General features: G+C 31.7%; 1 protein-coding gene across 1 annotated transcript; it reads left to right on the top strand.

The window, feature by feature from the left end:
- Positions 1-7,557: 7,557 nt before the first annotated feature.
- On the top strand, positions 7,558-48,994 carry LOC127718743 (transforming acidic coiled-coil-containing protein 3-like). The gene is made up of 17 exons (XM_052224798.1): positions 7,558-7,673; positions 14,103-14,273; positions 15,154-15,338; positions 21,582-24,320; positions 26,091-26,161; positions 26,759-26,814; positions 30,789-30,858; positions 31,556-31,619; positions 33,314-33,515; positions 36,556-36,633; positions 37,669-37,880; positions 38,434-38,477; positions 39,184-39,251; positions 40,232-40,324; positions 42,734-42,840; positions 43,418-43,559; positions 47,438-48,994. Exons 2-17 carry the CDS (start codon positions 14,109-14,111, stop codon positions 47,495-47,497), a joined length of 4,356 nt encoding a protein of 1,451 aa, XP_052080758.1. The 5' UTR covers positions 7,558-7,673; positions 14,103-14,108; the 3' UTR covers positions 47,498-48,994.
- Positions 48,995-72,089: the final 23,095 nt, after the last annotated feature.

Raw genomic sequence — 72,089 nt, forward strand, 5'->3', positions numbered from 1 at the left:
TTATATTAATATTACGGTTGCATGTATATATAATTTTCATCTTTTTGTATATCATTCTATTCTACTATTATTATAGTGCAGTGCAAGTGCCGCATGGTGGACACTCTTCTGTGAAAAAAAATCAAAGCCTTAAAGGCTGTAAAAGCAATTGCTGCCATGTTAATGCTTTGTGGACTTTTATTTTTCATCCATATATATAAGAATTAAACCTGACAGGACAGGAGTGTTGACTAGTGAGAAGCAAGACGGTTTTAACTTTATATCAATAAAAGACTTTAGCAGGAAATCATTTTAAATATGTTTTATATTTCACAAGGAGACAACAAGTTTACCAGGCTAAAGTTGGGGTTAATTATACATGTGCTGAAACATATAACTAAAAAAAAAGTCAATATGGATTGTCCCCTGGTAGTGTTTGTAACTTAATTTAAATTAACCATTCAGTTAAAACATTTCAACTTTCCAGACGCAAATGTTGAAAAACGGGCAAGAAATAAAATATCTTACAAGACATAAACATGTAAAAAATAAATATATATTTCAGCTTACTAAAAATATTTTCATAATGTTACTTTGACATCATTTCTTAAAACTAAGTCCCAAACATAATTTCTCAGTTGATATGTGTCATCCTCATGCGATACAAGATAACTATAATTCTTATGCAATCCCGAAAAGGGGGGTCATCACAAACAAACATGACATTAAATTGTCATTATACGAACTAGAACAAACAGCTCTATGTTGCTTTGATATTTATCAATTTTCAGGAAACATGTGAAATAAATTTCAGGTCCATTTCATTATAGTGCCTAACAAGATTGTGTGAGGTAGACGAAATTGACCTTAAAACGATCGTATTGTCTTTTGATGTCCAAAAATAGGCAGATCGGACATATAAGGACTTTATCTAATGACTACATAAATTTGGGATTTATTATTATTATAATATTCTAATGAAACTGAAAATTGTATTTTTTTGTTAGGATAAACAACAATTTTACCTGGCGTAGCCGTGCATAAAATGTTTTTCTGCGAAAAATGGCGTATTTAATGGAATAGAACGTTAATACAGTAAACTTTCTCTTTTTTCTCCGCAATAGGCTATCAAAAATAATTTATCTAATGTGTATGTGGAAAATTATGTGAAAAGATAAAAAGTGGCAATTGTTACCTTTCATACCTTAAGTTTCATTCATATGCCGCTATTATTGTTGTTGTTACCAATTATGTAAATCAATTGTATCTGATTTTATGCCCTTTATGGGCCCTGTAATTTGGAAAATACAAAAAAAAAAAATCTATTCATTGATAAAACGTAATATGGACTGGTCCAGTGTCCAGTATGCAGGTCATTTAATTTACTGTACACATTCATGCACGCTCTGATTTAATCAATATACTCGTACGAAAAAGCATGAACAGTTTGAAGGTAATCTAATAATAACTTAATCCAATCAAATTGCAAAAGATTCAATAACAATGTCCAGTCCACATCATAATGAGTAATAGGGGTAAACTTGGTACCGTAGGGAGAAAATGACAGATATTTCAAGTTAATATTTATGCAATAACGAATTAAAATTTGTCAACCAAAAGTTTTGCTACAATTTCAAAAACATGTCGTTCTGTATGGGTATAGTTTTCGGATCTTTCATTAGCGTATTTAAGGTTATAAAAAGTTTGGGCTTCAAAAGTTCACACAATTATTGACTTTATACAGAAAATTCGTCCTTGTAAAACATTTAATAGTTCACAAATGATACGCGATTTTAAAGTAAAATTATTTCTTAAAACACTGCAAAAAATTTCATTCATATTGATAAAGTGGTATCGTCATAAAGTGCGTTGAAATGAACAGTGGTATAGCAAACATCGAATTCCCTCACAAAATGTTATCACACACTATAGTAAGGGGAGTCAGTTAAGTTTGATTATTTTTAGATTACAGGTAATCATTTGACATTACGTATACAACCTGTGTGACCTGTGTAGTGATTTTGATTTTACGATAAATTCATGAATGAATGAACGATAATTTTATGAATGAACATGAGCACCTGACCTCTTTCTTAAACACCAATTAAACATATAAAACCGTATTTAAAAGGAGATAATTCAGTCAAATTTTCAGTACTAAATCAAAAACTGAAATGATTCCATTTTTTGATGAAACATCGTACGAACGGAAAACGGAATCGCAGGTATAAAAATGCACTTTTTTCCCTTGCAATGACCGCGGATCTATAATTTTTATAGATCGGTTGAAATCCCAAAACTAATTTGCATAATGGAAATTTAGGCGATAGCAATACATCGGAATGACCTGAAGGTCATCCGCTGTAAAAACTTATGGTACTGCAGTCTGTCGATACTTATATTTTTGCATGGCCCAAGGTCAAGCTTTCCTCAGTTTTCAAACTGCTTATGACGTCTTAATTAATTCACATTGAATCCGTAGGAGGTAATCTGATTTGCATTTTTCCTGAGAAAACAAGGTTTATTCACAATTCCAAATTGATTTCAAAATTGGTCTTTGAACTAGCTTTCAGTAATTCTGAGTACTCTTTTATCCCCCATTTAAAGACTGTCGAAGCCGTATTTAGCACAACTTTTAAGAATTTTCGGTTTTTAATGCACTAATTTGTTTTTATGTTTTTTTTTTGTTTTGTGGTTAATACCAATCTGATCAGTCAAGTCTTTCCAAATTGATTTTTAAAAGTGTTTTTCTTATGTTGTGCTGTTACCCCACTGTACCATGTTAGGAGGCGTTGATCGCTCACAGACGTGTAACTCCCCCACATCATGTATGTGCCTTTCCAAAGTAAGGAGTCTGTAATCCAGTAGTTGTTGAAGGCCGCAATTTGACCTGTAGTTTTTTACATTTTTATCCTTTGGTTTGATGTTCAGTGGTTGTCGTTTGTTGATGTGGTTCATAAGACTTAGTGTTTCTCGTTTCTCGTTTTTTAAATAGATTAGACCGTTGGTTTTCCTGTTTGAATGGTTTCACACTAGTCATTTTTGGGGCCCTTTATAGCTTGCTGTTCGGTGTGAGCCAAGGCTCCGTGTTGAAGGCTGTACTTTGACCTATAATGGTTTACTTTTACAAATTGTGACTTGGATGGAGAGTTGTCTCATTGGCATTCGTACCACATCTTCTTATATCTATCTGGTGGATAGTTGCTTATCATACCACATTTGCTTATTTTCATATTCATAATTTAGTATTCGGATACGGATTTCGTCCGAATAAGCCTCGTCAGTGGCGATCGATTCAGATCACTTGGAAAGCTCGGAAAACAAAAACAATTACGAAGTTGCAGAGCATAAACCCAAAATTCTTAAAAGTTGGACCAAATATGCCTCAGTTGGATTTGCCTGTGGTACGAAAACCTAATCATTTCGACTAAAGTTAACCTTTTAAAAATAGAATATTCACAGAAAATGACCGTATCAATGATACTGGGCTGGCGATACCCTGTTGAAGTTATGATGCGGTCACAACTACTAGTACTTAATGACAACTTCTGTATGTTGAAAAATAAATATTTCTACCTATTCAACAATATTAAGGGTTTCGTCCTCGAATTTCTTCTAACGCAAAATTTACCGACAAAAAGTTGTGCACTGGACGCTTTCGTGATTTTACTCTATTACTATTCAAGAATTTAACACATACTCAGAACTTTTGATCTGTCTTTTTGGAATGCCTATCATATGATTTCTTCAGATTGGCGAAATTTTCATTTATGTAATGATTCTACAAGGCGATGGTTTTATTATGAGACTACAAAGCAAACTAGTTAATATAATTTTAAGATAAAAATATAAGGTAGTCTTAAAAAATAGTATGAATTTCTTCATTAAAATGAAAATGTCCGCACATAAATTGCAATTTCTGTACTTCAATTTGATAATTTCAGTAAGTTTTTTACTGATGATTTCCAATCCAAAATGGTTGAATACTCTAATGCTTGATGCAGACCGACTTTAACAAGAAATTAAAACAAATTTAGCAAAGCACAATTTTATACGTCACAAAAAAACATGAATAATTATATTATCAATACACAGACATATTTTGTCGAGAATCGTGGTATAATTGCCAATTACCGGTAGACAACTATCCACGAGACTCATGCAGTGACTATATGAAGGATGATGAAGTATACATGAGCAAAAGTAATATATAAAAGGCCCCGGCACGACCAAGTGTGAACCCACAAAACACAAAAACATTGAGAGAATGTTCCAAGAATGTTATGTATTTGTTGTGAGAACGTTGCATATTAACACCCTGTGAATGCAAAAGTGTAGACTCCCTATGCGGTTCCAGCAATGTTGTGAGGGACATTCCTGGAACATTGAAATGATGTTCCCAGTATGAACGTTTAAAGGTGGATGTGGCTGGTATGTAATTCAAACGTTGTTGGGATGTTGTAAATAAAAAAAGAACAAAAACGCACTTTCGCAAATATAAACATGTGCTTGATTCTGGCCTTTGGGCACCTTCTTCCAAGTGGCGAAAAAGCACATGATTGTATATTCTCTAATCTATGAAGGAGACACATTAATTTAACAAAAATGTGTTTTTCTCAAACTGAACAACTGCAGATATAAATTTAAGAATGAAATGAAAGAGTTTTTTGAATAACTGTATTGTATCATTGGCATTTATACCCCTATTATTTCTGTACGTAATAAGTTAGTAGCACGTGCACGTGATTGCTACTAGTACTATATAAGAAACAACTTCCTTCAATGTAAATGAAGTATTTATTAACACACAAATGAAAGCATTTAAGCATTTGTATTAAAATAAAACAATTTTCTCAAGTATAAAGATTCTTTGAAACATTAAGTAAAATAAACAGTTCTTATGCAAATGCCTTAACTATGTTCACTTTGCATGTGGTGCTTCACTTATTTTCGTGAATGTGCATGCCTTTACACATGTAAAATGCATGTAGCAGCTTCACTCACTTGTGAACGTGCATGCCTTCACACATGTACAATGCATGTGGCAGCTTCACTCACTTGTGAACGTGCACGCCTTCACACATGTACAATGCATGTGGCAGCTTCACTCACTTGTGAACGTGCACGCCTTCACACATGAACAATGCATGTGGCAGCTTCACTCACTTGTGAACGTGCATGCCTTCACACGTAAAATGCATGTGGCAGCTTCACTCACTTGTGAACGTGCACGCCTTCACACATGTAAAATGCATGTGGCAGCTTCACTCACGTGTTTAAATGGGCACACCACCATGAAATCAATTATATTAGGCCCTACTTCTATACAAATTTAGAGTATTAAAAGATTGGATAACTTAATTATATTCTAATGTTTTTATTTATATTACAATCGGTTATTAAAAAAAACAGTGTAGCTGCATTATATGGACTCACATTCAAATACATAATGCATATTGTTCAAAGTTTTATTCGTCACCGACTTCATGAATATTAACAAAACAATAATGAACAATAGTAAATCTACTGGCAAATAATTAGGCCTTCAGTGCAAGCAATATACAAGAGACAAAAAAAAAAAAAAAAAAAACAAGTAAAAAAATAAATCTTTACAACCAACAGTGTATTAACTTAATTAATCAATTCTCAAAAAAGTATAATAAAACATATTTAATAAAGTGGGTAACCCTTGTAAAAATGTATGTCTGACACGGTAGATCAGTCGGATTCTGCTTGTGCTTGATGTTCAACAGTTCGAGCTGCAGCAGGATCAGGAGCAGTACTTCAAAAGAGAAAAACCAACAGTGTAATGTAAGAACCTACCTTTTTGGAGATACAATACCAATTCAATACTACAAAAACTTAAATGTATTCCGTATAAGAGATACGTTTATATGTCAAAATTTATAACGCTTAGCCGATAATGTATTCTGACCTTAATTGTTACCAATGACCCTGTATGCTGCGGATAAGTGTTTTTTTTTTTTTTTTTTTGAAGATAAAGCAATTGGTTTATACATTGTTATAGTTGAAAAGATATTACGTGGATTACATGCACTTTCGTTACAATGACATTCCTAAATAACCCTAAAGACAATATATATAGGGCAACATATGCTGCGATCTAAAAAAAAAAAAAAAAAAAAAAAGAACTGAGTACAAATTAAGAATTTTATACATGTTATTATTAATGACTTTACTTCTCTTTTTTTTAAATAACATGTGCCCTTTGACACCCTTTGAATATTTGGATTTTATAGCCTCTGGTGCAGTTTTACTTGAGTTAATAGAAATAAGAAGATGTGGTATGAGTGCCAATGAGACAACTCTCCATCTAAGTCACAATGTGTAAAAAGTAATCAATTATAGGTCAAAGTACGGCTTAAATTTCAACACGGAGCCTTGAGTTAAGCCTTTTTCAACTGATTTTTATAGTCTGTTCTTCTGTAGTCTTGTCAGTTACCATGGTTACGCCACTGTCTTAGGTTAGGGGAGAGTTGATCGCTCACAAACATGTTTTACCCCGCCACATTCTTTTTGTGACTGTCCCAAGTCAGGAGCCTGTAGTTCTGTGGTTGTTATTAGTTCATGTCTGTCATAATTATTTGTTTTTCGTAAATTGTTTTGTTATAAATTAGGCATTTATAGTTTTCTCAATTGTATTGTTTCATATTTTTCATGTCGGAGCCTTTTATAGCCGACCATACGGGATGGGTTTTTCTCATTGTTGAAGGCCGTAAGGCTTACATCCACTTCATTTGAACTTTGGTGGATAGTTCTCTCATTGGCAATCATACCACATCTCCTTATTTTTATATTGGTCAGTATCGTTTATTGTTATTATATCAACACATGAGATGTGGTATGATTTTCAATAGGACCATAACTATCCACCAGCCATATTTATTCATTTGTTCAAAAGATATAATCCGCATGACATAATTCAAGGTTGATTTAAGAGGGTCTTTAACGGTGGTCTAGAGCGGCGGGTAGGCAAATCATGGGATTATTTTGTTGGAACAATTACGGAAAAGTTGACGTATTAACTACCAAGTTCTATAAAAAGTGCAACACCCTATAAGTCGATCTTAGATTCCTTGATTCATGTCGCAAAATCAAAGTTTTTCAAACTTATCATAATTGTTAGATTGGGTTTGATGCACAGGCGATAGGGGAAGCCCCCTTTTCTCTATATATTTGTTTGTGTTTTATTTTTATTTAATGCATGTTCCTTTTATATTTTTATCATAATTGTATTGTAAAATCGTATGGATAATTAGGACAAGAACATATTAATTAAGAGAAGATAAGTATACATGGTATAGTAAAGTGGCCGTAAGGATTATTCAGGCTAAAAAAAATAAAACACAAACAAATATATATTTATATAGAAAAGGGAGTTTCATTTCCCCAAGCACCTGTGGATTGATGGGCAAGTAAGAATGTTGCATACCCAAACAACAAGTAATCATTTGGGTCCTAAAGGGCAATACGTCGACTTGATTGGTCCCTTGTTGTTCATAAATTGGGCGATTGCTGGTACTCAGACATTTCTATCAACGCATGCGCAGTCACCAAAAAGCGCGCAATTTGAATTTCCGTCACTTTGAAAAATGAGTGATTGTAAATAATGAAATGAATGAGTATTTCTAGACCGATAGAATATTTTCTAAACTATTGACACATCCATTCAGGTAAAACCCACAAATACTCAATGTTGAAATGTAATATAGGTTTCTTAGAAAGGAAAGATTGTACATGCAAATTTTGAAAAAGGGGGAGTTCTTAGCTGATAGATCGCAGGCACTTGTTTCATCATCATGCGATACTCCGCCGATAGTAAAGGTTCCCTCCCTCTTACCTTCCACATGCACTTGTTCATTCAATAGCCATTATAGGAAAGTCCTTCTCGTCTTCCTTACTTTTATTTTCGCATGAAACAAGTTCTGGTTTGGCAGATCCAGATTTTACACAATAATATTGCCATTCATATGTTTTCATGTCGTTCACATTTCATCCGTTTTGATTTCCCTCTCATACTTTGTGACATGTCTTGTTTCTAAATTAGGAACGGCATCAACACTACATCGCGATAAATATTAAACATTACCACCATGTTCACAGTCGCTTAGACATGTTAGATATGGCACAAAATGTGCACAATAATTAAGTAATCTTGTTTCGTAACCTCCATGGACACAATGGTTACATTGTTGAAGTTGCTTTTAAAGACCTAAAAACCATTTTTTCATGTCAAAAATATGCATCACTAGAAAAGCTGTTGAGAGAAATTCTGGAGGGTTGCAAGAGTTATACATTTTGTAGCTGTGTCAACTGCCTCTTGGACAACAGATCTTCAAGTTACATGACTATTATGTGGTTATTGATCATTTCTGTCAAAAATCTTCGAGTTGGAGTTATCATGGTTAATAATTATAAGGTCTTAAAAGGCTATTTTAATTTTTTTGCTGTGACGCCTTCCTGCGACTTCAAAGCCATTTTTTTTCTGATGGACTTTGAGAGAAAATTTCATTCTCAACTTTGAGACCCTATATTGCCATGAAATCTTCACTGACTGCTAGCAATTTTTGTCGAGCCTGCGACTTTTGTCGCAGAAAGCTCGACATAGGGATAGTGATCCGGCTACGGCGGCGGCGGCGTTAGCTAACTTCTTAAATGCTTTATAATTTAGAAGGTGGAAGACCTGGATGCTTCATACTTTGTATATGGATGCCTCATGTTACGAAGTTTCCGTCAGTCACATGTCTAATGGCAGATTCCATATAAGAAAGTGAAACAACTCCCATAAGCACGTGTGGCAAAAATCATAATCAATGAACTTCTGTTTTTGAATACATGCTATACTAATAAAGATAAAGACAATTTGACAAAAAAAAAAATTATGAGCATCATCCTTTTTAAATAAACGAAGCCTTAAATATTATGTTTCTGACATAAGATTTGACAGACTTTATTGTTTCTGACATAAGATTTGACAGACTTTATTGTTTCTGACATAAGATTTGACAGACTTTATTTTTTCTGACATAAGATTTGACAGACTTTATTATTTCTGACATAAGATTTGACAGACTTTATTTTTTCTGACATAAGATTTGACAGACTTTATTATTTCTGACATAAGATTTGACAGACAAATTGAGTTTCTGACATAAGATTTTGACAGACTTGATTCTGACATAAGATTTTTCATACATAAGATATTTTGACAGACAATATATATTTGGTTTTTTTTGACTGACATTGGAAATCAAATCCTAGTTGAAAGTCATTTTTAAAACTCCTGGAAAATACTGCAGCCTAACATCTAACAAGATTTCACTACAGGTCAAAGAACTTTAACTGTTAGCACATTCAAATGTTTCAGACATAAGAAAACAAGTTTGACAGATCTTATGTAGGAAACATATAAGTTAAAACTATTGCTTGAATAAAGTTAAATGAAAGAATCAACATGTGTTTTTTCTTATGCACAGCATGACTTACAGTTTTAACTGGCATATATTGGAACCTACAATGATTTTGAAAGTTTTTACAGCGATGTTCCTGACATAAGATTTATTGACAGACACTGAGCTATAAAGCAAGATATTTGAAAATGAAAAAAAATGTATATCACAGATGTTTTTGACTAAAAAAAGTAACAAATTTGGGAACAGTTATGTTTGAATAACCAGACTACACTAGTAAATACCAGTATACAAGTGTCAACATAAAGCATTGCAATACATAAACATTGTGTAAAAAAATGGGAGTTAATTCTGTCAAAATTTTTGCATTTTTTCAACTTGTTTTAATCATTTCTACTTTAAACGGAAACAATCATATCCAAAAATTATTTTTATAATTTCTTCTAACATCATTATTCCTCAAAACATTCACAGATTATCTTTAAAATAACAGTAATTATTATTTTTATTTATTTATTCATTTTGACAGACATTTCAATTTCTTATATGGAATCTGCCATATGTCCTTGACCTCATTTTTATGGTTCAGTGACTACTTGAAAAAAAAGTTAACATTTTTTGTAATGTTAAATTCTCTCTTATTATAAGTAGTAGGATAACTATATTTGGTATGTGCGTACCTTGCAAGGTCCTCATGCCCGTCAGACAGTTTTCACTTGACCTCGACCTCATTTCATGGATCAGTGAACAAGGTTAAGTTTTGGTGGTCAAGTCCATATCTCAGATACTATAAGCAATTGGGCAAGTATATTCTGTGTATGGAAGGACTGTAAGGTGTACATGTCCAACTGGCAGTTGTCATCTGACCTTGACCTCATTTTCATGGTTCAGTGGTTATAGTTGAGTGTTTGTGTTTTGGTCTGTTTTTCTTATACTGTATGCAATAGGTCTACTATATTTGGTGTATGGAATGATTGTAAGGTGTACATATCTAGCTTGCAGGTGTCATTTGACCTTGACCTCATTTTCATGGTTCAGTGGTTATAGTTAAGTTTTTGTGTTTTGGTCTGTTTTTCTTATACTGTATGCAATAGGTCTACTATATTTGGTGTATGGAATGATTGTAAGGTGTACATGTCTAGCTGGCAGGTGTCATTTGACCTTGACCTCATTTTCATGGTTCAGTAGTCAATGTTAAGATTTAGAGTTTTAGTCTTTTTTTCTAATACTATATGCAATAGGTCAACTATATTTGGTGTATGGAAATATTTTATGATCTATATGTCTGTCGCGCAGGTTTTATTTGACCTTGACCTCATTTTCACAATTCATTGCTCAGTGTTAAGTTTTTGTGTTTTGGGCTGTTTTTCTTAAACTATAAGCAATAGGTCAACTATATTTGTTGTATGGAAGAATTGTTAGCTGTATATGCCTGCCTGGCATGGTTCATCTGACCTTGACCTCATTTTCATGGTTCATTGGTCAATGTTTAGTTTTCTTGGTTAATGTTAAGTTTATGTGACAGTTGTAAAAAAGCTTTATATTTAGGACTATCAACATAATATCAGTGATTAGTAAAGAAGGCGAGACATTTCAGCGTGTGCACTCTTGTTTCATATATATACATGTATAAATTCGCACCTTTTGTATGCTTGTTGATGCTAAACTTTTCCAGAAATTTCTAAAAGTAATGATATATTAAGTTACAATTCCATATGCAGTGTTCTCCCCAGGATTTTTTTAAGGCGCAAAATTCATGGGCGCGTAACTCTTTTTTTAGAGTGAACGTTTGTGATCTGAAGCAATAAGTCATAAATCATGACATGCAATATGAATTATAATGCTATGTGTTATGTGTTTAATAATGCAGAGTATTAATGAATTACAAGAATATATATATGAAATAAATTGATTTTAAACACAAAAGTTATTTATATTCAGTCAATTAAAGAAGTCAAAATATAAATATTCATCTCTACTCTCTGCTCCTTCTAGGGATATTGTTTCAAAATAGTGTTATTTTGTTGGACTGTGACAATGAGTCTGTTCCTCAAATTTGTCTTTATCCTCTTCAGGGTTTAAAATTAAACCCCCACTCACAATAACTTTTGCTTATACCCCCTTTAACATTACTAAGCCATGAAAACTCAGTCAGCCACTTGTCATTGAAACCAGAAACATGGTGCTTGCTTTTATCAATTGCTAAAACTTGAGCTTGGTTGGGATTAGGAGAAGCAATGAAATCTGCTTATACTGACAGTGTAGACGGAGGTGTATTCCCCTTTTCAATAGAAGTCATTGGTCTGAAAAAAACTTCTACTTCCATCATCTACCTTTTACTTATAATTCACCCCTTTGTTATTTGCAGAGAACATGTTCATTCAGAATTAATAAAATCGAATATGGTTAAGATATTTGGTATACAACTTTTTAAAACAATTTTTTTTTATAAATGAACAGCTGACCAGTTTCCGTAGTTTCACATTACGGTTCCGTGCGTTGTTTAATCCTATCTTTGGCAGATAGATATAAACGAAACTTTACAAATTCGTTAAAGTTAAAACCATTGAAATTATTTACCAGTGACATTATACAGAAGATGCGGCGATTCTGTACCCGTGTTGATTGTCACATATTTCCCGACGCACGGATTCACGATCGATGTTCAATGATCATTTTATTTCTAAAAATATGACAGTTTCAGACGAATTTACCTTGCAAGAAACATTTTTTCACTTTCTATTAAAGTAAATCACTCCTCGTTGTCTTTAATCAAACTTTATTTTAATTTTTTCAACTACTAATACTTTCATTCATAGTTTTCATCGTAAATATCTTTAGCAATGTGTATTCAAATTTATCATGTGTATTCAACACGTTCATTGGTCGTGTTTAAATAGATTCTTCTTCTCGACCAATGAAAAAATTCGTTATATAAATGGCCAAGTGATCACACACACGATGCGTTAATACAATGCATTTGCGATCTATTTCTTCAATTTCTGCACTGAAGTTTTTAAAATTTTTAATTTTCTTCAAAAATATCTATCTTCTTGATGATCATTTACGCTATTACCTGATAACATAATCCGATAAGGCTGAGATAAGCGTGTCTCAGGTAAAACTAATTATCAGTTATTGCGTAACACTGACCGACCCATCAGCGGTGATCAGTAACTTGACAATTTTAACCAACATTTATAATGAAAATGTGAAAATTAACAAGCTGCCGGATCAAGTATTAAGGGACAGCGGCCAATTAAGACGCTGCGGGATCTACAAAAATATTATGAAGGCGGTGCGGCACCGCAGCGTCATATCGGCCTGGGGAGAACACTGATATGAGGTATCTATGACCTACTGGTTTTTTCAAAAAGGTTTCCCTAATTTCCAAAGTTCGTTTACTTTCAGAGAGTATTATATAAATTGTTGCACCGAACTCAGTAACTTTTGCAGACCCGAATTTCTGGAACGTTCAATTTATATTATTCAGAAATTCGGGTCCGTCAAATTTTACCGAGTTCTGTGCAAATATTTATTAGTACTGGAAAATATAAAATAAAAGTTTATCACCTGGATTTACGCAATCACAAGAACTACAATTTTTTAAAACATTCATTTCCAGATTTTTTAGCCATTTCCTGTCCACATATTGATCCCATTTTTATTTGATATGAAAACATATGACACATATGCATTTTTATGACTATGAAAATCGCAAAGTAAACGGAAATTGTAAAAATACGAAGTAAGCTCTGACAAATAAATCTAAGCCCAACAAATGTAAATATAAACTCAACAGTTAGCAGTGAAAATTGTTATTAGTACGAAAAAAACATATCACATGAGGATAAAGTTGGCTGATAATGTTTTTTACAGAGACTTCCAGATCATAATGTAAAACAGGGACTTGGAATATTTTTCAAGCTGCATGATATAATAAGCTGTGGAACTGTAACTCTTATGGTCCTTATGATATATTTTGACCATGTTGACAATTTGGGATTGTCTGCAAATTGTCAAAAATATAATAAGTTATAGCTACGGTTCCACATCTACATGTATGATATAATATGATATGATCAAGCAATTAAAATGAAAAGTATGACTTAAGGAAAATGCTACAGATATTTGTCAAATCTAGTTACAAATGTATGTCTCCATGAAAAAGGAAAAAGCATGCTAGCTAAAGCACTATTTATTGTGAAAAATTATGATGGGATATGGGCAAGAATTCGCTAATGAAATTTTTAGGGTCAATAGTGTTTATCCAATAAAAAAATCATGCAAATATGGAGAATAAACATTGTTTAAATATCAAAGTGGGTTAATCTTTATTGCCACATGCAAAAAAAATGGATCTGATCAAAAAAATTAACAAGAAATCAGCACTTGTTATCTGCCGCCAATGGAAAATTATAGATAAAAAGTGTGACATTTCTGCAGTGGCAAAACCCCAAGTCATATTTAAAATATGCCTGAAAAATTGTTCTACTGTAATAGTTTATTCAAAATATATGAAAAGGGGGGTAGTCAATCTCTCAGCTGCTCTCCTATACCACAAAATGTGTAGCAACCAAGTATAAAAAATAAGCGAGTGCAGAGTGTTAATTTTAATGATTGGTGTAAATTCATGTATACAAGATAAGTACAAGTTTATACTTATACTAATATGAAATTGACTTTTTTCAGTGAAGAATGAATATCAGTAATTTAATGGAATTTTCACTGATGGATGATGAAGAGAATCAATTCAGTATTCCTTCATTGGCACAGACTCCCGTAGTCAAGAACTCTATACTGAAACCTTCCACGAAAGATAATCTCATACAACTATCAACACCTGTTCATAAAAACCTCAAGGTAAGGGCATGGAGAGTTGTCTCATTGGCACTCGTACCACATCTTCTTATTTATTTGAATAACAAAAGTCAACTTGACCCTGTAGCTGGCCAGGCTTAATCAATGTGTTTTGGGAATGATTCTTATACATGTTATATTCCCATTTTCATTTTTGGGAAGTTTCTATGGAAAAGTTTCTTTTATTGTGACCACAAGGCGTAATTACCTTCACAGCTGAGCTAATGTTTAAACGTTACAAATGGGGATTTTCAAGGGATTAGTAAACAGGTAAATACATGTAAGGTGCTTTCAGTTTAAAACAGACAAACAAGAAATATCATTGGCCCATAAGAACCCTGCATTTAAATTTGAAATCAAAATTAGTTCCAGGGTAAGTTGATGATTATAAGAATCTTACATGATTTTGAATTAACCATGTTAACTCTAAAATGGAAATGGATCCTTTCACAGAATCATGCTGGATTAATAAAAAAAAGTACGAAAACTCTGGATAACTTTGAAGACTGGGATGCAACTTTATATGGTACATTTGTAGATAATTGTAGCACATTTTTTCTCCAGCAACACTATGCTCGATATTATATTTTATTTTGACACAATCACTTAAGTAAGTCTGTTGTTTAAAAGGTCGTGTAAAAATAGGGAAAAATTTAAATATATTTATGAAAAAAATGAAAACAACACGTTATAATCTTCATGCGTCCGAAGCGCTTTCCTGGATTTACCTTCATCATGAATGCTCAAAGCCAAATATTTGAATGCCAAGGATGTATAAGGACCAAAAACATTGAAGAGCTATAAATTAAAAAGGAATGACTTTCTTGTACATTTCATGGGTTTTTCAATTGAAGTTTTAATTTTCATACTTATTTTTTTTCAGGTAAAATTTCAGACCCCACAGACTGCACACAAAGTGACACCAACAAGGTACGAACAAATTAAAGAATTAGATGATCAAGAAAATTGGGCAGAAAGAACGACAGTTGTATTAAAGTGTGATCATGAAGAAAATACTAAGAATGCTCAAGCTATTTTACATGACCTTATTTACCAGTGTTTAGATAGGTAATTGAATAAGTGTGTAATTAGATATAAGAAGATGTGGTATGAGTGCCAATGAGACAACTCTCCATCCAAGTCAAAATTTATAAAAGTAAACCATTATAGGTCAAAGTACGGTCTTCAACACGGAGCCTTGGCTCACACCGAACAGCAAGCTATAAAGGGCCCCAAAAATTACTAGTGTAAAACCATTCAAACGGGAAAACCAACGGTCTATTCTATATAAAAAACGAGAAACACTTATGAACCACATCAACAAACGACAACTACTGAACATCAGATTCCTCACTTAGGACATGTGCAAACAATTGTAGCGGGTTTTAATGATACCAAACCTTCACCCTTATCTGAAACAAAAGGGCAAAGTCAAAATAAATGGTTCCCTGCATATAAAGCAATATTTATCAATCATACTGATCATTTGATTGAATAAAGTAATTTCAAATAATGTGGCTTGATGTGTAGAATATTACTGCAAAATATCTTTGGAAAATCTCAAGTATTAAAAAAATGACGTTAAAAAAAGATGCCAAAATTGTCAGGAGTGCAACACTTTTTTGTGACATTTTGAAAAAATGCTTTTTTTTAAAGACACATCAAATTGTTGTATGGAGGTATGTGCCTTAAATTCTAATTTGTTTTACAACTATTATGTCTTAGTGATGAATTAAGCTCAGAATGAAGCTTTTCCGTTAAACCATTTTGATACAGATGTGTTTTGAAAAAAAGTAGTGCCCTGTCAGGAGTGCAACACATAAATTAGTACTACTGAGGAATAGAATGTTTTTTTAATAAATGAATCACACCTAAACATAAACAAAAGTCAATCCTGTAAAACAAATTTGTCCTTTCCAGAATGAATACTTCATTTACCTGATTATTGGTATAAATAATGTGTGAGAGTCAAGTAAATAAGGCCTCCCTATGAGTGTCAGGAGTGCAACTTTGAAGTTTAAAGACTCACACCTAATAAATACAAAAGCCAACATATTATTCTGTTTTATTTTTCAAAAGATACTATACTAGATACAAGATTGCACCCAAAGAGTAGCCTGATAAACAAGGAATTTATCTTTTTGAGCCATTTCTTTGATGTCAGGAGTGCAACAGTTTTAAAATTTTATTTTCTTGGACTTATATTTTAAGATAATATCAGCTCCTTATGACTTATTTGCATCTAAACATGTTTTCTAACTATTTAGGCTACATGTATGAGTTATAATAAATTTCTAAAGGTGAATTTCAAACCAGGACTTTGATCCAAGAATTATTTTTTGTCACAAGCAAAAATATCTGAATGATGAATTTTCATATTATTTTCAAATTATGGAAGCTTATTGTCTTAAACTTTGTCTTTTGATTAGGAAATAACCATATTTCAATTTAAAAGTTTTATAATGGTTTCATGTAATACTAATTAAATTATTATAATTGTTATAACAAACAATTAATTTTGTTGCACTCCTGACATGAATTTACCATAACAAGCAGTTTTGCACATTTTGAGTTCAATTTTTATGATCCAACCTTTGAATGAATGAAAGATGGGAAAGATGGTTGTGAAACTGAACTTTAGAAGAAAATCAGACAGGCTAAGTGCATACAAACACACCATCAAAGTCAACAACAACTTCAACTTTGAGGAGTAGAAAATTGAGAAAAACACTGAAAGAAGATCCAAATCTGAAGGACAAACTAGACAAATATAATCAAAGAAAGTACAAAGAAAACAAAACAATGTAAAACTAAATTCAAAAAACATAGACCAGAATTAAAAACACATATGAGAAAATGAAAACAAAACAGAGAAAGTGGCAACAGAAGAGAAGAAGAAAATTGACACAAGCTAAAAAAAGTGCAAACCAGCAGAAAATTGTCCAGTCAAGTAGCAGAAGTACAGATGCAGTTACAATACCTAGAAAAATCAGAAAGAGAAGTCAAAGAATAAGACATTATCTTCCTGACCATCCCAAACCTTGGGCTAAAATAATTGAGCACATCATATCCATGCACAGCTACACCAAGGTGGTTGTCCGAGTTAATGAGAACTGATGGCAGCTGTGTGCAAGAAATTGATGAGTCTTGAACATGTTGAGTATAAACAAAGTTGAGGAACCCCTCAAAGATCTGAAAACTGTTGAAAAGAAAATGGCATTTTCAAAGAGTCCCTTAGTTCTAAACTTTTCAGTTAGCCTTCTTATCTTTTTGAAAATGCCAGTTTCTTTTCAACAGTTTCCAGATGTTAAGGGGTCTCTCAACTTTGTTTCCACTTCGACACCCATCAATTTCTTGCACACTTCCATCAGTACTGATTAGTTCTTACAACTGCCTTGGTGTAGCTGTGAATATAAGGTATTCAATTGTTTTAGGCCAAGGTTTGGGTTGAAGAAGGAAGAATTTCCTTATACTTTGTCTTCTCTTTCTGATTTTTCTAGAAAGTGTATCTGCACCGGTACTTTTGCTTCTCGACTGGACATTTTTCTGTTGGTTTGCAACTTTTTTGGTTTGTGTCAATTTTCTTCTTCTCTTCTGTTGCCAATCTCTGTTTTGTTTTTTTCATTTTCTCCATCTGTGTTTTTGTCTTCAGGTCTAAGTCTTTGTAATTTAATTTTACATTGTTTTGTTTTGTTTTCTTTGCTTATACTTGTCTAGTGTTTTCTTTAGGTGAATCTTCTTTCAGAGTTTTTCTCAATTTTCTGCTCATCAAAATTGAAGTTGTTGTTGACTTTGATGGTGTGTTTGTATGCACTTAGCCTGTCTGAATTTCTTCTAAAGTTCAGTTTCACAACCATCTTTCACATCTTTCATTCATTCAAAGGTTGGATCATAAAAATTGAACTCAAAATGTGCAAAACTGCTTGTTATGGAAAATTCATGTCAGGAGTTCAACACAAATAATTGTTTGTTATTACAGATATAATAATTTGATTAGTATTACATGAAACCATTATAAAACTTTTAAATTGAAATATGGTTATTTTCTTATCAAAAGACACAGTTTATGACAATAAGCTTCCATAATTTGAAAATAATATAAAAATTCATCATTCAGATATAATTGCTTGTGACAAACAATAATTTTTGGAAAAGTCCTGGTTTGAAATTCACCTTTAGGAATTTATTATAACTCATACATGTAGCCTAAATAGCAAGAAAACATATTTGAAGGCAAATAAGTCATAAGGAGCTGATATTATCTTAAAATATAAGTCCAAGAAAATAACATTTTAAAACTGTTGCACTCCAAACATCAAAGAAATGGTGCAAAAAGATAAATTCCTTGTCTATCAGGCTACTCTTTGGGTGCAATCTTGTATCTAGTATAGTATCTTTTGAAAAATAAAACAGAACAATATGTTGGCTTTTGTATTTATTAAGTGTGAGTCTTTAGACTTCAAAGTTGCACTCCTGACCATTTATAGGGAAGCCTTTTTTACTTGACTATCACACATTATTTATATCAATAATCAGGTTAATAAAGTATTTATTCTGGAAAGGACATATCTTTTTTACAGGATTGACTTTTGTTTATGTTTAAGTGTGATTCATATATTCCAAAATCATTTATTCCTCAGTTGTACTAATTTTTGTGTTGCACTCCTGACAGGGCACTACTTTTTTCCAAACACATCTGTATCAAAATGGTTTAATGGAAAAGCTTCATTCTGAGCTTAAATCATCACTAAGACATAATAGTTGTAAAGCAAATTAGAATTTAAGGCGCACATCTTCAGACAACAATTTGCTGTGTCTTTAAAAAAAAGTATTTTTTCAAAATGTCACAAAAAAGTGTTGCACTCCTGACAATTTTGGCATCTTTTTTTAACGTCATTTTTTTAATACTTGAGATTTTCCAAAGATATTTTGCAGTAATATTCTACACAACAAGCCACAAAATTCAGCCCATTCTAAAACAGCAAAGACTGCCATTTAAAAAAAATAGTAGCGTAATGTGATGAGACTTGAACTTCTGTATACAATAAGTAATAGATATGAAAAAGTTCAAAAATATTGTTTAAATGAAATTAAAACGTTAAATCTGAAAGGTATATACACTTCATCTAGAAATCATGGGCTATTTTGATGATATATAACTGTTTTGATATGATATATACTGAGTGTCAGGAGTGCAACAGAATGGGAGAAATGAAGTACCTTATACAGGTAATAATTTAAAAAGAAATTATAGTTCAGAAAAACTTTGAAGATTGCAGATCTCTTTATAAGTTGTCAAACAACAATTCTGCTGAATATTTAATAGAATTTAGTTCATAGTTTGGTAACTTAACCTGATTTTAATAATAATGTGTCAGAGAAATCAATTTAAATATGAACTGAAGTGCATAAGATGCATAAGTTAAAATAGAAATAACATTCAAATGACAGATTTAGGTCTTTATAAATCAGCAATGATTACAAATTTTTAAAAATCATGAGTATTTTGTTCTAGTTTCTGTATTTTTTGTTTGGTGTATAATATGTCAGGAGTGCAACAAAAACAGGGGAAATTGGATGTATTTTCTTTTTGATATATCTTCTTTATTAAAAGATTTATCAATCAGTTTTTTTTTCCTCGGTGAATTTGAAGAGGGTTCATTTTAATATGGAGAAGTTTTTTTATCAACTAATTGATGATTTATGTTTTAATCAAAACTTTTTCAATCAATTTTAAGTGAATTGATACAAAAAAAAGCCAAAAACGTAAAAAAAAAAGTGATAATCAAAGAGGAGATTATTAATCATTGCATCAAAAGTAATGTTTGGATCTCTGCAATTAATTGGGGTGAAAAAAATATAAATATTTGATATTGTTTGTCTGAAATCATATTCCAAAAATGTATACTTGATTTAAATTTTGTTTATTGGTTTATGTCAATAAAGTTTCAGAACTTTTTTATTTCTTTATACTTTTTTATATCCTTTTGGATTTATTAACTTAAATGTATATGTATCAAGATACAACAAAAGAAAATGCACTGAAACAATGTTGAAATTTGGTCAAAAATTTAAAATTTGGACCATTTATTTTGACTTTGCCCAATAGTGTAACATCACAACATGTAGGTATTTATGCATGTAATGAAAGGGATCAAGATTTTGGTATTTTTTTTATGAAGCACTTTATGAATCTTTAATTTGAAAACATTGATGTCTTAATTGCAAGGATTTTTAAACTATTTGAAATTTGATTCAGACATACATTGTTTATTTGCTTTATCTAGATAAATTCACTGAATGTGAATCAGTCTCTCTTCCCTTTCAATACTTTAAAGTTTACATCAGTTTTCCTTGAAATTATGGGAATCATATACTATTAGTTACACAGTGTGCAATTGTCCTAATACGTGAATTTATCGGGTCAATAAAATTCATATCGGCATCGGGTGAGGTGAAGCCAAAATCCGATATGAATTTTATTGACCTGATAAATTCTGTATTAGGACAATTGCACACTGTGTAACCAATTTATCCTGATTTTGTTATCAAACCACTTATTCAGATATTTTTTTTAAAATAGTATTTAAAATATTAATTATTTGGACAATATCAACCAAATATATATAGATATTTAATCTAAAACTGTGAAAAATGAAAAATATTAAGATTTTTTTTTTTATTAAGTCAATGGTATAAGGGAGATAATTCGAATTGAATTAATAAAAAATTGCATTGAAATTTATTAGGACAATATCAGCCAATCAAATTGTGAGAAATTACTCTAAATCAGGATAAATAAATTTATATCATTGATGATAATCAAATGTTAATATCAGCAATGTCTTTGACAAGTTCGAATATCAGTGTAGATCCATCAACAGGAGTTGTGCGCATTGGGAATGTATATTATTTGGAAAATCTCATTGTAATCTCTTTCATCCCTTTATTTAAGGAATAATAACCATGTGATCAAGATAACCTTAAACAGACGAAAGAAATGTAAAGATTATAAATACATATTGAGCAGTGCATTGCTATAAAACAACACAAAATGAATAACATACTGTAAATTCAGAAATTTTGCATTCATTTATTATTGCGATTTGAGGAAAAATGCACACACTTGCAAGATTAATTATTGTGATTTCAGGAATTGATACATACAACTTACAGTACTAAATATACTGTAGGTTATTCATATTTGTTTAAACTAACAAGCACTGTGAATGTGTAAGCCAATATCAGTGTTTATTTTTGATATACTGTATTTTATTTTAAATACAATGGAAAAGTGTTATTTCTTTGCAGCAACAAGGCAAGCAATGATGAGGACCCTGTGAAAGACGACAATGGTCAAGTAACAGTGACAGGAACTTCATTACCAATGGTTTCAGAAGAGACACAAAACATCAGTGATGACTGTATCACAAAAGCTGACAATTTATCTTCTCAAGGTCCTGAAAATGTGCAGAAAGTTGAAAAGGAAACCCCTGGTTCGCCAATCATCCCAGCTAAGTCTGGGGGATATTCAGTAGATTTTGACAATTTGGATACTATTGATCCATTTAAAGCCAAAGGGGGTTTGTCGATTTCCCCCTCTTCACAAAAAATAGAAATATTAGCTCCTGGTGACAATCAGGCTGAGAGTGATAGTGAAAAGCTGTTAGAAGACATTGAACTCCTTGATATAAAATTAGAAGACATTGCTGATATCACTCTCTCAGAAAACGTGCCATGTGAAGAAGGGGACACAACTGTTATTGAAAACAAACATTTGGGAGAAGGGGGTGTAATTGTTGATGAAAGCAAACAGACAGAGGACAAAGATTTAACGGTGATTGAAAATAAGTGCAAAAATGAAATTGATGATATTTCACCAGAAATTAAAGAAAATAAACAATCGCATGATATAGATCTTGAAAGTATAAAAAATCCGTTTGCGACAACAAAACAATTAGCCAATTCACCACAGGTTAACACAACAAGCATCACTTCTGAATCAACACTTGAGAAAGAAAACCCATTTGCGGCTTTAAAAGCAGATATTGGATCGGTTGAATCAGCCACCAATTCCAATTTTCTTAACTCACCTTTAAAATTGCCAGCTGACTCGTTTGTATCAGAACCAACCATCATAAACTCTCCATTGTTGAAAAGTACAGAAAACCAACCTTCCATTGATGAAGAGATAAATCCATTTGCCACCAATACTAAGGTAGCAAATTCACCGGCTGTATATGCTGATCCTTTTGCCACAAAGTCAACAATGGCAAATTCACCGGCTGTGGATGCTGATCCTTTTGCCACAAGGTCAACAGTAGCAAATTCACCAGCTGTGGATGCTGATCCTTTTGCCACAAAGTCAACAGTAGCAAATTCACCGGCTGTGGCTGCTGATCCTTTTGCCACAAAGTCAACAGTAGCAAATTCACCGGCTGTGGCTGCTGATCCTTTTGCCACAAAGTCAACAGTAGCAAATTCACCGGCTGTGGCTGCTGATCCTTTTGCCACAAAGTCAACAGTGGCAAATTCACCAACATTGGATAGAACACAAGATCCCATGTCCATAAAGTCAAAGGTCCCAAACTCACCAAAATCTGATGTTGATTCAATAAATACATCTGAATTGAAATCTGAGATACCCAAATCACCAGCACAAAGTTCCCAGGATCCATTTGCTACAAAAACAAAGGTTGCAAATTCACCAGGAATTAATTCAGATGAAAATCCTTTTGAAACAAAATCTAAGGTTCCATGTTCACCAGCAATAGGTTCTGAAGAGAATCAATTTGCAACTAAATCAATGGTTCCAAATTCACCAACTATAATTTCTGAGGTGGATCCTTTTGCTACAAAATCAAAGGTTCCCAACTCACCAGGAATAAGCACAGACGAAGATCCATTTACAACAAAATCAAAAGTTCCAAATTCACCAGCAGTAAGCTCCGAAGATGACCCATTTTCAACTAAATCAAAAGTTCCAAATACACCAGCAGTAAGCTCCGAGGCAGATCCATTTGCTACAAAAACAAAAGTTCCAAATTCACCTGCAGTAAGCACAGAGGAAGATACATTTGCTACAAAAACCAAAGTTCCAAATTCACCGGCAGTAAGCACAGAGGAAGATCCATTTGCTACAAAAACAAAAGTTCCAAATTCACCGGCAGTAAGCACAGAGGAAGATCCATTTGCTACAAAAACAAAAGTTCCAAATTCACCGGCAGTAAGCACAGAGGAAGATCCATTTGCTACAAAAACAAAAGTTCCAAATTCACCGGCAGTAAGCACAGAGGAAGATCCATTTGCTACAAAAACAAAAGTTCCAAATTCACCAACAGTAAGCACAAAGGATGATCCATTTGGTACAAAAACAACAGTTTTAAATTCACCAACAGTTATAAGCTCAGAAGATGACCCATTTACAACTAAGTGGAAGGTTCCAAATTCACCTGCAGTAAGCTCAGAAGATGATCCATTTGCAACAAAATCAAAAGTTCCTAGCTCCCCAACACAAAGCACAGAGGAAGATTCAATTGCAACAAAAGCAACAGTTTCAAATTCACCACTTAGAAATTCAGACGAAGACCCATTTACAAGCAAATCAAAGGTTCCAAATTCACCAGCAATTAGCTTAGAAGAAAATCCATTTGCAAGTAAATCTAAAGTTCCTAACTCACCAACAGTTAGCACAGAGGAGGACCCATTTGCCACAAAATTAAAAGTTTCAAATTCACCAACTGTTAACTCAAAAATTGATCCATTTGCAACTAAATCAAAGGTTCCTAATTCACCTACAACAAGCTCAGAGGAGAACCCATTTGCAGTAAAATCTAAAATTGGGAATTCACCAAAACACAATCTAGATGACATTGACCCATTTGCAACTCAATCTAAAGTACCCAGTTCACCAAAAAATGATGAGGTCAAAATACAGGACAGTATAAAACAGACAATTGGGGAAGATGCCTTTTCAAACAATAATCCATTCTCACCACAATATCCAGCTGTAAACATCACTTCAAAAAGAGGTGCTACAGAATCATCAGGGTAAGAAAATAGCTAGGAGTTTTAGAATACTGTGGATTCATAAGGCCAAAAAAAAATATATGTCTGTTTACGGTTACCCGACCGACCCTACTTTTGAGCGCCGACCCTAAGTCATTTTATTTCTGTCGTAAAGTGAAGTATAAACTGAACTCATGTCAAAAGCGAAGTTAGTGTTGCAGATAATATAAATCAATTGCTGATACATCCCAATGTTCACAATCAATATGACAGCTGTTTTATTGCTGATGAAATAAACACTTTGCTGCCATTTTTTTCCAACCAATTACCAATGGAAATAATCCAATCATTAAAAATACAGGTAAACTCTGCCCATTATCAACTCGCACCCACGACAAGACGAAACGGCATGACTCAAAATCATGTCACAAAAAATAAAATAAAGTGGAAATACCGACCCACCTACACTATTTTTTTTAAAGTATGTAACCTTAAACAGACATATATTTTTTTAGGCCTTATATGTGTTTCAGAAGACTGGATTCATTTATTTTTTATGGATACCTATTTTTGTGGATTGAGAGAAAACTGTTGTTTTGTGGCTATTTGATTTCTTGTTTTTCTCAAAATCTGCATACAAACCTATAGTAAATTTGTACTTTGTTGAATATTTAAATTTGTTGTTAACCTATACCAATGAAATCAACAAAAATTGGTATTCCATGAAAAATAACAGTAATGATTCCACATTATATAAAAATCAAATGTACAAATATTTGTTAGGAACATTAATAATTTTGTGAAACAGAATTTAAGCAATTCAAATTGGTTGAATATGTTTTAACAGGCCTATGATTTTTTTAAAAGGACCATTTGGTTTTGGTTTTTTGTTTTGTACATGTACATAAATCAGGTGATTGGTTTTCTTGTTTGAAGTCTTTTACATTTTGTCATGTTGGGGCCTTTTAAAGCATGTTATGCAGTATGGATTTTTCTCAATGTTGAAGGCCTTACCTGTAGTTGCTTCTAGGTACCTCATTTGATCTTTGGTAACTTCTTTTTACTATATAAAATTTACTTGTAGAAGTTAGAAACCAATTTAATCCCAACAAAACTCTATTATGGCTAATTAAAACCATTAATTTGGTGCAGAGAATTTCAGTTTGATATCTAAAATCACGACAGAAGTTCAAAGATCTAAACTTTTTCTTTCAATTGTATGTGTACATTTTTTTAATTTGTAAAGGGAGTTAAATCAAGGCAATTTAAGTTTTATACGTATACTTAAGAAGTAAATTTTAAAAGTCTTCTTTTTGGACAGATCCTTAGCTTAATGATAGCAAAGGACAATAATTATCTTATAAGGGTTTGTTTATTTCAAGAGTTAGGCCAAAGTGGTGGTTTTCTTTATTTTTCATCTGCTTACTATTTCATGATCAGAGGTTAAAAAAAAAAACATTTCTCAAAAAATCTCAGAATTGTTTTTAGGGATTTTAAATATGGCATTGCAATTTTAGTCATGTAGAAGTATATAGTTGTATATAATATTGTATTGGAAACTTATAAATTCATATGTTACTCTCTCAATTGATAATAAACAAAGGTAATAAATGAATTTTAAGATTTAACTAGTAAAGAATAAAACATTGTTCTTTGCACAGCTTCATAAATTCTAAAATTACATTGATTAGTCTCTCATTCTGGTATCTGGTTTATTTTTTTTCTCACATAACTGTGACAGAGTGGTTAAGGGTACCAGATAACTTTTTACTTTTAATAATCATGATAATTACTATAATACCTATTTTTCAGAAAACAAGATAGTGGACTACTAAACCTGGGACTTAGTATTGATGAAGACCAGTTTAAACCTGCTTCTGATGGTAGGGTGTACTATTAGTGACTCCAAAACTTGTTTACTCCCCCCCCCCCCCAAAAAAAAAAAAAAAGAAATCATGAGAAATTCACTGTTATGTCATGACCAATTAAGTGTATTTTTAATATGACAATTTTTGTCAAAACATAATATCTTAAAAGAGATTTTGATTTAAATGTTGAGAAGTGAACAGCTGTAAATATGATTAATTAATCTTCAAAAAAAACTATGACCCTAATTATTTTATAAGTAGTTGTCTCAATTGCAAACATATTGGAATGCTATTGAACCATTATAATAAATCTACTTTAAGGTAGTACCAAACACCTTGACTAAAATTAATTTGGCTCGTTTAATTTTCATAAAATTTTGACAAAATATTTACTTTGACCCATTGACCAAAATATAAAAATTTCAAAAAACTTGAACCACACACTTTATCGGAAAATTTCATTGGATATATAGCAGTTTGGCAAACACTAATTTTGATCATTGAGAAGCTCTATATTTCCTTAACAATAGAATGTGATTAAAACGTTCAGCTGATTTTTACAGAGTTATCTCCCTGTAGTGTTATGTACCACCTTAATTTATTATTTTTCAGTTTTTAATGACACTGCAGCCTGGGATGCATTAGAAAGTTTTGGATCATGTACATCAGTAAGTTAAATTCTCTCACATCCTTATATTGTGCCATTTTTTTTCATTTCTTAGTATAATTATTATCTTGTTTTTATTTTATTAAGAACAGAAAAAAGAAGGTTTGATAAGAGTTATTTCCAATAAAATTATCAAAAATGCCAGAACTGTCATGAAATAAATTTTTTCATTAAATATAACTAGTGTAACATAAACAGATTATTTTTAATATACATGCCATTTTGGACTGGATGTAAAAAAGTTCGTATTATCTTCATTTAGTCTTGACACTAGGTTAAAAATTCTGATTATCATTTATTAAGCAAAAAGTATAACAAAAATACTAACACCAAGGTCAATTCAAAAAGGGAGAAAATTCCAAAATCAAACGGTATCAATCGAATCAACAGAACAAGTGAAAAACAGCTATTATCATGCAACCAATTTACATAAAAGTCCTTGTGGAGACCACAAAAACAAAATGTTCAGGTAATGGTATTATATTAGGTCATGTTCTATGAATGATAATATAGAAATAAGAAGATGTGGTATGATTGCCAATGAGACAGCTCTCCTCAAGGGACCAAATGACACAGAAATTAACAACTAAAGGATATCTATGTTCTTAACATATTTGAAATAAGTTGACAGCCAACTCACAAAAACTCATAAACTTATTGTGCTTATTGTATTTACCAAATGATGTGTATTTTATGGATTCATTAGAACTTGGTTTATATGTTAGTTAAGATCATTTTTCAAGACCTGAATTTGTTAAGTATTATAATTGGACAATATTTATAAAGATTGTTTCTCACGGACGTTAAGTCTCAACAAAGTCTTATTGAATTTTAAGTGCAAAAATTTCTACTTTATCATTTGCTTATGAAATTATAATCTCCATTTCGCTCTCATTGTCATTTAAGTTAAAAGGCATGTTCTAGACTTCTTTCATTGTCTTTGTTTTGAAATTCTTCATATTTTGGTTGGATAATTATAGAATATAACTAATCCAAGAATTCAAGTACAAAATTCATGAATCAGTGTTGTTCAGTCACCAGTTGGATATTTTTCAATATTTTAATATATAATATATGATCAAATAATGATGGCCTTTAGCAGTCATAGCAAGGAATGGTTGACTCAGTAGTTTGCTTAGGCCAAAATAAATAAATAGTGTGTTTCCGGTTTCCCGACCCTACCTCCGTTTCTGACGCCGACCCTAAACATTTTATTGACAAAAATAAAATAAAAAAAATATTAAAAATCCGTATTTTTCGGTCTGTCCGGATTTGACTATTCGTTTAGAAAACTACCGATCTTTAAAACGTTTGATAGCAATTACCCATATAGATAAATAAAGCGTTTCAAGAACCAAGATTTTAAATAAACAAGCATGGCTTTTTCACAACCGTGCAGCGTATTAGCTGTCAAATATGCGAAATGTGATCACATGGTTGAAAAATATAATGACATTAATTTCAGATAATTACGATATGATGAATCTTTTTAAAGAACACCATGATGGACCTATAGACGAAAAAATACGAAGTTAACCATTGTTAACGCATTTTGCTCAACTTCTTTGCACAGGTACAAGACAAGATTTTTTAAATATTTGTATATATAGTGAATAATGTATTCAGTATATATACATATATTAACAAAATCTCGTTTTGTACCTTGCTTCTTTGAACCAAAAGTCAGAATCGTTTCAGGTTGTACAGACTGTATCTAATTCTGTCGGTTAATTGACAAATAATTTAAGAGTAAAATGAGATCAATTTACTGTTAAAATCAATCCAGCTTTTGTTGTGAAAAATGCTCTTACGAATGTTGTAAAAAATTGTTCTTAGGGCAATATAAACGGCTGTTAATGCTTTTGAGCATTTGACAGTTTGAGTTCACGACGGCAAGGGGGCAGACAATGTGTAACGAGAAATAAAAAGCTTTTCCCAGTAGGCAGACATGGTGTATGATTCATGTTCATTCATAAATGAATCTGCCCCGGCACCATTTCTACTTTTATTCTTTTATATTTTCTCTAGCTGGTCCTACAACAGCTTATACTAGAGAAGGAAAAAAAATCATGTCCTATTAATATCTACAATTTTTTTCCATAGATTTAATAAGACAAGGATTTCACTCTTCTCAGAACCTGGAATTTTAATATTTGAATTTGTCAGAACCCCCCTCTTCAAGATTAAATTCTGTCATACATCAAAACACATCTATATATTAAATAAAAAGGGTGCAAGAGTATTACCCCTCGAAAAATCATTATAAGCCGCTGCTTGGCATCGATTTGCAGTGTTTTTACACCTAAAAAAAAAGGGGGGTTGGGGTAGGAATCTGTTCCCACATGTATATCCTGTGTCATTTACATTGTTAGGTTCAACGAGGCCAAACATAATAATACCATGCCAGATTTTTCACTGCCATTTTTGCTTTAAGATAATTAATCGACAAGAACATATTCCTATACTGACGGACTTTAAAAACGCAACACTAGATTATTCTTTTTTACTCCCATTTTCAAACAGGTAATTTTTGTAAAATAAATGTATAAAGGTAACTTTTATTCATTTCTTAATTGTCTGAAAAAAAAGTTTGCAGTTCAAAAGTTGAGCTCATGATGTCATTTTTAAAGTTTATTTCATGCGGTATATGCACTGAAACCGTGGTTTTCTCCTTATCAATGGATGTATCACCGTTGAAGGCAATGACTGCCTGCAAACCAACGTCAAAATGATTGTCAGAAAGGTCAACCAATTTTGTGGGCATGTTTTGAGTTCTGTTTTGTACCTTTTGAATTTGCCTCTGCACCATGCATTACAGTGTGTTTTAGCAAGTAAGGGGTTTACAATTAAGAGCTTCAAATGTTTTCCTGCAGTCGATTCTTTGGCATTTCAGTAAATGGGAAACATTTTTGGCATGAATCTGTCTACCATGGCATTTGTCGACTTGATTAGCAGTTGACGTTGCAGCCATAAATAAGTCTCACAAATGATGCTGCATAATCAAATTTTATTGACGTTGCGTCGTCACTACATATTGATCTGGTCATGGATGGTCATCAACAAATCCTGTCTGCCTGTACCGTTGTTGTAAGGACAGTAAAACGAGTTTCTGACGTGAAATTGTCTGAAAACAGTACGTTCACGTATTCCTGCCTGCAATATTCTTATGGCCTGATTCAGATTTTCACTGCTTAGTTTCAGCAATATGGAGATGCAACATTTGTTTAATGATTCAAGTGTGGGTACAGATTGAAAGAATTGTTTCACCAAAAAAAATCCTTAAAAAATCATTTGTTGGTTACAAATTTCGCATTGAGAAATTCGTGCGACTTCAATAATCCGATATGTTACATAACCTCAGGTACGTCAGGTATTGAATTTTTCTAACCATAAAGAAGTATGGTAAGCATGAATAGTTGTTATATGAGGATCAATCGTGATTTGGTAAAAAAAGTTCACCAAAATGTGTGTTGCGTTTCTAAAGTCCGTCAGTATATTACGACCCATGAAATGCATAAAATTTGCATTAAAGTTTATTTTCATATTTCTTACACAGAACTAAAACAGAAAATTAAAAAAGCTGAAGATTTAAGTACTATTCTAAATATCAAAAGAAACATGCAAGACACATCAAATGATTTCATTTGGAAACTTTTTCTGCTGTTATCGATAGAAAAAAAAAAAGTTTTTATAAAATAAAATGTTTTACCTACCTACCCTACCTAATTTTTTTCGAGGTGAAATAGGAAACACACTATTTATTTATTTTGGCCTTAGGTAGAATAAATTGTGAAAGTCTTAATACAAACTGTTTCCTTGTGAGCTAGTACGCAAAAATCAAACTCCATGTGTTAATAAAGTTTAAATATGAGAAAGCAGAGTTTACATTATATCGCATCATAATTGTGAGTCATCTCTGAATATGTTTGAAAAATTTACACACTGCATAAAACATTCGTTATTTTTTTGTTTCAGGATCCCTCAACACTGAGTAGACAGTCGTTGTATGTGAAGTTTGACCCCCTCGTCAATCTACCCCCAGATGGTAAGGTTATGTACTTAAAGACTACACTAAAAATCTATATCAATTAGGAATATTCCAACACCAATGAATGCCAGACAAATCATTTTAATCTAATCTTCCAGTCATATCTAATGAAGGTTTTCCTTAAACTGCTGGCTACCCGTTGCTCCATGCATTTCTCATACCTAATCAATGATGATCACAGGATTGATTCTTTAAATTTTTTACTGTGGATTTATTATTATTTGAAGGATACCAATTTTACAGATGAACCACAGATTGCAAATTTTCTATATACTTGTTTGCAGACATTGGCAAACTTCCAAATCAAATATCCATGAAATTTGCATGTTTTCCTTGATCATGGAAAATTGGTACCCACAATATTATATGAATATACAGTACAAGGATGTCTCACTCAAAGCAATAAAACCTTATTACTTATTTTTAATTTGTAATTTGTAACTTAGCTTTTACAGGCTAAAATTGAGAATGGAAATGGGGAATATGTCAAAAGAGACAACAACCCGACCAAAGAGCAGACAACAGCCGAAGGCTACCAATGGGTCTTCAACGCAGCAAGAAAATCCCGCACCGGAGGTGATCCTCAGCTGTCCCCTAAATAAAATTGTGTACTAGTTCAGTGAAACTGGATGTCACACTAATCTCCAAAACATATAAATGAACTAAAATTAAGAAGATTATTTTGTCTTTATAGATCCAAGAAGAGCCAGCATAGATATCAGAAGAGCAAGCATGAAACTGGAGCGACTGAGGGAAATGTAAGTAGCATATGTATATGAGATGAAAAAAAGTGTAAAATGTGGTGAATTTATAAAAACTATTGACTTAATGTCAGTAAACAATCAAACTAACTTCAGCAATCTTCCTCCAATAGTAATCTGAAGATTAGAAAGCACTTACACCTAATGTAATGGCTCTGGTTTAAATTAAATTAATTTTCACGATTACTACAATAAGAAAAATAACAGGAATAAAAAGGGTCACAAACGTCAAACTTGGTTTACTCATAAGAATACACTAAACAAAGTCAAATATTTTGAATATAAATTTTGACGGAAAAGGATCTCAAATAATATGGTTCCTGACTTTGAACAGGCACTGAACTTAGGAAAATTTATTTCGTTTGTCTAGTAATGTTTGTGTTATTTATCAACAAAAACAATCTGGGTCTTTGAGTGGTTAGTACACCAAACTTGGGGTTGTCGCCGTTCAATGACATATTTCATTTTGTACAAAATAGCACCATTTATAATTATGCTGATGATAAAACTACATTTATCATTTAGTGATTATGATAAAGATGAAGTTGTTAAAAGTTTAGAAACTGATAGTTAAAATCTAATAAACGTTTTTTTTCTTTCGATAAATTGAATGGAGGCTAATCCTAACAAATTCTAGGCTATAGCCATTGGAAAAAAAACAAATAAACATATTATTTGGCGTTAAATTTAAATGGAAACAAAATTTCTTGTGAAGAAAATCTTTAACTTCTTGGAATAACTATAGATTCAGGAATAGGTAATTATTGTCCAGTAATCTTGGCACTACTGTAGCAAAAACTTCTTTTAAAATGGAAAAAAATTAAGAAAGAGCTCTCAGATTCATCGATGATGATTATGATATTTTATACGAAAAACTGCTAGAAAAGTCAATACTACCTTCTTAAAAAAGAAGAAGAATAAAAACTATTTCAACAGAAACTTAAAAAATAATTCACAAAAAAGTCCAATCTATTATATTTATCTTCATGATTTAATTGATACTAATATTCAGAAGTATAATTTAAGATCACAGGAAACAACAGTACTCTCAAGAGTCAGAACTACTCTGTATGGTTTGAGATCGTTTCACTATAATGCTGCACAAATCTGGAATGAGCTGCTTAACCTTTGTCGAATGAAAACATCTTTTGACCAATTCAAAATATTGGTACAAACATGGGATCCATATAACAGCTCATGCCAGTGCAGTGCTTGCATATAGTGTTTTTAAGCCTGTGATTTTTATATTTTATTTTGTTTGACTGTTTGATTTGTTCAGATTTTTAGTTGTTATTTTCTACTGTGCTTATTATTCTTACTTATACTATGTTTTAAATAAAACCTGAAATTGAATTCAATTATTAAAAAATATTTTAAAAAAATGAGAGTTACAGCTGGGAAACACCCACTCTTTTGATAATCTATAAGTATTTAAAGATTTCTTTTCTCTTATTCCCTGTCTTAATGTTCCAAACTGTAAATTATGGTTGTTAGCAGTTTTATTTATCTTGTCTTTATAAAAATAGATTGACAGTTAGAAAAGCTATCAAATAAAGAAGGTCAAAGGACAATGAATTAAGTTCTAGTTTGTGTCTATTTAAGATTGGAAAATGACAATTTTATTCAATTTTTTTTTGAGAGAAAAAAAAAACATGCAAGGGGATCTGATTTAACATTGAAGTATTTTGTAGCAATTGTGATGAAAGCTTCCTGCTGTTTGGAACACCTCCAAAGCCTTCCTCAGTTCGAAATGTTGGTATTGTTTCACAAGGTCCATTGGATGGAGGAGCTAAGAAAAAGACCCCTGCTAAGACACCTGTACAGGAATTGAAGAAATCAGCTGTGGACTTGTTATCTGATTCACCTGACATCCTTAGTATGAGCATAAATGTGGTTAGTATATTCAGAATTGCAAAGTTGTCTCCCATTCTTTAACTTACACAAGAGTTGCCATTCTTACCCTACTATGTAATTGATCTTTCTTGCAGATTTTTTGGCAATTTTACCAGTAACTAGAGCATACACAATTGAAGATAGATTCAGAAAAAAAATAAAATTAGCAATTGTAGTTCTTTCTTATATATATATATATATATATATATATATAGCAAATTGAATATCCTACAGATAGATATACAAATGTATAGGATTGAATGTATATATCACAAAAAATATTAAATCATTTGACTTTAAATTCCTTTTCCTTCAATTAAAATGTTTTTGTCACTGAATTATCTTTTTAAAATTTTTTTCAATTAGTAGAGAATTCATACATCAGGATTTTGAGAAATGATAACAGAGTAAAAATTGCTATTTTTGTCGAGCCTTCGACTTTAGTCGAAAAAGCGAGACATAGCGATCCTACATTCCGTTGGCGTTGTCGGCGGCGTCCACAAATATTCACTCTGTGGTTAAAGTTTTTGAAATTTTAATAACTTTCTTAAGTTATCCTGGATTTCTACCAAACTTGGACAGAAGCTTGTTTATGATCATAAGATAGTATCCAGAAGTAAATTTTGTAAAAATAAAATTCCATTTTTTCTGAATTTTACTTATAAATGGACTTAGTTTTTCTGCCGGGAAATTTACATTCACTCTGTGGTTAAAGTTTTTAAAATTTTAATAACTTTCTTAAACTATCCTGAGTTTGTACCAAACTTAGACAGAAGCTTGTTTATGATCATAAGATAGTATATAGAAGTAAATTTTGTAAAAAAATAAATCCATTTTTACCTTATTTTACTTTTAAATGGACTTAGATTTTCTGCCAGGAAACAACACATTCACTCTGTGGTTAAAGTTTTTAAAATTTTAATAACTTTCTTATACTGTTTTGGATTTGTACCAAACTTGGACAGAAGCTTGTTTATGATCAAAAGCTAGTATCTAGAAGGAAATTTTGTAAAAAAATAAATCCATTTTTTCCGTATTTTACTTTTAAATGGACTTAGATTTCTGCCAGGAAACAACATATTCACTCTGTGGTTAAAGTTTTTAAAATTTTAATAACTTTCTTATACTATTTTGGATTTGTACCAAACTTGGACAGAAGTTTGTTTATCATCAAAAGCTAGTATCTAGAAGGAAATTTTGTTTTCTTCCAGTTAACATTACATTCAGTCTGCAGTTAAAGTTTTTAAACATTTATTAGAATCATAAACTATCCTGGATTTTTACCAAACTTGGACAGAAGCTTCTTACAATCAAAAGATAGTATCAAGAGGAATATTTTTATTGATTTACTTCCTCATTTTTGTTGAGCCTGCGATTAACAGAAAAGGTAGGCGAGACACTGGGTTCCGCGGAACCCTTACGAATTTTTTTTCAACATTTACATGTTTTCTGTATTTTTATAATTTTAATTTTTGGATCTTTAATTTGTTATATTTTTTAAAAGTTAAAAAATGCATTTATCCTTTTTTATACCCCTGCTTTAAAAAGGTGGGGTATACTGTTTTATTACCTCTGTCTGTCCATCCATCCGTCCATCCCATGAATATTTTTCGTCGCATCTTTCTCAGGAACTACATTACTCAACAACTTCCTGTTTACCGAACACTTGTATCATTTTACACATGATAGCCAAGTTGTAAATTTTTGTCGCATCTTTCTCAGGAACTACAATACAAGGATTTCTGAAAATTGGTGTCAGGGTTTATATAAGTCAGCTATGCCGTGTGATGCCTTTTCAGATTCATCACTCAACAACTTCCTGTTTACCGAAATATTTGGGCGGGGGTATCATCAGTGAGCAGTAGCTCACACTTTCACTTGTTTGTTCAGTATTCCCGTTCTCTAGTTGTATTCAAAAATCTATTAAATCGTGCATTTATGTATCTACTATGTTATGGTATCTTGTATATAAGCACAGAAGGGCACTTACAGATAAATTTATATCCTCAACAAGCTGATGTCCATTCTATAGAGATGTACTTTTCAAACATTGATTTTAAGGCGTGATATTTTAACTGACCTTACCAGTTCCTTTATAGCACCTCACATATTGAGGATTCATAAATCCTTGGCATTCCATTTTTATGCCCCCACCACTAGCAACTGTAATTCTAAGTTAATTCTTGTATGTTATTTCAAACTAAGCGTCACTTTTACCATTCACAAGTTATTCCACTTTATAAACGTAAAATTTGCTGAATTTTTCATTTTTATAAAAAAAAAAGATGTGGTATGATTGCCAATGAGACAACTCTCCACAATAGACCAAATGACACAGAAATTAACAACTATAGGTAACCGTATGGCCTTCAACAATGAGCAAAACCCATTCCGCATAGTAAGCTTTAAAAGGCCCCGAAATGAAAATGTAAAACAATTCAAACGAGAAAACTGACGGCCTAATTTATGTACAAAAAATGAACGAAAAACAAATATATGTAACACATCAACAAATGACAACCACTGAATTACAGGCTCCTGACTTGGGACAGGCACATACATACAGAATGTGGCGGTGTTAAACATGTTAGCGGGATCCCAATCCTCCCCCTAACTTGGGACAGTGGTGTAACAGTACAACATAAGAATTTGTTTCCTAACTTAAGTTTGCCTCAACTAAATGTTATGACACGTATACACAATGTTTATTACCATAAAACACAAATCAAGTTTGAATTTGTGTGGTGTCACTTTTACAGTTCTCTAGTTATGTCCCTTTATTACGTTTTATGCAAGCAGGGGTATCATCTGTCCATTTATTTTGGTTTGAACATTTCTGATGAAGGTTAATTCAGAAAAGCAGTTAGGATGCATCAAATTTAAAACTGTTCTTTTCATTTAACAACAATGTGTCAGAGGTATTATGACAGTTACTACATTTAGATTATTTTTAAAGAACCTGTCTCTCTTTGAATTGTTACCTTGTAAGATAGCACATTGAAAACTTTAACAAAATTTATCTCTTTGTTTCTTTTTACAGAATCGACTTGGTGAGCAGGCAGAAGGAATTAAAATGAACTTAGCTGATGTGCAAGACTCAGACTCTGGTATTGTTGAGGTATTTATCCCAGTAAAAAAAAAGACCAATCAACACCCACATATTGCTCAACACAATATGAAGCCTTTTTGATCTTGTTTGCTGCGCTCACTCAACAAAAAGCTTCATAATGTGACTTGCAGCTGATATTTTACAATATCAATATGCAGACAACCTGATATTATTATCAATGAAAATCGGTACTTATTTTGTATGCAGCATTTCCTGTCAGCAATAATTAGTCACTTTTTTGTCCATTGTTTTGATCACAATAATCATAATAAGTGCACACATTTTTTTCTAAAGTTAAAGTATTATTAACAATATGAAGTGGTATATTATCATGATTATGTACATGTAATCTGATGGATTTTTCTGCAACACAGTTCTCAACATGTCTTTTCCCCTGGTCTATTGCATTTATCAGTCAGGGGCATTACTTAAACAAGTAATTTTTTTCAGTTACTTAAATAGGTAATTTTTGTTTTTAAGATCATAAAATTACTCCAGAGTTATTTTAAATTTCAATAGAAGCATGGACTAAATGTAGTTTTCATGAATTTTTACATCATTTTATATCATAAAATGAAGAATCTATTAGATTTTAGAGGAGTATAGAGATAAAGGGTTACTTTAAAAATGATATTTTTATAGTCTCAGAGACCTATCTTTGACCCAAAAGCGTCGATATGAAAGATAAGTGCGTCAGAATGGCAATTAGTGTTTCAGAAAGATTAGATTTTATATTTCATGGGAAAAATAACCAGATGACCGTGAAAATTTGTTAAAGCTAGTAAAATCTGTATAGTTGGAAAACTATAAAAATAATATTGAGAAAAGTTACTTATATAATTAATATTTTAAATAGCCTCATTATCAACATTACTTGTATAGATAATTTTAAATGTTACTTGTTTAAGAATAACCCCTGACTGTTTATTGCAAATACCAAAATTGTGTTGTTACTTGTGCAAAATTTTGATGGTCAAAACCTTTGGACAACCACTTTTCCAGAATTCGGCTGAGAGATTAATTTTCTTTTTTTTTTTTTTAAAGGTTCTTCAATACACAGAGGCAGATTGGAAGAAGATGCAACATGCCCTGTTGATGGAAGTTCAAGGGAAAATATTAGCTAAGGAAAGAGAATACGCCTTGATAAAAAAACAGTATGAAGATCAGATGAAAAGGATAATGGAGGAACAAAAGAAAGAATTAGCTTCCAGAGATGAAAAAGCTAAAAAGAATGCCAAGAGTTTTGATGAAATCATGTAAGATTTAATGTTTTATTTTTAGCTCAACTGGCCCAAAGATTTCTGCTTATATTTGTTTGTTATTTCTTAACTCCTTGTGAACTGAAATCTGCCAAAGTTGTGCTGACTCTTCTACAAGAAGTTGTAAACTTGCTATTTTTTATTTAAATCTGTGTGGTGTTTGGTGTTTCCAATTCCAAACAATTTTTAAACTTTATTTGAAGATGGCAGGTGATATATCTGCATTGGAAGACTCACATGTTTTTTTTATCTCTGGGCTTTTCCAGAAAAAAACTATGGGTGGTTGGAAGACACTTTTTTTAGTGCCATCACTCATAGAATTGCATTTTAATTCGCTAATATATAAACCACACAAATTGAAATTTTTGACCTGCCCATCCTTTACAAAAATAATTAAAGTGCCTTTCAACCCCCTAATATTTTTTTTCTGGAATAGTCCTCATTTCATTGGCTACTTACCAAATAATTCATATGTCAAAAAAAGATTGCATAATATCGTACATTATAAAAAAATTATAAATAATAACTGATCTTTTTTATATATTTGTAGGGTTATATTGGCTGAGTATGAAAAGACAATTGATAATTTAATTGGTAAGTTTTCAATTTATGATTGCCAAGCATCATTGAGGAAACCATACTTTTGTATTTATATCCCATTCTAGTCAATATTTTGAAGTATATATGTTTGTTTTTGTTTATACCATTCAAAATTTTGATAGTGAAGTAGACATGCCAGAGTTTTCCACATGGCAACATTATTTTTATTTTATTATATTGGTGATATCTTGATAGACTTCATAATCATGATAATAGAATGGTTTTAAAATTTGCTTTAATTTTAGGAAAACATCCAAGAATGCTTTCAGAAAAAAAATGGATAAAAAGCAGCTGTGTGCTATCACTTTCACTTACCAAAAAACACTATCTAAAATACTGACCTGAATTTCATAGTTTATGTCTCGTTTTCTTTTTTAAATTAGATAAACTGAATAGTCAAGATTTAATGTTGTAAAGATTTTTTTTTTTGATATTATTTCAGCAATAAAAATTGGCATGATCAGCATTGTGATTTAAAAAAAAAAAAAATGTCATTAATCAATTTTTGTTTACCAATCATGCATGATCTTTTGCAATGAACCGATTCAATCACAAATTTTTTCCAGTGTGATTAAGCAATTTTGGAAGGGGAAAAAAAAAACAGTCCAGATTTGCATTTTTGTAGGTGATATGTTAGGTAGTGAGGAACCTCGGCCTTAAAAAAAATCAATTATTAAAATATTTGTGTTGTTCATTTCAGGTGAAAAAGAAAAATTAAAAGAAGAAAAGGATGAAGAAATCAAGAAATTGAAAGATAAAATACAACAAGTATGTGATATAAAGGCAGAAATATACATCTGAATAAGAGACCATTATGTTTATAAAAAATCTAATAAACTTAAAATCTTATGTTAAATTGTGCAAATTCATATAAAAATGAACAAACTACTCTAATAAAACCATAAAAATAGCTATATTTCATTTAAAGGATATAGGAGGAATGCCCCATTCCTATCATAACCACCAATATTTTTGCATGACAAATGAAAAAAATTAGCATGTAAAATGATAATTTTCTAATCAAAGTAATTATCAGTTTGATATTCTTTGATTTTGATCATGAAAAATGTTTATTTTGGACTTTGGTTTTGGGTTGTCTATAATTCTGTACATCTGCACAATTTCTCTTGACAAAGAACAGATGTTGGTAGTAAGGGGATGTTTGAAGTCCTTTCCTACCCTTAAAAATCCATAGAAATAGAAGAACCTTTCCACATTGCTCAGAAAAAGTCTTTGATATTCTCCACATCATCATTCATTTCTATATGTATATTTATTTTATTGCTTTCCACATCATCATTCATTATTTATAGAATAAATAATCGAAGAATTCAAATAGAGAAAAATATTCAACGAGTGACAGAACAACACATTAATTCACGAATGCGCGTAGCGCATGAGTTAATTATCAGTGTTGTTCGGTCACGAGTTGAATATTTTTCGATATTTGAATTCTTTGATTAGTTATTCTTTTTATTACATTGGCAAACAGTTTTTTTAAATGAAATTAATGTAGAAAAATGTAAGGAACTATATTTTTTTTCTACGCATTCACAATTTGTTTTGATCCGACGTTATCGACGTCTTGACCATGCCTATTGTTGTATGACGTCAGAGAGTAAAATAACCACGTTTATTTCACATGTGAAATTATCGGTTTTTATTTGACTGGGAAATCAATGTAATTCATTGCTACCAATGTAATAATACACATTTATCTATTTTATTTATATGCTTTTTTGTTGTAGCTAAATACTGATGAACAATCAGTAGAAACTACCCTGTCACTTCTTCACCAACGATATGAAAAATTGAAAACAGTTCTTCAAGGATATATAACGGTAAGATCATTTTTGTCGAGCCTATGAGACATAGCGATCCTACATTCCGTCGTCTGGGGCGGCAGCGGCGTCCACAAATATTCACTTTGTGGTTAAAGATTTTAAAATTTTAAAAACTCTTAAAATTTCCTGGATTTCTACCAAAATTTGATAGTAGCTTGTTTATGATCATAAAATTGTATCCAGAAGTAAATTTTGTAAAAAAAAAATAATCCTATTTATCCGTATTTTACTTATAAATTGACTAAGTTTTTCTGCCAGTTAACATTACATTCACTCTGTTGTTAAAGTTTTTAAAAATTTAATAACTCAAACTATCCTGGATTTGTACCAAACTTGGACAGAAGCATGTTTATGATCAAAAGCTAGTATCTAGAAGGAAATATTTCCTGTTTTTCCATATATTACTTATAAATGGACTGAGTTTTTCTGCCAGTTAACATTACATACAGTCTGCAGTTAAAGTTTTTGAAACATTTATTAGATTCATAAACCATCCTGGACTTTTACCAAACTTTGACAGAAACTTCCTACAACCAAAATTTTTTTGATATGAGCTAAACAACTATAATCTTTAATATAGTCTTCAGAATAATTAGGTCTTTCCACTTTTCTGTGGAAAGACCTTTTGGTTTCCTTCTGATTATTATTATTAATTTTTCTTCTTCCGCCACATACAGTGCTTTGTGGTTTCGCAAGATGTCCCTTAGATTTTTGCATATGATATCGAACAGTTATTGTGCTTTAGAAACTGACCCTGTTTAGCTGAACACTTTTTATTGTAAGAGTTTTCTCCCGAAATACTGTTTTTCTTGTGTACGCATCTCCTTCGCAACCGTTAAAGATTACGACAAAATTATTTCACCAATTTGCTCGTTATATCCTTAGGATCTTAAAAATAATTTTGACCGAAGTGGTCCTGAAACTCCATATGAGAGTTATTTCCCCTTCTGTATTTAAAATAAGTAAAATGTAATTGTAATTGGTAAACCATAAGTGATACAGACCTAGGGTCTTTTGGTTTGAGGTCCTTGGTCCAAAAAAAAGAAAATAGGGTCAAGGTCATTTCTAAATTTGGATTTTGGCTCATTTTCACCTCTTTTCAAACACCATATAAGATATCGACAACATATTTTTACTTAATTGTTAGTTGCGACATGACGTAACACATGCATTTTAGTTTAAAGGGTACGCTAACATTAAATTAGAGTTTTCTCCCCTCTTGTATTTAAAAATATGCGTATGGTGATATAATAACCAAATATGATTAAGACCTAGGATCTTTTGATCTGAGGTCCTTGGTTTATGATTTGAAATTGAACTCAAGGTAATAGGTCAGTTTGATTTTCTAGATTTTCACCTTTGCTTTTACCTCATATGTATACATGTTTTAAAAGCCATGGGACTTTTTGCATTAGACTTCATGCCATTTAACCTTGGAAAAGCCAACCGAAAGTGACCTTGTGTAAACCGGAAGTAGCTATTTTTGTACTTGATTAATAAAAAAGTATATGGAACCAGATATTTTTGGAATCAGTGTCAAGTAAACTTTTAAATAATACCAGAAGTATTTTTTTCAAACCGGAAGTAACAAATTATTTCCATTAGTTAAATAATATTGTATAGAAACCATACATTTTTGGAATCAGAGTACAATAAGCTATCATTAGACGCTGGAAATGTCATTTTAAACCGAACTTTACTATTTTAATATCCAGATATATGTTTTTTTGGTGGAAAGACCTTCAATTTGGTTTTTAATTGTAAGGTGTAAATGTTTGTCTGACAGGGGTCACCTGACCTGTACCCCATTCATCAAAGTTAAGATTTTATGATGTACTGTGGATTCATTAATATTCGTTGAATACCAATTTTTGTGGATTTCTTGGGTACAGGGGAACCACGAAATTAAATATTCAACGAATTGCAAATTTTACTAAAGGAATGTTTGCAGACTTTGCCAAACCACGAAATTAAATATCCACGAATGTTCAAATTTTCCTCAAACCACGAAAATTGGCACCCACGAAAATAAATGAATCCACATTATGTTGTAGTCCTGACACGCCATTTAAGGCATGTAAATTGTTAGAAAAAGTTTTTTGTCAAAACTTATCAGCAAATCATTAAAGATATTAAGCCTTTCAGGATGTCCATTCCTGTTGAATATATATATATATATATATTAACATTGTTCATATACTACAAAGAAAATACTCTTCATAGATACCAAGATAAATTTTTGTATGCACGCACTTGTCAACATAATACTCATCAGTGATAATCGAATCAAATAGGTAAAGAAGGCCAAATAAATTACGAAATTAAAGTACTTAGAGGACCCAAAGTTGACAAAGACCATGAGTCTGAGTGAATCTGTCTTAAATACTAATTTGTTATTATTTATAGAACGAAGAAACCTTAAAGAAGTATGGAGATGAATGCACTGCTAAAGTTAAAGCTACAGAGGAGAAAATGCAGGCTTTGAAAAAGGATGCTGAAGCCAAATTACAAAAGTAGGAGGATGTTTTCTTTTCATTCTTTTTTTTTTATAATTTATTTTATTTTAATAATCAGTTAATATATGAGTATCTAGTTTTTAAATGACCCAAGTTAAAAGTTCTTGAATCTCCAATTATCCAAGTACGCAAAATTATGCTAGCATACAATTGAAATTATATGAACCATTGCATCATAGACAACTTAATGTGAACATGGTGGATTTACTTCAATTTCTAAATATTTTAAGAAATAACATTATCAGTACCAATTTAACTCCATTTGATGCACATAACTGAATAAAAAACATTTCCAAAATGATATAAAAATTGTATAATTGTTTTTTTAGCCAAGAATACTTTTATGTTTTATTAGATATTTAAGGAAATACACAAGGAGTATCTGCTTTGCATCATTGCAGTTTTAATGGACCAACTTTACTTTCAAGATATGTGAATGACTCTGTATCAGATTAAGGCATTTTGAAATAAATTTGTTCAGTGAACAATCATATGTCCTTGCCCTTGTTTCAAAAATTGAAAATTATAAAACTTTTCTATATTAGTGTTTAATCTTTTTTTCTTATTTGTATAGAGCTAATACTGAATATGAAACATTGAAATCAGAGGCTGAGGCTGAAGGATCGAAGTTGAAAGTTGCCTTGAAGAGGAAAGAGATGGAATGTCAGCGTAAAGAAAATGAAAAACAGAGCCTACAGTCACAGTTAGAACAAAAGGTAATTTTTATCATCACCAAGTTTGATTTGGGGTATGGAAATATAGAAATCTTGGACAGTAGTAAGATGAGGGTTTGGTTGTTGTGTATAAGTACTCGACCAAATCTCATTGGAGTAGTGATGATCGTCAAAGGTCAGAATATCTGTAAACTTTAACAATTGTTAAAAAATGTATATATCCTTTGCCACAACAATAGAAAAACAAAGGATATTGGGCATCTATCTATGACACAAAATCAGTACACACAAAAAGCAAAGGAACATCCCTTTTATTGCTGTTCTTTATCTCAAAGCCATAGTGAGGCCTTCAACATGTAGCCAAAAAACTCTCACCTCACTGCAAGCTTGGAGCTTTTTAAGTCGGCTCTATTCAGCAGTTTATGTGACAATAATTATTTTGATCCATTAAGATGTCAATCAAATCTATAGCACTTCTAATCTATGATAAGGAAAGTAGAGCATTAAAGAGGAAGCTCAATTAACAGCTGTGTAAACATCTGGTCTATTCAAATAAATCTTGCATTAATTTTACAGAAAATTATGGCTACTTTAGAAACTATAAAATAGATTAGAAATTCTTCAATATTACTGTACAATGCTTAGAAAACAGTATCAAGTCTTCACAGAAAGAAAATGTTTTTAAAACATTTTCTTAATAACTATCTTCTTTTTTTTAATACACATGATACAAAAATAAATAGTCAAATTTTATATTTTAATTATAAATATATTTTAAGTTTATTCTATATGAAATGAAATATAAAGTCATCAAAGACACTAACTATGATTTTTTTATTTCTAACCATACTTCCAAAACATAGTACATTCAGTTTCATTGGGAAAAGGGCAGGCCTCTACAATAACTTTTTTTCAACTTGTCCAGTAGGACAAGTACATACCAAAACTTACTTGTCCGAATGAAATTGTAACTTGTCCAACAAAAATCTTAATAATAACCTTTTTTGCATTTTAAGTTGATTCAAGGAACAAAATGAATTAAAACAATAGAACAGAATTTGATTTATATCTTTTGAAATACCTTTTAAAAATATGAGTCGAGAACAACTGAATCTAGTCATGTCACAGGACTTAGGTTCTAGTTTTCATCAATGCCAAAGTCTCATCAGACTCTACACATGAGGCACCTTCTGATAGGCCTGTCAATTTCCACTCATTGGATTTGTATCCTGGTTTTTTAAGTTGAAAAAAGTTTATTCAAATGCAGTCAATGAAAAAAAGAAGATGAGGTATGATTGCCAATGAGACAACTCTCTGCAAGAGACCAAATGATACAGAAATTGATAACTATAGGTCACCGTATTGCAAGTATTGTTTTTTTTTCTATATATGATCAAATATGATTTGGGAATTTTATGGTAAATAATTAGGTATGGTATTTATTATAAAGCAACAGAATAAGGTAGGAAAATGAGGTACTGATTTGTCTTGGTCCCAAAATGTCTCCTGTCTCCTGCGTTGCCAAACTGTCTAATAATCATGTCTATTAAATATGTCTCCTACGGTGCCAAACTGTCTATTAAATTTGGAGCCGAATCGTTTCCAATCTGGTGACGAACTGTCTTGTAAAGTTACCTTATCTACAAAGCGCATCGCTGATTCGGATCAGTAAGACTGGTTTCCGAGAATAGTATGCCTTTTACCTGTTAAAAAGTACCTGACAAAGAACCAGTTTTAAATTATCGATTGCAAGTAAACATGTCAAATTAATACTTGTGTTTATAATTACTTTGTTCATCAAAGTTGGATTAAATTTATTTTCTGCATAATAATTTAACTTGTCCCGTGGGACAAGCTTGATATAGATTTTGCTTGTCCGACCTTTTTTTCCTCTGGTATCGGACAAGCGTTATTGTCGAGCCCTGAAGGTTTGATCTTTTTTTTATATTCAATTTAATTTCACAGTTGTTGGAAATGAGCCCTCCATTTCATTGCAGAAAAGTTTTTTGAGTTGTAAGCATGTATCTTGTGTGTTTCAAAGCAATAAAAAAAATCTATTTTGTAAACAGGGAAAGAGGGGGAGAGAACTTGATTGGTTAACTTCTGGTGATGTTTACTTTCTTATATGCACAGAAATGTAAAGTTGTATTTTTACTGAAGTACAGGACAGGATAAATCTTTATTCATGTTAATTATTTCTTTATTTAAAACAAAGATAAATTCTGCACATTATTTTTGAAAAATATCAATTAAAAACAGTTTTACTGTAGTACAGGATAAAACTTTACTCGTGCCAATTATTTCTTTTTTTTTAAACAAAGCTAAATCCACACAATTTAAAAAAAAGAATGCCTATTAAAGAGAGACATACTAGAGGGAAAAAATTGGTGGTATTACCCTCAAACCAGCCTTTCAATAATGAATTACAACTTTTCCTAAAGTAGCCATAATTTTCTATAAAAAAAACTAAGTTTGCTATTTTATATTAAAAAAAAACTAACATATTACTATTTATTAGTATGGGGCATTACTTAAACAAGTAATTTTCAAAATTACATATACAAGTTATGTTGAAAACAAGGCTGTTTCAAATATTACTTCTATATCATGATCATGAATAAGTTACTTCTGTTAATATTCTTTGTATAGGTGTCCATTCATACAGGTTTTACAAGCTTTAACAAATTTTCACAAACATCTGGTTGTTTTCCCCATGAAATATAAAACTATTTAAATCCTCCTAAAGCACTAATTGCCTTTCTGATGCCATACTTCTTGGTCAAAGATTGGCCTCTTGCGGCTATTAAAATATCACTTCCCCTTAAAATCTTAGAGATAGACAGATATAGATAGATGGAACCTTGTGATTAAATAAAGACAAGAAGTTATTTATAATTTGAATCTTAATCAAAAACAATTACAAATGTTCCTTAATTAATTGTAAGTACTAAGTTTTTTGGAAGATGAATAACATAATTTATAAAAGTAATATTTTTCTCATTATTTTTAAAGAAACCTCTCTTTACTCATCTCAAAAACTACATTAAGTCCATGCTTCTTTGACATTTAAAATAACTATAGTTATATAATTTTAAAAAACAAAAAATACCTATATAAGTAACTGAAAAAATAACTTGTTTAGTATCACCCCTGATTGTTGTTTGTGTCTCGATAACTTTTATGCAGCATATTATATAATATAAACTATATTTCAATCATATCATCTAATCATAAAATGAGAATTTTTTTTATTATTAAAAAGGAATGATAATATAATATAATAAGAAAATATTTAAATGACTTTTACTTTTTGAGGAGAATTGAGATTTCTTTCCAAGCCATTACACAGTACTGCTGAAGAATTTCTAATCTATTTTAGTTTTGTAAAATTTCATGCAAAATGTTATTGAATAGACCAGATGTCCTTATTATAGAAGTGGTATAAATTTGATTGACATCTTAATGGATCATGATAATTATTGTCACAGAAACTGCTGAGAAGAGCCTACTTAAAAAGCTCCGAGCATGCTCGGAGCTTCCTCGTAAGAATAAATCTATGATCCCTTACATCTTCCAAAAATGCACCTTTTTTGTTGGCTCTCTTTCCATAAATTGTTTAATCATCCAATGAAAAAGCTCACGACAAGACATTGTATTCAATCTATTTCTGATTCATAGACAAAAGGCTAAATCCTCCTGAACATGCATGAAATATTTGCCACTGGCATTAATCAACCAACAATCAATCATACAAGGCTATTTAAAAGTTTTACTAACAGACTCAACAATCACATAGAAATTTTAGCAAGTGGTTCTAAACCTTCCAACTGAATAATTACTACAATCTACAATTGTATTTGTCTTCTGTTTACACATATATTTAATAATTACTTTGAAATGATTTTTCTTTTCCTTTGCAGATACAAGAAAATACAGAACTAACAAGTTTATGTGATGAACTTTTATCAAAAGTGAAATAAACATTGGAATCAATATTCATAATAATCAATATAGTTATTTTAAAGAACATGCACTTAGTCATAGTTTACATTTGGCAATATAAGTCAAAATGGTGTTTGTTATATGACTTTCACATAATAAGCCACATTTGTTTTTGGTTGATTATGTGTGGTATAATTCGAGTAACTAGTATCAACCATGTGAAGCGGATATTAGTTATGAACAAAATTTAAACATTTCATGACATGCTTGATGAAAGCCATTTATATAACTTGGTTGCTTTTTTTGTTTTTCATTGCAAAGTGCTATATATTGCCTTTGCCAAGCTCAAATGCCAGACAAAAAAAACAAGAATTAAAAGTTCAACTTTTTATTTGAAATTGCCAATATGCCATGTTTGTTTAAAGCTTAACTTTATAGTGTAAAATTTATAGATTATAGACTGATTTCTGTCTTTTCTCTCGCTCTTTTCTCCTTCACCATTTTTAAGTTATTTTTGTTGATGTTTTTCTTTATGTATTAAGTGCTTTGTGTAATTATTTTCAGCATATTAAAAGATATTTATATAGCTGTTGACTTCTTACAGATACTAGATTTGTATTGATTATATTTAGACAGGTGATCTTGTTTGATGTTTATGATTTATTTCTTGATGGAAAGTATGGAAAACAATTGTTTTTAGTATATATATATATGAAAGCAATTATTTTGTCATGCCCTACCTACGTTATTAAGGTGGCATTTTCTTTTCTGGTCTGTCCATTATTACATTTGTCTGTCCTGTATCAGGTTTAAGATTTTGGTCAAGACAGTTTACAGTTTAAGTTGTGGTCAAATCACAGTACACTTGATCATTATGTGAACTTACAAAATTAAACGGTTTTGACCCTGATTTCACAGTTGACCTTACATAGAATTGTGATACTGGAGCAGGGCATGGTATCTTATGGAAATATATTCTTGTTTTCATATCTAAATGTTCTGCAATTAAAAGTAGATATTTAAAAGTATAAATTAATATCAAAGGCACTTTTTTGTTATATTTTTAGCATGGACTCTTCCATGAGGTACTGGATGGAGGGGGAGGGGTCCTTGATTTCTGTTTTCTCTTGATATTATTTAGTTCACTTTTCTCTATTCTTTGTACAAAAAATACCCAATTTTCTCTATTTTTTATTTTTAGCACTTCTTTCTGTAGTTTTGATCCATCATTCTCTTCTGTAAAACCCATCCAGACTCTTCCATTTTTATCAAACAAAATATAATAATAGAAAAAAAAAGTTAATTTTTTGTTTGCATTAAAGTTTATAGAAAAAAAGCTGAATTTATACTTTGAAAACCTAGCTTTAGGAGGCCCAAACTTCAATAGAGTATTTTGTGATATGCAATTTATTGTTGATTTGCATATATATAATATATATATATGACTACTTATGTCTTTTATGAACAATGTACAATAAACTGATTTCAGGACATTGTAAATAAATGATTTGAGGAACTAAATGTAGAAACATGTAGTAGTTGTTGAATGACTTTGTAATTCAATTTGGGGTACTATTGGAAAAAAGTAGAATAACAAAAATACCGAACTCCAAGGAAAATTCAAATTGAAAAGTCCCTTATCAAATTGCAAAATCAAAAGCTCAAACACATCAAACGAAAGAAAAACAACGGTCATATTCCTGACTTGGTACAGGCATTTCCTTATGTAGTAAATGGTGGATTAAACCTGGTTTAATAGCTAGCTAAACCTCACTTGTATGACAGTCGCATGAAATACCATTATATTGACAACAATGTGTAAAAAAAGGGGTACAGCAGTCAACATTGTGTTTTAATCTTTATCACTATAAAAACAAATATGTCAACAAAGAAAATCAAAAAGGCATATAGACAATGCACATCAGCAAAAATGAAAGACAGGAATACAAAAAATTCATAAGTGTTCCGCGGAACCCAGTGTCTCGCCTACTTTTGCTGTTAATCGCAGGCTCAACAAAAATGAGATGAGGAAAAAATTTAATAAAAATATTCCTCTCGATATAATTTTTTTATTGTAAGAAGCTTCTGTCCAAGTTTGGTAAAAATCCAGAATAGTTTATGAATCTAATAAATGTTTTAAAAAATTTAACTGCAGACTGTATGTAATGTTAAATGGAAAAAAACTTAGTCCATTTATAAGTAAAATATGGATAAACAAGTACAAAATTTTAATAAAAATTTCCTTCTAGATACTAGCTTTTGATCATAAACAAACATCTGTCCATGTTTGGTACAAATCCAGGATAGTTTAAGAAAGTTATTAAAATTTTTAATATGAATATGAATGTGATCAGTAGAAGATCTTTATTTACACAAACTACAGATATGAATGTGACAAGTTTGAGATCATTATTTACAAATACTACAGATATGAATATGATTAGTAGGAGATCTTTAAATACACATACTACAGATATTAATGTGATTAGTAGAAGATCTTTATTTACAAAAACTACAGATATGAATGTGACAAGTTTGAGATCTTTATTTACACATACTACATTTATGAATGTGACAATTTGAGGTCGTTATTTACACATGCTACAGATTTAAATCTGAACAGTAGGAGACTTTATTTACACATGCTACAGATTTAAATCTGAACAGTAGGAGACTTTATTTACACATACTACAGATTTGAAAGTGACGAATAGAAGATTTTCATTAATACATACTAAAAATATCAATGTGACCAGTAAGAAATCTTTATTTACACATACTACAGATATGAATGTGACAAGTTTGAGATCTTTATTTACACTTGCTACATATTACAATCTGAACAGTAGGAGATCTTTATTTACACATACTACAGATTTGAAAATGACAAGTTTGAGATCTTTATTTACATATACTACAGATTTGAAAGTGACCAATGGGAGATCTTTATTAACACATACTAAAGATATCAATGTGACCAGTAAGAGATCTTTATTTACAAATACTACAGATATGAATGTAATCAGTAGAAGATCTTTATTTCCACAAACTACAGATATGAATGTGACAAGTTTGAGATCTTTATTTACACATACTACATTTATGAATGTGACAAGTTTGAGATCTTTATTTACAAATTCTACAGATTTGAAAGTGACCAATAGGAGATCTTTATTAACCCATACTTAAGATATCAATGTGACCAGTAAGAGATCTTTATTTACAAATACTACAGATATGAATGTGATCAGTAGAAGATCTATATTTACACATACTACAGATTTGAAAGTGACAAGTTTGAGATCTTTATTTACATATACTACAGATTTGAAAGTGACCAATAGAAGATCTTTATTAACACATACTAAAGATATCAATGTGACCAGTAAGAGATCTTTATTTACAAATACTACAGATATGAATGTGATCAGTAGAAGATCTTTATTTACACAAACTACAGATATGAATGTGACAAGTTTGAGATCTTTATTTACATATACTACAGATTTGAAAGTGACCAGTAGGAGATCTTTATTAACACATACTAAAGATATCAATGTGACCAGTAAGAGATCTTTATTTACACAAACTACAGATATGAATGTGACAAGTTTGAGATCTTTATTTACACATACTACATATTTGAAAGTTACCAATAGGAGATCTTTATTAACACATACTACAGATATGAATGTGATCAGTAGAAGATCTTTATTTACACATACTACAGATATGAATGTGACAAGTTTGAGATCTTTATTTACACATACGACAAGTTGGAGATCTTTATTTACACATACTACAGATATGAATATGACCAGTAGGAGATCTTTATATACACATACTACAGATATGAATGTGACCAGTAGAAGATCTTTATTTACACAAACTACAGATAGGAATGTGACAAGTTTGAGATCTTTATTTACACATACTACAGATATGAATATGATTAGTAGGAGATCTTTATATAAACATACTACAGATATGAATGTGATTAGTAGAAGATCTTTATTTACACAATCTACAGATATGAATGTGACAAGTTTGAGATCTTTATTTACACATACTACCTTTATGAATGTGACAAGTTTGAGATTTTTATTTACACATGCTACAGATTTAAATCTGCACAGTAGGAGATATATATTTACACATACTACAGATTTGAAAGTGACAAGTTTGAGATCTTTATTTACACATACTACAGATTTGAAAGTGACCAATAGGAGATCTTTATTAACACATACTAAAGATATGAATGTGACCAGTAGAAGATCTTTATTTACACATATTACAGGTATGTATGTTTGCAGTGTGAGATCTTTATATACACATACTACAAATATAAATGTGGTCAGTAGGGTATCTTTATTTATCTACCTTCTATACATTTCTAGGAATATGATTGGTTAAAAGCGTCTGCGTTATTTAAATGTTTTGAAAGTTCTGTTTAATATTGTTATATCAAGGTTGTTGATATTAAATTGTTATTGTTGACATTTTTTTTTGTGCAGACCATTGGATGTAGATTCTTAAAGTTTAACATTTGAACACTTTAATATAAAAATAAGAAGATGTGGTATGATTGCATTTGAGAAAACTCTAATCTAAATTCAACGAAAAAAGATTGTCCGTAAGATAAATTCGTTACATAGTGTGCTAGTGACCTAATACGATATATACGGGGTCAGTAAATTCCATATGGGGTTCGAGCCTCGCTCTCACCCCATATGGAATTTTGCGAACCCCGTATATATCGTATTAGGTCACTTATTCACTATGTAACTGATAATACACATACTACAGATATGAATGTGACATGTAGGAGATATTTATTTACACAGGCTACAGATATAAATGTGACCATAAGGCGATCTTTATTTACACATATTACAGATATGAATGTGACCATTATTAGATCTTTATTTACACATACTACAGATATGAATGTGACCAGTAGGAGATGTTTGTTTACACATACTTCAGATATGGATGTGATCAGTGATCAGTAGGACATCAAAAGCTAGTATCTAGAAGGACATTTTTTTTTAAATATATTTCCTGTTTTTCCATATGTTACTTATATATGAACGTAGTTTTTCTTCCAGTTAACATTACATACAATCTCTAGTTAAAGTTCCTAAAACATTTATAGGCTTCATAAAGTAGGCGAGACACTGGGTTCCGCGGAACCCTTACATATTTTTGCTGAATATATGTTCTTTTCTATATGCCATTTTGTTTTTCTTTGTTAAAACAGTTATTTGTTTTTATAGTGATTACGATTATATTGCGGTGTTGATTGATGTATTTTTGACGTTCTTACCTATTACATAGATATAGGAAGAGGTGTTATGAGTGCCAATGAGACAACTCTCCATCCAAGTAACAATTTATAAAAGTAAACCATTATAGGTCAAAGTACGGCCTTCAACAAGGAGCCTTGATTCACACCGAATAGCAAGCTATAAAGGGCCCCAAAAACTACTAGTGTAAAACCATTCAAACGGGAAAACAACGGTCTAATCTATATATAAACGAGAAACATAAAACACTTATGAACCACATAAACAGACGACAACCACTGAACATCAGATTCATGACTTAGGACAGGTGCAAACAATTGCAGCGGGATTAAACGTTTTAATGGTACCAAACCTTCTCCCTTTTCTGATACAATAGTATAACATCACAACATAGAAAGACACACTATAAAATATCAATTGGAAGGCTTAACTCAATCAAAAAACGTAGTAACACAAATTAACACACAACGAACGTATCTGTGATACAATGCAAATACATAGTTCATAAAAATAAGGAAATAAGAAAAACATCAACTTTGAAGAAAATTACGTCATATTATACACTGGTAAATGAAAATAATTTTGTTGTTAAGTATACTTCTTCTTCAGTGTGTATAATCTTCCGTTTAGGATTAACAAGAAATTTCTTGTATATCAATAAAACTAATCTAAAACTTGGTACATATGGGGTGAATATCAACAATAAAACTATACAATTGGTGCTCGATAAAACTTCGTGTTCTTCATGTACAGGTGCCGGAATAGTATTTAAGGAGAAATAAAATAATTTTGATGTTCAAAGTACGGAGAAGTGAAAATTTGTAGTAATTCCAAACAATCGAAGCTGGTATATAGACAAGATCCATGTTATTATTAAATAACAAAAAAGCATTACAAATAGTATCAACAGGTCAAATTAACAAAAAAGTACGATTTGAGAGTACTCGCTGTTACTGACAACTAGTTTAAAGCAAAAACAATTAATAATTAAAAAAAGCATGCATCAGAGACTAAAATCAACTAAAACACATCCCAGGGATTTAGTATTTTAACGTCATGAACAGTTAAAGAAGACATGACTTGTGCACAGCCAAAAATAAATGTATCGACAGGCAGTAGGATAGTTAGGAGTTTAGTTCTTTATAGATAAAAATGAACGTGTGTGTGTCTTTATACATCCCGTTTGAAAAGAAAATACAAATTTAGTTATGTTTTAATTTGCTGATGACAAAATCGATATAAGTGCCAATGTAAACTATATTCAAAGATCTAATTACAACATTGGTAAGATAACCCTTAATAATAAGTTTGTGTAAAGGTTCGAAGAGTTTACACGGATCACATAGTGATTTCCGCGCTTTTAGTACAATATTACCGTAAAAGGTTATGAAATACCATTTTTAGTAAGTTTTCTACAGGTACAGCCAAATTTACTAATCAAATCTTTGTATCTATGAAGGAATTTAGTAAAAGTTTTAAGTAACTTATGGTAACGAAATCCCTGACTTAATAATTTACCAGTGATGCATTGATTACGTTCGTTAAAATCATTGACATCACTACACACAAGGGCATACCGAACGAGTTGGGCTATATAAACACCGTATGATGGAGCCAAAGGTACATCGCCGTCTAAAAAAAGAAAATTAACAATAGGGAATGAAAAATCGTCTCTTTTGTCGTAAATTTTAATATGGAGTTTCCCTTTAGAAATTGAAATGTATAAATCAAGAAAAGGACAACTACTGCTGTTAATGTTAGATTTAGTTATAGTAAGTTCTTTTGTGTAAATTTCGGTAGTATATTTAGAGAACTATGGATTATTTAACGAAAAATATCATCCAGATAACGGTAGGTATTGTTGAATGTATCAACCAAATGTAACAATGACGTGTCTTTATTGAGTTTGGTCATAAACTGAGATTCATAGCAAGACAGGAATAATCTGCTATTAAAGGGGCGCAGTTAGTGCCCATAGGAATGCCTGCTACTTGTCGATACAGTTTATCGCCGAAACGTACATAAATGTCATCTAGGATAAAATTTAAAGCTTCAATCATATCTTTACATTTCCAGTAAGTGTATTAAGCATACTTTCCTTTTTTGTTACAGAAAAAGGCTTTAAACGAGTTACAGCAAATAAATTTGCAATGAGATTTTTCAAAATAGATATAAGAAGATGTGGTATGAGTGCCAAAGAGACAACTCTCCATCCAAGTCAAAATTTATAAAAGTAAACCATTATAGGTCACAGTACGGTCTTCAACATGGAGCTTTGGCTCACACCGAACAGTAAGCTATAAGGGGCCCTAAAAATTACTAGTGTAAAACCATTCAAACGGGAAAACCAACGGTCTAATCTATATAAAAAATGAGAACGACCATTCTATTAAATATAAAAACTTTTTCTTGATTAGTCTGTTTGTTTTACATACACATTGGTGTCAATATAACAGTATTCATGCAAGTGAAAAGTTTACCTAGCTATAAAACCAGGGTTAATCCACCATTTTCTACAAAAGGAAATATACCCGTCTAACAAATCTTCATATTTGACAGGTATTCCTGATTTCTCATCATCCGGTTATTCCTGCAATGTACATCGCAGTCTGATAAATATTACAAAACCTGTAAATTAATTGCGTGCTGTTTAAATTTTTAATCGTTTAACAATTAAGTTAATGTGTTTGTTGAAAACAATTTGTCAGAAATTTAAAATTTCTTTCGTGTCTCGAGGCTTATACGATGCATATACGATGTAATGTGATGTATTAAATAAACTAAGTAACACCAAATACAGCATGATAGATTGTCATTCTGCATAAAATGAAAATTAAAAGTCAGTAATATTGTTTAACAAAAAAATTAAAAAAAACAAATGAAAACAAATGAAATTTGATTGATGATAACTTTTTAACGTCAGTATCGCTATATTAAACGTGTTTACACTTTTTATCTCATATGTTGTACAACATATAGAAAGGAGAGGTCTGATTGTGTATATCAAATACTTTGTTAACTGTGTGATATGTATTCAATACTAAAAAGAGTATTTTACAGCTGCGTACAACGTTTTTGTAACATAACTGTAACACATGGTATGTAATATCAATCACTTCTTTGTAGTCAAATACGTTACAATGTTCAGTATGACGACCATGTTACCGGCTTTGTTTAGTATGACGACCATGTTGCCGGCTTTGTTTAGTATGACGACCATGTTACCGGCTTTGTTTAGTATGACGACCATGTTACCGGCTTTGTTTAGTATGACGACCATGTTACCGGCTTTGTTTAGTATGACGACCATGTTACCGGCTTTGTTTAGTATGACGACCATGTTACCGGCTTTGCAGATGACTGATAATATTTCAAACATCCTTTCAAATAGCACGGAAATTTTATCGAGTCTAGCTATAGGTCATCAAAAACAAAAGGACGAAATACATAAGGACCAATTTAATATTACCATTGACAGTCATAACTATGACCAAACAACCAGTAGAATCACCAGGCGAAATTATAGAATTCGGAAAAGAACAAAAAAGGAACGGAAGCAAATGAGACGTAAAAAACCATATCGTTTGAATAGGGTATGGCTGTTCCCTACACCTTGGGTTACCTATGTTATGATTGTTTTGGCATTAGAGATTGTATGTGTTAATAGTTTTATAGTGTATGTGTTCTTACAAAAGCAAAATATATCTGCGGTTACTGTGTTGCTTATATTTTTAGCAGTATCCGACGCCGTTACCGCTGTTATCATTTCAGTGCTAAACTTGTTCGTTTTTATAACTGCGAAAAGTAATTTTGATTTTAAAGAAGATAAACTACGTTATAAAATGCCGTATCCTCTTTGTATATCTGTGAATATAGCATACACGGTTGGGCGGGCTTTTCATTTTGCCTCAGTGTTACTAACTGCTACATTGTGCCTGCAAAAAGCCATCGTGTTCATAAGTCCATTTACAAACAGATTTGATACACGGAAGTCTATGATCATATCATGTTTAATTATTGTGGTATCTATTATTTTATATATACCGGAAGTCATTTTTAGATATGGAATATTTGGCAAAAAAAGAAATGGATATTGTATTAATACAGATAAAGAGTTAAAACGGATTACATCACAGGTGAATGAATGGTTCTGGTGGATAATTTTTGTGATATATGTACTAATGCTTACTTCGGTACTGTTATCCACAATTTACATTTGCTTCAAGCTTACATGTCTCAGGCGTAATTTGCCATGGAAAGATACAACAGTTACCCAAAGAAAACATCGAAGGTCTGCCTTATTAGTGATTTTAATATGTGCCGTGTTTATTCTTTCGGAAATAATGAATGTAGTTGTCATCATACATGATGTGTCGACTAGTTTCTTACTGAATAAAGACGTAAGAAATTTCTTTAGACGATATAAAGCTTTTAGCCTTGAAATTGGTTTTACTATGAACTTCATTGTTTATCTTCTGATCAGTGAGCAAATACGAAATGAAGTTTCCAAAAGTGTTCGGAAACTTATAAATCGATGTACTTTGAAAAGTGGCTAGATAATCTGCTGTTAAGCACGATAATTCGATATAATGCTTCCTTTAAATAAAGCATTAAAGTGTTCCAATAAAAGATTTTGCGAAATGACATGTTGATCTTATTTGATAGCGATGTATTTTCGTCAAATATTTTTGAGAGTTCTTTCTTCAATCATTTTTCTACATTGAGATGATGATATGATATTCTTGACAAACATAGAAAACATTAGCCCGGCAATGTTTCTGTGAGGCCTGGCCTGAAATCGTAGTAGTGTATAGAGCAATTTTTTTTTCTCAAGAAATAGGAATATTTTGTACTTAACATGTAAACTAATGTCTGCTATTAATTTTAAAGTGCTTTGATGACTAAATGTATGTTAACAGTGGATTAGTACATGTTTATAGTGTGTCATTCTATGTTGTGATGTTACACTATTGTTTCAGATAAAGGTGAATTTTGGTACCTATTTAAACGTTTAAACAAGCTGCAATTGTTTGCACCTGTTCTATGTCAGGAATTGGATGTTCAGTAGTGTCGTTTGTTATATTTTATTATATCTATGTTAGATGTTTCGTCTACTGTTAAGGATGGGTGAACATTTCAAAGAGAAATCATCGATGGACAAGGTTTTTTAGAACATACGTTACAATACAAACACTCAATGATTCGTGTTTCTCGAATCAAAACATTGTAAAATTACATCAATTCATAGGTTAAAAAGTTAGCACCAAGCATCTACAACATGTGCCCAATTTGGAGTCACTTATATGTGATGCTGTTTAACAAAACTTTAATTTTTGACAGTGTCTAAACACGTTTACAGGTAATTAACGCATCAGAGTTGTTTACACTGTTACATGCATTATGTTTACTTGACATCTGATACCATGGACATCAGCTTAAACAAGAGGGGCGACAGTTACCAGAGTTACATTCAAACTCATTATTCAAAAATAAAATGACAACGCCATGGTTACAAAAGAAAATGACAAACAGACAAATAATAGTACACAACACACAACATAGAAAAATAAAGACTAAGCAACACGAACCCCACAAAAAACCTGAAGTTGATATGATATTAAAATGACATATGTACAATGGCAAATATATTAAACCCCTCATTTACCCTTCTTCATACCCATGTGTTGTATTTCAGTACATAGATATAAGAAGATGTGGTATGAGTGCCAATGAGACAACTCTCCATTCAAGTCAAAATTCATAAAAGTAAACCATTATAGGTCAAAGTACGGCCTTCAACACGGAGACTTGGCTCACACCGAACAGCAAGCCATAAAGAACCCTAAAAATTACTAGTGTAAAACCATTCAAACGGGAAAACCAACGGTCTAATATGTATAAAAAACGAGAAACGAGAAACACTTATGAACCACATCAACAAACGACAACTACTGAACATCAGATTCCTGACTTAGGACAGGTGCAAACAATTGCAGCGGGTGTAAACGTTTTAATGGTACCAAACCTTCACCCTTATCTGAAACAATAGTGTACCATCCCAACATAGAAAGACAAACTATAAAATATCAATTGAAATGGCTTAATTTAATCAAAAGACATATTAACACCAGTGAACATACACTGAACAAATTAAGTTGATCTATGATACAATGTAAAAACAAAATAAATAAATTAAGGGAAGAATAATTAAATGTTAAACAATTTAACAAAAACAATATGCTTGAACAAAAATATCAGCCATTTGCATTTACTTTAAACACAGGTAAATGAAAATAATTTTGCTGTTAGGTATACGTGTATAGTTCAAATAGAGAAAGGAAATATCTTTACAAAATGAATAATTTTGATGTTCATAGTACGAAGAAGTGAAAATTTATAGTAGTACCAAACACTTATCAAAGCTGGTATATAGACCAGATATAACCCTGAATAACATTAAATAACAAAAAAGCATTACAAATAGTATCAACAGGTCAAATAAACAAGAAAGTACGATTTGAGAGTACTCGCAAGTACCGACAGCTAGTTTAAAGCCAAAAACAATAATAAAAAATCATGCATCAGAGACTAAAATAAACTTAAACACATCCCAGGGATTTAGTATTTTAACGTCATGGACAGTCAATGACTGTTATGTCTAGATATTCACAAAATTAGATAAGTTTCGTTATGAAATAAAAGTGGTACAGAAGACCACGGGTTTGTCTACCTCTTTACAAAATTCTATTAATTCCCTTATGCAAATGACGTGTTACAGGTAATCACAAGTATGTTCTGATTGTCGCAGCAACCGTCTTGTCCTTATTTCATCGATTATGACATCATCGATTGTGACGTATTACTGTATGTGTTTCTACCATGAGCAATACACCTGGTTACACATATGTTTATGTTCTTGATCTAACGACTCGTCTGAGATACAGGTTTCGCCGAGGTTCTGTTTTTGTTTTTTTTTTTGTAAATTTTCAATGTAGTTTTTGTAGACTACAGATCTTTTTCCTTCGTTGTGTGTTGTTTTGTTTGCGTTGATATTGTGTATGACGTATGGTTGTTTATTGTCGTTTTGGTTTCTTCCGTCTTGTTTCACTAACATTTTCGTGTAGTCAACGTTTGCTACTGATATTCAACTATTACTTCTAATCTAATAAGACATTGAGCTGAATTTATGATGTTCGTAAGAATGAGTGTTGCGATCGAAATAATTAGTATGCTTCAAACCTCAAAAACTGTCAACACTTGTGTTGCCAGATAGGTTTCTCAAGTCAAGGCGCTATACCCCTATTGTTTGTTTTGTTCATGCATCGTTTTCAACATAATGGAATTTGATGCGACTGTCATACAAGTGAGAGATTTAGCTAGCTATAAAAACAGGTCCAATCCACCATTTTCTGCATAAGAAAATGCCTGTACTAAGTCAGGAATATGACAGTTGTTATCCATTCGTTTGATGTGTTTGTGCTTTTGACTTTGCCATTTGATTAGGGACTTTCCGTTTTGAATTTTTCTCGGAGTTCAGTATTTTTGTGATTTTACTTTATACATACCAAACTTGGAGAGCATGTTATTAATTTTGTATTCCTATGTTTGTGTGATTATATTTTTTTCAATTCTACTGTTTTCTTTTGTTTATACTGTTATAAACAGTTTATAGAGCATCAGGGGAAAACTTTTGGTTCGAATTATCTAATTTCAATATAATGATAAACGAGCCTTCGGCGAGTGTATTGTTACTATTTGAATTAAAGAAAGATAGTTAATATCATCTGATATCGAATTTCAAAATTGAGGTTAAATTTATTTCTCTTATGGTCAACACTCCAAATGTGTAAAATCAAAAAGTCCGCAAAATCTTGATCTAGTCTTTAGTTCATTCCAGTATAACGTCATATGTCCTTTTTACGGTGCCAAACTTCAACATTAGACATTATTGTAGACTGTATGTACATGTACGCTTCAGAATGTAATAAGATTGTCAGGTGAATTGTGTTTTGTATATTATTGAAGAAATCACAATGTATTTTGCCATGGACGAAATGAACATCGGATTAACCTTTGAAAGTCATCAATTGTTACCACAATGTTAACCAGCAAGTGCAGATTTGCAATTGGGGTATGGCATTTTCAAGATGGCTACCGTTGTCATTGAAACTGCTGAGATGCGAAAAAAAAAATCTTAATTCTAAATCTTTCCTTGTAAGACCCATCTGGATGAACCTGTATAGAAATGTTACCTGGTATGCCTAGATGTGCAGACAATATTTAGAAGATCCATTATTGCCGCCATTGTCATTGAAGCAGGGCGAAAGTTTTACATTGACCATATGGGCAAACACATTAAAGCTGCATTTCCTTAAAAAATATTATATCAAACCCGATAAAACCTAATAGATATGTAACATGACATGTTCCCAAGTAGCACTCGTCTTTAGAATTTGGAAATGGTCACTGTTACCATCGAAATAGAAAATAAAATCAAAATGCTCCATTTTTTATGAATTTTTACAATAGTGTTAAATGTCATGTGAAGATACCCGTTCAACTTTGGAATTTTCAAAATGGTTGCCGTGACCCTGGCAATGGGAAAACGAAGGTGCCATCCGTTATTGCTAGCAATTACAAATCTAGTTAGAATTCGTATTGTGCGCAAGTCATTAAATATCTGAGATTCAAATAATGTTTATTATGTTTATAGGGAATGTTACACAAATATATATTTCATCACTGCAACAAGTGTGTTACGATATTTCTCCACTCGAGACAGTTAAATTTTAATATTTAAAGTGCGAGGCTTGCCGAGCTTTTTAAATAATTAATATTTAACTGTTGAGAGTGGATAAATATCGTAATACATGAGTTTAAGTTGTGGAATCTGTTTCCTTAATGATTTTTTACATCCATTTCAAACATTTGCAGAAAGTTGTGTTCTTTTGTGTGACGTCATTAGGCAAGGTTGCATATTTTCAGCACATCACAACAGGAAATTCAGGAGATATCAAGAAAATCTAACGTCATAACTAAATTTCGACCAATCATTTGCTGAGAACAGATTTTTCACTAGTGATGAGAAACATTTCTCACACCGCTTAGGAAAAGTGAAAACAGCACAAAATTTAGTGAAACATAATTTAACGATAATCATCTATCAGAGCAACAAGATTTACACACATTACCATTTAGTTATAACATTGGTATTGCAAAGCATACGTTGGAGAATAAGATTAATTGTCATAAGTTTAGACATTTCAAATAATTGGATAACAAAAGTCATATTCCTGATTTAGTACAGGCATTTTCGTAAGTAGAAAATGGTGGATTAAACCTGGTTTTATAGCTAGCTAAACAACTCACTTGTATGACAGTCGCATACTATTCCATTATGTTAACAACAATGTGTGAACAAAACAAACAGACATAATATGAAAAAATGTCAAAAATAGGGATACAGCAGTCAACATTGTGTTATAATCTTAATCACTTTAAAACAAACAAGTATGTCAACAAATAAAAACAAACAAATATGTCACGAATAAAAACAAAAAGACATATAAACAAAGCAAATTAGTTTAACGAAAGATAAGACTACACAAAATTACTATAGTACATGTACAATAACACAACGACGGGATGTGTAAGTGGTGTGTCCTCAACGCGTTTGAAGAAGTGCATATTGAAATTAGCGATATACGTCACTGAAAAAATTCAGGGCATTGTAACAACATCCTCCTCATCATCCCACATCTGCACACAAACAAAACATATCAAATAAAAATTTGAAAAATAAAGGAAAACAAAGCAAGTATGATATGAAAAAGGTAAATTCACAAAAATACTGCATTCCAAGGAAAATTCAAACTGGAAAGTTCCTAATCAAATGGCAAAATCACAAGCTCAAACATATGTCAAACACATGACACGAATGGACGAATGGACAACAACTGTCATGTTCCTAACTTGGTACAGGCATTTTTCTTAAGTATAAAATGGTGGCTTGAACCTGGTTTTATAGCTATCTGAACCTTTCACTTGTATGATAGTCGCATACAATTTAATTATTGAGTCTGTTCTTCACGTTTAAGGTAAGCAGCACTAACTTTGCATAAGGGTGTGATTGAAACCGTAACTGATGTAATTTCCTAAGTAGTCGAATGATAAACAGAACCTTGTTGGAATTATCCAAGAACGCATCATGCCTCAAATGATGATGGCATTATATAATTAATCTTTTAATAATCCATGAGGTTTTCCTTAGACTGAATTGCTTCTAGAAACAGAAGCAATGTAATCAAGTAAAAATAACTTTTCCAATTATTTCAAATGTCCCAATGGATTAACCACATGTGATGTACTATAAGACGCATGTGTTTTGGCATATAGGCAGAGTCTTTTATCCTTCTTATCAAATATGAATAGTTTGATAACTATTTTTCAAACAAATTACATAATTGCTTTTCTAAAACTATTAATAAGCAACCATATATTGTCACAATAAATACACACAAGGAAACCGGTTCATTTTGAATGTACATGTATGTCGTAGTTAATGCAGTTGCTAAAATTAAAGGCAGTATGTGTTATCATAACGGTCCAATGAAAGAAACTTTTAAAAGACAAAAGCAACAACGGACTTTTGTTTCGCAATGTACTTGATTGGAAATGATATTAACAGATGAATGCAAATATAACAAATATATTGGTCAAAAACGTTACTTACATTCAACTGTTGTAAGTTGACAAAAGGAAATTGAAAGTAAGTTTGATCCCATGTAAAAGAGGAGTAAAGGATACAAAAGTGACAGTTTAACTCGTAATTCGAAAGAAAAAAAAACCCTGACAACACCATGGCTAAACAATAAGGCAGACATACAGATAAAAAGTAAAATAACAAAACAATAAACAACAGTACACAAAACACAACATAGAAGACTGAGCAATACGAACCCGAACATAAAACTCAGGTGTTCTGGTACGTGATAAAACATTTATGATTAAATCAAATTTCAACATGGATAATATAAATTGATATTTGATTATCGAACGTTCAACGGATGCATTTTTGTCTGGGTGTCTGTTACATTGTATAACATTGCACTTATTTACAAAAAAGTAGAAACTGAAAATAAAGTTGGATTGAGATTGTTCCTTATATTCGATTTAAGATTAAATGTAAATGAGAGATAATACATCCGAAATGCTGCTGGATGCTTTTGGTTTGAAACTAATGAGATAAATAATTAACTAAACCTCTACCAGAACTCTTGAATTTGTGACTTCTCCGCTAAATTCATTGAATACATCTATAACTTGTTTGGTTCAGCGCCATGTCCTGTCCTCTCTCGTGATGGTTGTAAATAGACTTGTTAACATGTTGGTATAGAAAGTTGGTTACTATGAAAGTCTGACTGCAGGCTAGGTCAAAGATTAGCATCTAGTTAGTCGGACGAGCATACTGGTCACTCTTTATCAACTGCTTTATTACGTGTTTTTCAACAGACTGTCGGAATTTCAATTCGAACCAAGTGTGCTCCTCTTCTTGCCGATTTGTTTCTTTATTATTATGAGGCTGACTTCATACGAGAACTTCTTATGAAGAAAGATAAGAAGTTAGCAATATCCTTTAACTTTACGTTTCGCTATATAGATGATATTCTCTCATTAAATAACACAAAATTTGGTAACTATGTTGAACGAATCTATCCATCGAACTAGAGATAAAGGATACTACAGATACAGTTAAGACCGTTAAGTCTGCCTCACATTTTGACTTACATCTACAAATTGACAATTGACAAATCGATTGAAAACAAAACTTTACGACAAAAGAGATAATTTTAGCTTCCCAATTGTTTTCATTTCCATTTCTATGTAGCAACATTCCAGCAGCGCCTGCATACAAAGTATATATCTCCCAATTGACACGATATCCCGGGCTTGTATTTCCTATCTTGATTATGGATTGCTGCTCACAAGAAAGCTTTTAAAACAAGAGTTCGAAATGGTGAAGTTGAAATCACCCCTTCGTAAATTTTACGGACGCCATCACGAGTTGGTTGACCGTTATGGAATAACCGTTTCACAGATGATATTGGATATGTTCCTTATGTCGTAACTACAATACCCTTCCCTTTTCACGAATGTGACCTAACGAATTAGACTATTTACCGGATTTGTAATAACATAAGCAACACGAAGGGTGCCACATGTGGAGCAGGATCTGCTTACCCTTCCGGAGCACCTGAGATCACCCTCTGTTTTTTGGTGGGGTTCGTGTTGATTAGTCTTTAGTTTTCTATGTTGTGTCTTCTGTACTATTAAACCATTGTCGTGACGTCAGCCTATTCATTTATCGTGGATTCTTTTTCTAGAATCAACGCTTCCTAAATCCGTCGCTGAAATGGACTCACTAAATTATATTCAATTGTTTCCATTGTGTGCCTAATTTCATTAAGTTTGAAATGGCTAATTTACTGATTTCTTTTCACTAGTGGAATTAAATTAAAAACTTACCTTTAATGTTTGTAATTTCTATATGCCATCACTGGGAATCGAACCCGTCCTTGAAATCTGTTATGTGTTACTGACATCAACATATCGACGAAACCTCTCGGCTACCAATTGGTTACAATTTAAATGTCTATTTTATACACATAAATGAACATATGATATACATCGGTACAACGGACACACAGGGCTTGTACCTTTATATATACATAATAGGCAATCGTATAGTATAAGTTGGTAGCCGCGAGGTTAGCATTGTTAAGATCAGTGAATTAAAGGTAGGGACTTGTCGGTTTAGGTTCGAATCCCTTTATTCTCTTTGTTGTCTCTTTTATCTAGTTTTCATGTTTTTTTTGTTTTGTATGTTATTGTGGATATCTTCGTAATAATGGCGAGTTTTACCGTTTATTTTTGGATTATTATTGGCTTTTTCACATACTTGAAACGAAAATGATTACATTCTATCTGTCCATTTTTGTTTTATAAATATAGTATGATTTCATCTGTATTACTACATAATTTTACAAATATTTATTCGCAAATTCGTCTGCGAGAAAATCGTGATGTGCCTAGAATTAGGCTTCTTGCTAGAAATTTCGGTATTTATTATGTATACTTTATATATGCTCTTTGGTCGGTTTGTTGTCTCTATGACACATTCCACATTTCCATTCTCAATTTTATACGAAATAAGTTCGAATATGTCTTATTTTGTAAAAACAGATAATATTTAGATGCCTGATAATATGAAGATCTTTAAAGGCAGACGTGTTGTGTTATATTTGTATATTTCTAACCATTTAACTGTGATCTTAGATTTATTAATGCATCGTAGGACACGATAACATGGTTATTTAAACTCACTTACAATACCTTAAAATTAAGAATAGGCTATAATTTTGAAAAGACACAATAGTTTAAGTTATAGATACAATGGATAAGCGTTGATTCATGAAAAACAAACCATTCGCCCTCCGGGCTCATGATTTCTTTTTCAAAAATCAACGCTTATCCATTGTATCTATATAACTTATTTGTCTGTTTGTCTTTTTATTTTTAGCCATGGCGTTGTCAGTTTATTTTCAATCTATGAGTTTGACTGTCCCTCTGGTATATTTCGTCCCTTTTTATTTAGAAAATTATCTTAACATTAATTCATTGACTGATGATAATTGTGTTAAAATATTAACATTTTTGATAGCTTTAGCTTACAGTTGTACAATGATATGACTATTACTGAAAAGGGATATCGGATATGTTCCTTATGTCGTAACTACAATCCCCTCTCCTTTTCATGAATGTGAACTACCGAATTAGACTATTTACCGGAATTTTAAAAACGGAAGCAACACGACGGATGCCACATGTGGAGCAGTATCTGCTAACCCTTCAGGAGCACCTGAGATCACCCGCAGTTTTTGGTGGGGTTCGTGTTTTCTATGTTGTGTCTTGTGTACTATTACTTTCTGTTTGTCTTTTTCTTTTTCCAACATATGTTGAGCAAACGGGTGAAAAAGTTTGATTTTATACTGCACAATATACATGATATATTTGGGAAATTAAAATCTAATAAGATGGTCAACCTTCCTCAGTCGTTCGGGAATCAAGATTACGCACTTACGGAACATAAATTATTGCTATACTACCCTGCAGAATGACGATTATTGAAGTGCTGAAAAATTTTATAGATCAGGGATACAGACGCACCTTCTATCTGGTAAATGACGCCATAAAGGGGTGCGAAATTGACGATCTTTTCCGGTGAAAGACTTGATTCGATAAATGACGTTCTAGTTGAGAAGAAGATGCTGTCACCACTTTATTTTTATGAGTATAATTGTACAGTTGTGAGAAAGAAATCTTTTCAACAATAGGGTTGATATAAATAATATTGTCACTGGTGTTAAACTGATCATCGTAATTGCAGTTACGACGATCCCAACATGGCGGACCCAAAAACAAGTAAAATCGTCTTCCTCTAATTGATCTGTGCACACCCGTTGTTTTCAAGAATTACTCAGCAGCTAGGTTGATATTTACGGTATTTGGTTGTGTGTGTGCTCTTATTATCATATGTGGCATTGTTACCGAAATAATAGTCATCGAAATTTTCCGGAAGATCATGATAATCGTTACTTGATTATTAGATAGTCGTAACTTGGACATGATAATAGCAACTTATCAGTGATAGTCGTAACCTTCTTGATATAATGATGGGGATGGCGACTGTATATAAATCGTGTTTGAATGTTTGATAGTGTGACTAGAATAACTGAATAAATTACTAGTTTACTTTTTGCTTTGTAGATATACTCTTTATATTTTACAAGTTATAATTTGCGGTAAATGTTCATCCTGCTGACAAGGAGAGGCAAACATTTTCCATGTTCACACATTGTTAATGAAAACTATAATGTTTAAATAACGTGCGTTTTCAAGTAAAGATATGATTTAGGTCATGGTATCTTATTCTCCTTTATACTATTAATCTCGGTTTCTTTTGTACAAGGTTCACTTAAATGAAAATTGCAAGTTTATATATATATATAAGTAGATGTGGAAGATTGCCAATGAGACAACTCTCCATAAGAGACCAAATGACTCAGATATTAACAACTATATGTCACCGTACGGCCTTCAACAATGAGTTAAGCCCATACCGCATAGTCAGCTATAAAATGCCCCAAAATGACAAATGTTAAACAATTCAAACAAGAAAACTAACGGCCTAATTTATATACAAAAAAATGAACGAAAAACACATCAACAAACGACAACCACTGAATTACAGGCACATGCATACAGAATGTGGCGGGGTTAAACATATTAAAGGGATCCCAACCCTCACACTAACCTGAGACAGTGGTGTAACAGTACAACATAAGAACAAACTATAAAAATCAGTTGAAAAAGGCTCAGCTCATCAGATGGGTACAAATAGAAATACATCTAACGAACATACTGAGTGGACGTAGCCGGGTACTCGTATATCCGAACAAAAAAAAACACTAAGTACAGATCTGAGAGTACTCGCAATTACTGACAGCGAGTTCATAGCCAATAAAAAATAATATAAAAAAATATGCTTCCATTTTATTCCCGTGTCTTTTTTCTTATGTACTAGCACGTACAAAATCCGATACAGGGTGTCTGTCTAGTACAAAAAAATGTTTTATTGTGTATTTATATGCATGATGTATCTGTCACAAGACGTTAAAAACTTATCCAAAGCCACAAACAACTAATGAAAAAGAAGGTGGCATTAAGTTTTACAATTGTTCGTCTGTACGTCCGTCCGTCCGTTAGTACGTCCCAAAGTTGGTTACAGTTCTCTAACTTTAGTTTGCCTCAACCAAATGTTATGAAACTGATACACAATGTTTATTTACACATAATTCAGATCAAGTTCAAAACTGGGTGGCATCACTTTTACCGTTCTTTAGTTATGCTCCTTCAGTAACATACAAATTTCTAAATTTTCGTTTCAGTTTCATAACTTTAGCTTGCCTTAACAAAATGTTACGAAACTAACAATGCTTATTACCACAAAATACAGAACAAGTTTGAAATGTGGTGGTGTCTCTTTTACCGTTCTAGAGTTATGCCCCCATGGATAAATTGCTGATTTTTTTGTTTCTGTTCCCTAACTTTAGTTTGCCTTAACCAAATGTTATGAAACTTAAAACACAATGCTTGTTGCCATATAAGACAGATCAAGTTTGTTTTTTGGAGGCATCACTTATACCGTTCTAGAGTTATGTCCTTTACAAATGAAAAAAATGCTGAGTAATTCTAGAAAACAACGCGTGTACACAGAGAAATTAGAAGAAGACGATTTTACTTCTTTTTGGCTCCGCCATGTTAGGATCATCGTAACTGCAATTACGATGATCAGTTTAACACCAGTGATTGTATTGTTCGGTAGATCACAAGACAGTATTTACAGAATTAATACCTCTGTTTTTATAAAAATAATAAAAATGACTGATTCTACATGATGCACCTTTTGACAACACAGCAATCAGTGACATATTACAAAATATTAAGAAGCGACGATCATATTGATTTGTGTCATAATCCGACCATTTTGCATATATTGCAAAACTGAAATAAAAATGAATCACAATAACACGGATATTTGTATATCTGTAATTACAGTAATAGTTATACAACAATGGATAGGTGTGTCTGGAGGCCGGAGGGGTTTCTTATCCAGACACGCCGTATCCCGAGGTGTATAACTAACTTACATCCCATTCTTAACCCTATATTTGTTAACATTGATTATTTAATGAAAAAAAAAAGATAGCAGATTTATTGACAATATCAAACCATGATTTAAAGAATATATTTTATAACATGAAACCCCATTATTAACCTTTCTTTGGTTATCTTCGTTCAAACTTTGACAAGTGAGTATATTTTACAAATGTCAAAGTTGTTTTGCATATTCCCGTTAAATCCATGTGCTTATATGGATCAGCAGGTCAAGGTTGACTGATTACTGTATTCTTATTACAAACAAAAAATACACCATGCTCCTTGTATACAGTTGCCATCGAAGCAACACGTTTCTTTCTTTTCCAGCTATTTCTGATTATGAATTATTCTACAACATGCATTTATCCTAAAGCAACAACTATTATACAACTCAACTATACCAATGGGGATCGTCTAGTTCCTAATGGATTCCTTTAATCGTACCTGTCCTGACGACACCCATCGATGTCGCGTCTACCATTGGAGGCAGCAAAATGACATGATTTGACCGGAGAGCGAAATAAACAGGGGAAGCAATTTTAGCGAACGGCATCCAGGACTGATACTTTTGTGTGTACTATGATGTACAATGCGATCACTCAAGCGAATTTTATTTCCATCAAATGTATATAATTATGCAAGTCAGGTATACATGAATTTTTAACACTATTTCTTAAATAGGACGGCTTATAAATATAATAAAAATAGCAAGTTGTCATACAGTTCGAAAACAAGTAAATATGTCAACAAGAGGAAGTTGCCGTACATTAGACATGAAAAGTTTTTACCGATAGAAAACACGTTTTTTGATAGCGAATTTCAGTAAAAATGAAGTACCACTAACATAATCTAAAACTTTTTTCTGGAAAAAAAATGAAAAACAGTTCATATTTGGCCAACGGGGCGAGGGAGAGCAATTTATCTGGAAATTTTCTGGTATATTGTACCAAATCCACAGTTTTGGAGAATAACACAAAATGTTTTCTTTGTTTGTTAGTTGTTGACATAAAAAATGAAAGCTTTGTATATTAGAAAATCGGTTCAAAAGCGGTAATCTCATCGAAAAGGTAGAGATGTTTAACGTTAAAGGAATTCTAACCTTATTTACTTATTTATTCCTTTCTCTCCGCTTCGTTGGTACCCAATTTCCGGTGGTGACTTCCAAAAAAAAACAGAATGTCAAAGAATAGCAAATACTTCGGAAAGTAGCTTAAAACCCAATTAATTTACAAAAAATGTTTAAATGCTTATCTCAGTGGCGGATCCAGAAATTTTCATAATTGGGGGCCCATTGACTGCCAAAGATGGGTCCCGCTCTAGCCATGCCTCAGTGATTCCATAAATAAATTACCAAATTTTCCATCAAAAAGGGGGTGGGGGTGGCCCTAGCCCCCTATATCTGCCTTTGCATGATCTTATGCTATTTGTATATCAAATACTGTCACGACCTTATGTTGAGTTAATAGATACAATAGACTTATTCAAATTACATTTAAATCTGTTTAATTTGATTTTCATTCTGCTAAAACTCTTTCCAACCACAAATCAATTAATAATAGTTTGGGCATGTTGTGTAAGCGTTCTTAACTAATATCTAAAGTTTATACAAACTTTTTGTATATATTTTTTAATCTAGTCATTTTAAAATATTAGTTTGTAAAGAAACCTATTTTATTTTAATTGTTTGATTAAGTTTCCACTGAAGTCAAAATATAGGACATTTCATAAACATCTAAACTTTGACTGTATTTTTCAACCTATAACGAATAAAGTCCTAAACTTTGGGAACATATGCTCATTTAAACATACTTAACATTTACACACTGTGTAAATTGTAAATCAACTTGAAATTGTTATGTTGTGGACAAACCGGTTCTTAGTGTGATAATTAAATTTTCCAAAAAATCTGGAGGCCTGCGAGACGACTTAATTTGTTTAAAATTGGTATGGACGAATACTGTTACATCTAATGCCGTACAAGCTAATGTTGATTTTTCAGAATATGTATTGATTTTCGAGTTTCAGTTAATTTCATGTATCTAGGTGAACGAATATCGAAGGTACAATACAGAAATTGGACAAATATCCCAGAGAAACATATGTATGTGACAAATCAACATTAGCTTGCACTGCATTACATGTAACAGTATTCGTCCATACCAATTTTAAACTAAGTCGTCTCGCAGGCCTCCAGATGTTTTGGAAAACCTGTTTGGCCACAACATAATAATACTAAGTTTATTTACAATTTTCACAGTGTGCATGTAATAGTTATACACCGAGGGATAGGTGTGTCTGGATTAGAAACCGGAGGTCGTAGGGGTTTCTTATCTAAACACACCGTGACCCCGAGGTGTATAACTAACTTACACCCCATTCTTAACCCTGTATTTGTTAACATTGATTATTAAATGAAAAAAAAAAACAAAAAAACAATAGCATATTTATTGACAATATCAAACCATGATTTATAAGAATATATTTTTAAAACATGAAACCCCATTAGTAACCTTTCTTTGGTTATCTTCGTTCAAACTTTGAC

Source organism: Mytilus californianus, unplaced genomic scaffold, assembly GCF_021869535.1.
Source record: "Mytilus californianus isolate M0D057914Y unplaced genomic scaffold, xbMytCali1.0.p SCAF_10, whole genome shotgun sequence".
Lineage (NCBI taxonomy): Eukaryota > Metazoa > Mollusca > Bivalvia > Mytilida > Mytilidae > Mytilus > Mytilus californianus.

Coding starts and splice junctions, on each gene's coding strand:
- LOC127718743 (XM_052224798.1), top strand. CDS start 14,109: ATGAATATCAGTAATTTAATGGAATTTTCACTGATGGATGATGAAGAG. Junction 24,321..26,090: donor GGTGCTACAGAATCATCAGG/GTAAGAAAATAG, acceptor CCTATTTTTCAG/AAAACAAGATAGTGGACTAC. Junction 37,881..38,433: donor AAGAGTTTTGATGAAATCAT/GTAAGATTTAAT, acceptor ATATATTTGTAG/GGTTATATTGGCTGAGTATG.